Source organism: Callospermophilus lateralis, chromosome 11 (genome assembly GCF_048772815.1).
Source record: "Callospermophilus lateralis isolate mCalLat2 chromosome 11, mCalLat2.hap1, whole genome shotgun sequence".
Taxonomy (NCBI): domain Eukaryota; kingdom Metazoa; phylum Chordata; class Mammalia; order Rodentia; family Sciuridae; genus Callospermophilus; species Callospermophilus lateralis.
This window is the reverse complement of record NC_135315.1, coordinates 101,275,486-101,347,574: the sequence shown is the minus strand read 5'-3', so window position 1 is coordinate 101,347,574 and position 72,089 is coordinate 101,275,486. Positions and strand designations below refer to the sequence as shown.

The following is a 72,089-nucleotide window of genomic DNA, read 5'->3' as shown; positions in this document are numbered from 1 at the left end:
CTTCTGTAAGACTTAGTCTGTTCAGTCCTGCATGATTACCAATCTCCTTGTCATAAACTGTTTTATTACCCCCTTGAGGTATCTCAGCATTTCAGCCACTATTCAACTGGATATCTACCAGTTGACCTGTAAATTATTCCTTCCCCTGTCTAGCCCTTTGGCTCCTGAACTTGAGAAGACCTCTTTTACATCACCTTAGCATCAACCGTTTATTTGAACTGAGAATTATTATGTTCCCTATGAGAATAGAGTAAAAAGGTGCCAGGAATAGTGGCTTTCCTAGAGCTAGGATTCAGCAGAGACTAAAGGAATGAGGTTACCGGTCAGAGGCAGAAAATGGGGAAAGTTTAAAAGGCTGTAGCTAGACACAGAGTGAAGCATTAAATGGGTCAGTATGTGTCTAAAAATAATAGGGATTGGTGAGGAGCCATCCAGATGACAGTAAAATTAAGGGAAAGGATAAAGTGTTAGGCTGAACTCATGAAAGATTTCTGGGTAATTTTAAAAGCTGGCCTTTTATCTTCAAAAGAGGTTCATAGTCACATTTGCATTTTAGCTAGATGGCTCCAAATTCTGAAGATAGGATGAGTGTGGAGAGCATATGCATGAGCAGAAATGAATAAGAAGATGGCAGGAGTGCCAAATAGAAGAAAGCAGGCCAGAATGGAAAAAAATGTTCCATGAAAAATATAGCATATATCATTTCCTGGAACCAGTGTAGAATGAAGTTTCATTAAGTAATAAAGGACAAAGCTGGGTCTCTGGAATAAGAGCTCTGTACTGTTACACAAGGTTTCAAATGACATGTAGAATTAAAACACACCAACTGTTTAAGTTTTTTGGATTTACCATCTAATATTTGAATTTCTCATTTTTGTATGTTAAGGGACTCATTTTAGTGCTTGGGGGTCAGTTTCCTGAATCTTGGATTTACCCAACCTTCCAGTAAATAAGAGAAAAAGCTTTGTGGCAGAGCCACAGCTTAGCATGCCAAAGTATCTGTGTTCAGTCCCCATCATTGAGAAGTAAACTGAAAACAAAAGCAAACAAAAAAAAAAAAAAAAAAAGAAAGAAAGAAAGAAAGAAAAGCATGAAGAGGGGATATATAAACTAGTTTGTGTAAGTATTTTTGAATTCACAACTCTGGGTCAATAAAAATCATAAAAGAGTAATTTCCTAAAAATACTCTATTAGTGCTATATAAAACGAATAATATAAAGAATACACAATAATACTTTGTATGGTTTAATAAAAAGATAATCACAAATGATGAAGGACATAGAATCCCCAGCTGCATAAAGTACAACATGGGTTCAATGTAATTATTCAATAAAGTGGGTATTATATTAGAATTGAAATTAAATTTTAATTGGATCTTGTTTCACACACTATACTTAATCTCTGGGTTCCAGACACATATTTTTATGTTCATCTCCCAGATTTGGAAATTATTGGCAGCTATGCAATAAGTTTTTATAAAATTTTGGAGGAAAATAGAGCCTCATAATTCACCTAACAGGTATAAGAATTCCAGGAAATTTAATTTTAAAAATGTCTGAGATAAAGATTTTTTTAGAAATCATTTTCTTGTGACTTTAAAGATATAATTTTAAACTTGTATGCCAATATAGACACTGGAATGTGTATGTATGTATATGTATATGTGTGTGTATGTATGTGTGTGTGTGTGTGTGTGTGTGTGTGTATCTTTTTTTTTTTACCTGATTTGCATATCCTTTCTTCTGTTGTCCCCACTGTTATTCTTTTGACGAAAATACCTCCTGTCTAAGATAGGCTGTATGGGTTTGGGAAGTAGATATTCAAAACGTGTTGTACATTTTATACTATACACAGTTAATAATTCAAGATAAACATAGAAGTTTATAATTATCATCACAACAGGATGTGTGAAATTCTGAAATACTGAAAAGCAAAAGAGATACACAATCCACAAAACATGAATATGACAAAATCAACCACACCTTCCTGCTGAATTGACATGGAGTCAAGTTCCATGGGTTAGCTTTGATAAATAATATTTTATCATTTGGACTTCTGTATTTGCTGGTTTTTGTTGAGTACAGCAGCATGATTCAAATATACTGAAGAAAAACATCCAATATTAGTTTAATTAAGTATAGAGTTAAGTTTTCAAAAGTGAGATTACAGTTCCAATTACCAAAAATATAATAGGGAATGCACACATACCAAGTAAAGGTGTGGATTGATTAAGGGAATGGGGATATCTAATCAGAGGAGCAAAGGAGAAATTGGGGCATAAATATATAAAGTAAAGAAAATAATTTAACAGCAGGTGTGTTTAATGTAGCCTATCACAATCATTTCATTAACTTTATTACAGGTATGTACCCTATTCCTCCATTTGTCCTACAATATAGTAAGTCCAAAGTTGTGATAACCGTCAAGTGGAAAGTATAATTCATTTGCATTGAGGAAAGTTCTGAGAAATGATCAGCTTTGGTATACACTTATTAAAATAATCATTTTTCCATACCCATGGAGGACAGTGGTGTATCTTCTTTTAATATATTCTCTGGTCTGACCCACTCAAAGTTTCTTGATTCATTCATTTGAGAAGACATAGGAACTGTATCTAATAAATAATTTTAATAAGTATAAAATATTAATATATGGTAATCCAAAGGGGAAAAGTGAACTTAAATGCAAAAGAATTATCAGACATGAATAACCTTTTATATTTCAAATTCATTAGCATATATACAAAAATAACAGCTTTGGTATTCAACAAATTAACCTAAAGGGTCTGCTGTTTACAAAATGCGCCTTGTTTGATATAACTTCTTAGACTTTCAAAGATTTTCATAAAATATCTGTCATATCAGAATACTAGCTATTTAGAGAAAAGGACTTGGGAGAGTAATTGAGTGCATTCCTAGCTTGCCCAAAGCCATGGTTTCATTAAAGAAAAAAAAACTAATTATCTTTTAAAATGCCTCATGTTTCTTAAATGCTATGTTTCTGATATCAAATACTGATATCAATACTTCCCTATACTTAGTAGTTATGGAGCAAAGAAATTAAAGTGGCTGGTTGCCCCAATTCTAACAGTTTCCCCTGCTTAAAACCATCTCTGGACCAGTAATTCTCACTTTTGTTTGAAGGCAAATATAATAAAACCAGCTGAAATGCATTACCCCAGTCTCCTTATTATTACCTTCAAAATTACCTAGCTAATTTTATTCCCTCCTCACTACCCCCTCCCTTTAATTTTCAAAAGCTATCTCTAGATCTTTAGTCTTGATTCTTTGTTGTTGTTGTTGTTGTTTAGATTATTCCCACTACTTTTTCTTCCCAATGCAGTAACTGTATTTTAAAAATACAATTTCTAGGAGCTGGGTTTTGGCTCAGTCTTAGGGCGCTTGTCTAACACATGTGAAGAACTGGGTTTAATCCTCAGCACTATATAAAATAAATAATATAAAGGTATTGTGTCAATTTACAAGTTAAAAAATATTTAAAAAATACAATTTGGGGGCTTGGGTTATGGCTCAGCAGTAGAATGCTTGCCTTGCACGTTCAAGGCTCTGGGTTCGATCCTCAGCACCACATAAAAATAAATAAATAAATAAATAAATAAATAAAGTTATTGTGTACAACTACAAAAAATATTTTTTAAAAATACAATTTTTATATTTAATCCATTTGTTCTTCCCCTTTGCCAACAGACATAATCAAAAACAAAGCAAGTTGTATGCTCTAATTTAATATAGTTATGCCATGAACTAAGACACAATGGCTCTTAATTTAGATTTTCTAAAGGGCAATTCATTCAACTGCTCTTGCAACTCAGAATGTAGTCTGTGGATCAAGGAGCATTAGAAGCATCTTTGAATGTATTCAGGATGTAGAACCAAAGACCTGCTGAGTCAGAACATACATTTTGTACATGATGCCCAACATATGATTCAATAAAATTTGAGAGTTCTTATGCATGCTTAATCTTCTACCAATTCCTCTAACTTAACATGCCTATTTGATGTTTCTTTTTGCTTTGTTATTTTGTTTTTGGTACTGGGGATTGAACCCATGGGTGTCTAGCTACTGAGCAACATCCACATCCCTTTTTAAATTTTATTTAGAGAAAGGGTCTTGCTGAATATCTGAGGGCCTCATTCAGTTACTGAGCTGGCTTTAAAATAAAAATTATTTCTCAGTCTTCAGCCTCCAGAGCCACTGGGAATATAGGTATGCACCATGTGCCTGGCCATTTATTTCACCTATTTAAAATTCTCCCAATTTGTACTCTAATTTGTAGATGTATTAGAAGTCATAATCTTTCCGAGGAATGTTTTATCAGGCCATCATCAATGTGCATCTGCTTATTTTTTTCTTTTTTCTTTTGGTTGTTGTTGTCTATAGTCTTTTCTCATTCTTCATTTCCAAATTCTTCTCTCCCCTTTTCTTATGTCCCAACTTTCCTCTAATTTAAGTAGGTCTGGAAATGGACCTAATAACTCAGTTCCTCTAGGATCACTCCAACTTACCCTGTGGTTGCAACTTGATAAGATACACTATTTCAACTCCCATACTATTTATTATTTTCATTTCTTCCACTATTAAATCACACTAGTGCTCATGTTTTAAACATGCATTATATCCAATGATTTTATAACGAGTGGTTCTTACCTTCTGTATGTCCATTTATACCATCTTTTTCTCTTTGATGTGCATCACCAAATGAATGACCAACACTATTCTGAGGAAGAATCTGAGAGATAGTCGTCTGGTAAAATTATATCACTAATGAATTATATGAAGATTGCCTATTCAGTATTCTAAGGAGACACCAAATTTTCCAGATTTGAAATAAATTAGATTTAAAAACTAGAGAAGTACACGTTAAAAATTGAAATATTTTATATCACAGTGTTATATATACTCTGCAAATCAGCAAAATATTATATTCATTTGTCTACTAACTATAAAACCAGGATAGAAGGATCAGTGGCAGAGTGCTTGCCATGCATGTATGAGGAACTGGGTTCAAGTCTCAGTACTGCATATAAATGAATAAAACAAAGGTCCATTGACAGTTAAAAGAAGAGAGAGAGAGAGAGAGAGAGAGAGAGAGAGAGAGAGAGAGAGAGAAAGAGAGAGAGAGAGAGAAAACTACCAATAGTACACTAACTGATGTGCATATTTCTATCAGGAAGTAACTTCATTACACCGAACACTACTCATAAATTACAACTAAAAATAAGAGGACCTTTTACCATATATAACATATATACTATATAACATGTATAAAGTGTAAGTTGTTTACACACACATATATATGTATATACACATTTGCTACACATCATTAAACATTTAAAACATTCTAACTATAAGCTTTTCCTGTTGAGACTGAATTATGTCACATCAAGTAGAAAAGAAGCCTTGTTCCCACTGTTTTATTCAAGGAAGCAAGGGCTTACAGAAATCTAAATTTCTTTTGGTGAAACTTTTACTGATAGGAAAACTAGCTTAATAAAATGATAAACTGGTTTTAAAAAAAGTTTTCTTTCTTTTCAATACAGTTTCCACACAAGAAAAAATTACAAAATATTATACTATGGTAAAAAACATATATGTAGATGCGGACAATGGTTACTGACTGCACCCTGAATTTGGGTCAAATCAACAAGTGTATGTTTGGCAAACCTGAGTAAGGGCATGCAGTGGAGTGCAATTACAGAAAGCCAATGAACAGATTAGACCAAAAAATATGTTTTTTAGAGTAATAAAATAGTTAATAAAATAATTTAACTGCAGCAGTTTTCCGGGAAAAACTGGCTAGGTGGAAGCTCTTCTCTGGTAGGCTCACAACCTCTATAATCTTAAAAAAATTGTATTTTAACTTCCAGTAATGAGTTTCATCAAATTGGATTCTGCCTGAGATGTCAATGGAGGACAGGTGCACTTCAGATTCTTCTCAGCAGAATCAGAGTGCTTACAGAAGAAACTACTTTACTTGGGTTCCTTTTTCTAGACTTTCTTGATGATTGATCAGAAACCCTGGACTTTATGTTCTTATTTTTCCAGGACCCAACAAGGACATGAATTTTGCAGGTCAGGAGTCATCAACAACACAAGTCAGGCTCTATCAACAAAAGAAACTGAGACAGATCTGTAAGGAGCGCTGGAAAGCTGTAGTCATGGTTACATAGTCATCCAAGGGATAGAAACTGAGGTGAGTTTCAATTAAATGTAGGAACTATGTGAAAGAAAACAGTCAGAATTGGTTCTAGTAAAAAAGAAAAAAAAACTTGCTGCTACAATCTACAGAGAGGAGAGCTGATCTCCAGAGTCTGGCCATCTCACTGTGCTTAGAGGCATGTGAAGGAAAAACCCCCACTTCTTCAACTGAAGCAATTATAGTCATTTCCTTGGTGATTCACCAAGGGGGTACCCTCTTTAGAAAGGTCCCATTGCTGGAACTCTGTCTTTGAGATATCAGGGTCTCCTGTATGTTTTATCTCCAAGACACAGGGACTGCCTCTATTTACTGGAATTATGGATACCTACCCTTTTGGTCCAGATTAATAGAGATATGTTGAAAACTCTGATCAGCAGGAAGTATGGTGTGCTGGTTGGCTTCATTATAGAATGGAGGGCAGTGGGGACATCTCCCTTTCAAAACTGGTGTTTTGAGATTAGTAAAAGAAAACAAGATGAGTTGCATGTGATTTTGTGGGGCAGAACATTTTTGGAATGCTTTGAAAGGTCTTTTGAAAAGCTTGTTTCCTGCATCTCCCTCAACCAAGCACAGACCTGCATGTAGTCCATCTCTACCATGCTTAGAGGAAGTGAAACCAACCACACATACTTAGAAACAACTCTGGCATGAAAAGCCATATACATTCAGCCCTATGCATTTGTTCCATTAACGTGCTAAACAAATATGTATTGAGGACCTTATTTTCTACTAAGCACTCTGCTATTTGCTATGAGAAATTCAAAGTTAGTCAACTTCTAACTCCTATTTACCACAGGATCTGACACACAGTGACAGGTAAACGATTAGCCAAAATAGGGTTCCAGGCGGGATCTCAGCAGAAAAGGAAGATTCCACCAGCCAATACCTGGTTCCAAGCCCATCTTTCAAGCCTCTTCATCCACTTGAGTTCAACAAAAGCTTCCTAAATTTCCTCCAAACACACCTATATACCCATCTGTTTGGAATGATGTCCATTACTTCACTAATCCCCACAAATCTTTTATGGCTCAAGTCACACCTCTTTTGAAAGTTTCATTTTTCATACATTGTTCAAGAGTCTCTCCTTTCCATTGCAATCTGAGAACTAAAAGGTATCTAGAGCGAGGGAAAGACAACAAACTCAGGCCCATGAAGAGCTAGGTGCTACATATATGCTATTTTATAGTATTTAATAAGCCTGCAGAGTAGGTATCATGTAACCGATTCAAACCATCTCTGATTTTTTCTGTGTTATTGTTTTACTCCTTATCATACATCATATTTGAACTTTTGAATGTAGTATGTCTAACTTCTTTACCCATTAAACTGTTTATTTAGTAGCTTTATATTAAAAAAATTATAAGGCAAAAGAATGCTTTTTTGATTACCATGTCCTACAGATACTTTTTTAGCCAACCAATTTTCCGCTTTACACAAAACACAACTTTCTCTGTCTTTTCATCTATCCCTGTGCAGTGTATTACCATATTACCCATTTGAGGCAGCTACCAGATTCATCCTCTCCTTCCAATAACCAGATCAAAATTCACGCCATCAAGAGTCAGTCTTCCATCTAAATTATATCATTCCTTGTTTTATACTTTTTTGTACTGTTTTGCAGACTTAAACTTCTCTGTTTCTCAGTTTTGACTTGTATTTACTCATTCATTGTGCTTTGATAACTTATAAATCTCTTCTTGGTCCCTGGTTTTTTTTTTTGTCCTAGAAGAACATAATCCTTCATGGTGGAACCCAGGCTCTTGTTTCCTTTGCTTCTCCCAGAACACCAAGCAGAGGGCCCTCTGTACACAGTAGGTATTATACTCATGTACAATCAATGTGGAAAGAAACTAGACACTCCAGTTACACAGTGGGAAATCTTCCTATCTCATCTTAACAATTGTTAGCTTTATGATTTATTCTTAACAAAAGCATATGGTCTTCTTTCCAGGAACAATGAATATTCTTTTGCTACCTGACATAGTGGTCACTGGAATGAACACTAAATCAAGTATTATCCTAAGAACATCAATTTCAGAGAAAGCCCTAAAATAGATTGTTGTGGTAATTAACATATAGCCTAAATCATTAGACATAAACGCAGAATCCCTAGTTCTGTCAGCTCCTATCACTCTAATAAGACACTTTATTTCCCGAAGGATGTGGCATGTACTTGACGAGCTTTATCTCATCCATCACTAGTCCATTCTCCCCTTCACCTCTAATGGTATCTCTTTGATCAGGAGAGTCTAGAACTTCTCAAAAATCCAAACAATTTACAGTGAAAAATTCTTCTTTCAGAGAAATTACTGAATAACATTTAAGTCACAGGAATGATACATATCACCAACCTGCAGTTCATTCAAGTGTTTTAAAATGTGCCTACCAGATCTATACTAGAAGTTGTTCCCTTGACTTTCAAGGAACTACTAGGCAGGATAGATACTGCCTAGAAGAGGGCAGGTGGATACTTAAAAAATACTTATGACAATGTTTTAAGTTCTATAACTGACCATAAATAAAGTTCTAGAACCCTAAAAAGGAAAGAACTTCACTTTATCCTGAGATACCAGACAAGTGTCCCAAATGGACAATGGATTCAGGACTGAAAGTGATTCCAGGTTAGAAGTAAAGATAAAAGCAAACCTATGAACAAAGAGGAGCCTGGCAAAACATGTAGGAAGGGGTAGATATGCAGGCTCACTCTCTCTCATGCTGAAGATCTTGACCTCGCCCTAGAGGGCAGAGATACTTGATTAGAGATAAATTTTATTTCAGTGCAGAAGATATTCATGATTTTTCTAGGAATGCTGAATAGAAACAAGAATGGTCAGCAACACATAGAAAGGTCTGAGAAACGGAAATTACCAGATCAGGAAGGAAAACTTTCAGAACTGTGAGGCAGGGGAAAAATCAGGATCAACTGGTCAAATATATACAAAAGTCATTAGTTTGTTTTCTGAATAGTATGAGCTTCCAAAAAAATACAAATAATAAACAGAGAAGACAGAAAAATATAAACATTTTGCCTACTCAGTCTTCAAAATTTCTTTACTGCTATTCTTTAGAAAAGTTATCAGAAATTTCAGAGAGATTAGATCAAAAGAACAAGAAAAGCAAGTGCCTGTTTTTCCTCATGTTTCCCCCCAAACTTAAATTACCGTGAAGAAGAAAGGAAGGAAGAGGAGGAGGACAAGAAATAATTTTGTTGTTAAAAGAGAAGACCTTTTACTTGGGGGCTGTGATAAAAAAGATAATCTGAGTAGACCATAAATTAAAAGAACTTTTAGAAACTAGAAAGTCACTGGTACTAGATTGCTTAAAAATATATGTGAATAGAAGCCAGGACCTGTACATGTGAGAAATGATGGAAAGGACAGGTCCAGACAACGGGTATGAGAGGCAGGATGTGAGAGAGACCTGCAGGAGGAGAAGGTGGGCAGAGAGGTCAAGACAGAAAGACCCCAGCCCTCTCCTGTCCCCTTAAATTTCACTCTAAAAATCATAGGGTGCCTTATAGGAAGACAATTATATAAATGCAGAGGCCAAGGGAACCCAGAACATCCTAAAAAGATACTGCAAAAGGATCAAATAGGAGTTCCACGTGGCTAAAACAGAAGACAAAAGACAAAATGAAACATCAGCAAGCAGAGTGTAAAGTATTATTCACTATACACAGGATTTTACAGAGAAATCCCAACTGAGGTGCATAGATATAAGAAATAAGACAGAAACTGAAGCAAAAAAGAAAAACTATTTCAAATTTAAGAACCTCTAGACATAAACTGAGAAATCTAAAACCAAGTAAAGAGGATCTAAGTGCACATCTCTGGAATCACAAAAGAAAAACAAAACATTGGAAGAAAAAAATATATACAGGATAAAACAAAAGAAAAAAAATTTGCAATAAAAGACCAACTGAAAGGTCACACAGTTCCCTAGATAAACTGTCAAGAGTAGGACCTGTCCTATTAAAGTTACTACAACTCTTTGAATAGCAAGGCGAAAAATTCTAGTAACTTATAGGGTAGAACAGAAATCAGTCTCTTTTGCATTTGTCTAAAGCAACATTCAAAAACAGGATTCAGTGGACACCACTGCCTTCCAGTTATTCTTCTGGATGGAGGAATGTTTATGAAATTGTGGAAGAAGAAAAGAAGATGAGATTTTAAACCCAACCTAACTCACTAATTGTAAAGGAAACAGACAATGTTCCAAAATGTATGAACAATTAAAATCTTGTTCTCCTGGTGCCTTCTTGAGAAATTTACTAAAAGACAAACTACAGTCATCCAAGAGATAGCTGGAATAAATACTAGCAAAGAGTGGAAAGATTGGCATGAACACTGAAACTAATTATGGCACTAAATTCCAATCAAGTGTGTAATTATGTTGCTATTTGAAAATATAGGTAATTTAAGCCATAACAATATGGAAATGATAAAATTTACTAAAAAATAGGAAAGCTGAAGAAGTGAGAACATGGTCTGTAGTATATAGAGCATTAAGATGACTCCCTTAGTAACTAAGACCAAAGATATTTAAATCTGATAAATCACAAAAGAATTTTAAATTATTTGTCTTATAATGCTAAAGTCAGCTGGCAGAAAAGTATAAGTGAAGAGAAAAATATTAGTTGTATTATGGATCATCAGTGAGGAAAACTGCATGATCTTTAAAGCAACAAGGACCTTAAAGGTTTTTCTACAGTTACAACAATTACTACATTTAAAGTGGAAATATATAGACTATTCTAATAAAAAGAAAGCAAACACAGAACTAAGAAAGCAGAACACCTTATGAAATGTTGTTGAAAAAAAATCTATAAATTGGAGACCGTGATATAAAATAAAGTACTAACACCAAATTTATGTTGTTCAGACTGTTAGAATTAAACTCACCCACTGAAAGGAAACACACATTCAGTTGCATCACAGGCAGATTCCACTCCATTCTACAATCACCTGACTGTTGAAGCTTGAGAACAAAAGGATAGACAAAGAAAGACATGGGATAAAGAAGAGAAGAAGAAAGAAGGAAAAAAAGTAAAGAAAGAAAAGAGGAAGGAAGGAAATGAGGGAGGCTGGCAGATCCTACATCAGGCAATATTGAACTTTGGATAAAAAGAACCAAACAAGCAAAGAAAAAAACAACACAATGCTGAGTGTGATTCACTTATATTCATATCATATCAGATATTCATATCAAATAATGATATTAATATCTAGGTATTATATGGTAAATATTTGTAACACAAACTCTATAGCAGGTATAAAAAGTTTCAAATGGTAATACATTATTCATAGATTATTATTCAACCCTCTCAAAGCATGAATCACAAAGGGATTTTAAAAAGTAGATAAAAAATACTAAAAACATACATAGGTTGACATAATAAAATAGATTTAATTGATATATATTTAACTGTAAGGTCAAATCATAAAATAAACCTTCTCTTTAAGAAATCAACCTTAAAGAAGGGAAAAAATGTGGTCTCATTTGAAGTGAATGATAAAATCCCAGTAAATTCTAGGATGATAGGCTACTACAGTTTCTAAACACAATGCAATTAAAGAAAAGTTACTAAGAAAATCTGTAGTTAAGAAGCTCCTAGCATCTGAAAATGTTAAGACCCAAATAACTGTCAGGAAACCAGAAATTCTAAAATATCTATGCAATAATAAGTATAATGCATACACTATGTATCATATTTTATATGGCTAAAAATGTTCTAAGAATACAATTCACAACCTTAAATACATACCTATTAAACAACAAGGAAAATAAATCCATTAACATCCAAAATTAAGAGAATTTCACTAAATTAAACTTGAAGAAAACAAAAAATATTGATGTGGGTAGAAACAGAAATTAAGACTTAGGGGAAAAAAGCAAAATAATAAAACTAATAAGTAAGTCTCGTTTCTTTTTTGGGTAAAAGAATAAAACAGAAAAATACTGCATCAAATCTGAGGCCTAAAAAGGGAGAAAATGCCAATATGCAAAACAAGAAATAACCAGAGAAAAGAAGCTAAAAGAATCATAAGAAACTACTACCCCCAACTTTATGCAAATAAAACCTGATGAAATGGATATCTCTATGACAATATAATTTATACACATCCACTCCAGAAAGCAGAAAATTCAAAGACACCAATTACCATAGAATAAATACAGATAAAATCATCAAAGAGATACTTCCCCCAAAAGTGACACAGTCCAAACAGTTTAATTTACAAAGAAATTTCACATAGCCTTAAGAAATGGATAATTTCAATACCAAATTGTTTCAAAGCAAAGAAAATATCAAATTACCACCAAGAATGTTAGATTAGCAACGTCAATAAGAAAAACATTTCCTTACCAGATGTGCTTAGTATACAAAGAGAATGTAGTCATCCAACTAATTGCTTTAAGTGGGGGAGGGGAGGAACAGGAAAAAGAAAGAACTGCAGAATTAAACTGACCAAATCATGTCATGTACATATATGAATATACCTCAGTGAATTTCACCTTTATTAAGTTGAATATTTATAAAGTACCTATTTTTAAAAAATCAATAAATATTCCAATAGAGTAGAGGAGGAAGAACAGGGGGAGTAGGACTGAAAGAGAAGTACTAGGGCCTTGAAATGGAGCAAATAATACATACATGTATATAGTATGTCAAAATGAACCCCAATACCATGTATAACTACAATGCACTAATACAACCATTTTTTAAAAATAAAAAAGTACAAATGTCCATCAATTACAAAAAGTATTAATAATATTTAATCATTAGGGAAATGCAAATCAAAACTACATTGAATTTCCATTTCACCCCAGTCAGAATGCCAATCATCAAGAAAACAAATAATTACTGCTGGAGAGGATGCAGGGTAAAAGGAACTCTTACACACTTCTGCTGGGAATATATATTAGTACAGTCCCTTTGGAAATGAGTACAGAGGTTCCTCAAAAAACTAAAAATTAAACTACTATATGATCCTGCTAAATCTCTTGTCAGTATTTTAGTGGCAAGAATTAAAGTTAGCATACTATAAAGATACTAGCATATTCATGTACAACATGGCACAATTCACAACATCCAAGTTATGTAATCATCCTAGTTGTCACAGATGAATAAAGAAAATGTACTATATTTGCACAAGGAGCAATATTCAGTCATGAATATAAGCAAAATTATGTAATTTGCAGGAAAATGGATGGAACTATAAATAAGCCAGACTCAGAAAGACAAGTATCCTGTTTATATGTGAAAGCTGTGGGGATTCTGGGAAGGACAGAATGAATGTAGAAGTGAGATCATTAGGGAAGAGGAAGAGGACCAGGGTAGGGAAAGGAAAGAGTGGTAATGGGGAGTGAAACTGATCAAATTATGATGTATTCAAGTATAATATACCAGAGTGAAATATACTGTTGTGTACAATCAATATGCACCAAAAAAAGCAATCAGCAATTAGTATATTAAGATCCAAGGGCTGTGGTTGTGGCTCAGTGGTGGAGCACTCACCTAGTATGTGTGAGAAACTGGGTTTGATCCTCAGCATTATGCAGATAAATAAATAAATGAATGGAAGGAAGGTATTGTGTTAATCTATATCTTAAAAATGTTCTTTTTTTAAATGTTGCATTTCTTTGTTTTATTTGAAACAGTGCATATTTTTAGCATTTTATGGTAAGATTTTACACTTGTCATTTACACAAATTACAAGATTCTGCTTCAAGTCTTTAAAAAATTCTAAAATTTCAGCCCATGTGCAGCACAATAATATGCAAAACTACTTTATATTATACACACTTTTTATCAAAGGAGATACAAAATTCTGGCTTGTAGTTTTAGACAAATACAAGAAGCTTCAAACTAGACACAAAGGGTTAACATTAATTTTCAAATATAAGTCTGCACTTTTGTGTTGTATTTCTCTGAGATGTGAATACCAAATTCCTAAGAGATTTTACATTTTCCTTTTCAAAGGAAAACTGACAAATTCCCTTAAAGTCCCTAGCTTTTTAACTCTCCTTTCCCTTAGTGCCAGACACTTGTATCATTTAACAAAACCCTGGTGGCCCATTGACATACCTATAGTTAATTGTTCTCTTGTAGAAGCCTAAAGAGGCATAAATAGACACAAATGGCTGGGCTACATTTTGTGTAATATGACACTTAGGAACCTTCTTTCTCTTTAACTGCATTTGACTAATTGCACTGCTTTCAGTTTACTAGATTACCATCAATGTACTTCCTATTGGTGACAAATTGGAGCTCTTTCCTAGGGATTCAACCCAGAAGTGCTTAACCACTTAGCCACATCTCCCAGCCCTTTTTCATTTCGAGATAGGGTCTTTTTGAATTGCTGAAGCTGGCTTTGAACATGTAATCCTCAGGCCTCACTCTCCCCAGTTGCTGAGATTAGGTATGAGCTACCACCTCTGCCAAACTGGAGCTCCTAAGAATCAAGGTGTCAGGGCTGGGGATGTAGTTCAGTGTTAGAACACTTGCCTAGAATGTGTGAGTCTCTTGATTGGATCTTCAGCACCTCAAAACAAAACCAAAAAGAATTAAGTTGTCTGATACTAAGAGAACTTCAAACACACCCCCTGATTGCTTGAGGGACTTTACTGATACTTATGCATAGATATTCTTTTTCAACATGTTGGAGGCAATATTTTATACTTTCTAAAGGGTTATGAAGAGACAAAAGGAAGAAAGAATAGGACTTTTCTGCACTTTTAGGAGACTTTGATGCACTTTGTATCATTGGAATCCATTGTTCCCTAACCATCTTCTAATACCTAAATGTGTGTATGTTGATGCATACTGAAAAGAACTATCCATCTTTCACTCAGTGATAGCCAACTCTTGATTATCTATGAGAACATTTGTGACATTTACTACCAGCAGATTTCATTCTTAATATATTCTTTTGACAATATTATTGTTTTACATTTTATGTAGACTATAGTTTAAGACCAGATATAATGCAAATGTTGCTTATTTCTGCCAGCCCACACTAGGTATGTGTAAGGAAAAAGCACATTTTTCTAGGGCTTTGGGGATGAGTCTAAGTGTACAGAGGGGGCAGAATATAAATACGAGCATAGAAAGGACAAATTTCAAAGTCCTCCTAAATTAGTGTGCCTTCATTATTTTATTTGTAAGTTTATGATTACCACAAACTAAGCCCAGTCACTATTTTATAGATAATGGAGAGTTGACTCTAATCACGTTCTTGGTTTAGGACTTTAGCCCTTTTGCGTAAAAAATTCACAATAAAGCATAATATAAAAAGATTAAAAAAGACTGCCATATGACATCTAGAAGCATTTATTTTATGCAAAAAACTTAAATATGATTATGTGTACACAAAAAGTGCACACATTCCCTATGCTGAACAATGCCAAGAAACATAATATATTGATGCAACATTTATCCCTAAAATAAAGATAAAAACTGAGCCCAGAACAGCAGATAAAAACACTTATTTCCCAATAGCACAATGCTGAAAACTGATAGTAATCCTAACACCTCCAATTTTCCTTACAAAGCTGCCAAAGTCCAACTATTTTAAAAAATTGACTTTTTTTTACATTAATAATAAAAATCTGGTGACAAACATTATAAAACCAAATGCTGGATAGTCTTTACTCCTTTAAAATTCCAAATATTCCAACATAATCATAGGAGTAAAGACCATTTTAAAGTGATATGCTTTATGAAACAAACAATATGTACATTTGTTGCAAATTATATTAAACTAAAATGATGGGGAAATCAAAATATGAAGTTTACTACTTGCAAATCAATAATTATTTTAATTATTTTCTCACTCTGATAAAAATCAGAAAGCAACATTTATAAAATTGCCACCACATCACTTTTCATAGCAAGGAACTAAAATCTGTACATCTCATTTTTGCAGAAAAGTAGACAGGCAGAAAGAATTATACATAAAAGTTTCCAAAAGGAAAAACAAAAAAAAAATATTTGATCTCTTTTCTTCTTAAAAAAAAATTCAGTAGACTTCTGTTTCTTTCTTGTGTAACATGGGGATTCATGGCTCTAGAATGGGTGAATTTTCAGTGTCAGTGTAAGGACATCTTGTTACTTTCTTTAAAATAAAAACTGCAGCATGGAAATTAATGGTGTATTATGTGTTTAAACTCCAGATATGCAGGAACTGGAACCAAATGTTAAGCAATTTGCTTAATTATTGACTTTTCACAGGAAAAGTCTGGGGGGAGGGAGAATAGAGTTGCTTTTAGCCTCTCTCTAGTTTCTTGTGTACATTTCCATCATAGGACTGTGGTCATGTGAAAAGGAAGTCAGAGTTTCTTTCGGTTTTCAAGGCAGAAAGTGTGTGTTCTGAAGTGAACTTCGTTTTCTGTGCAGGGACAGTCTGAATCCAAGTTTTTGCAGAAGCTGGAGCCTGCTTCTGTTTGGCCTACATTTTTTCCCTTACGAAAGAGTCTTCTTTTTACCTTTGTAAATCAATCTGTCTCTCTGCTGGTCCTGCCTTTTTGGCTACATCTTGCAGTTTGGGTGCTTTGGCATTACCTGCTTCCAGACCCCCAGGGCTTTCTTGACTTACTGCAGCTCTCTTCCTCCCCTTACTATTGGGTTTATTTATATCATCATTTTTGGTTGCGTTGCCCTGAGATTCGGACTTAGGTCGATGTCCTCTCCTGGGTTTGGAAGGGGCAGGTGGCCCTGAGTCATCTACTTTCTCATCTGCTTTTTGTTGGATATTCTCTGCACCAGCTGCTGTTACTGTTCTTTTCTTTCCTCGGTCACTGCTGATATTGCCCTGGGTAGCCTGATCAGAATTTATTTCCTTATTCTTTACTGGGTCAATATTTTTTACAGGTGTAACAGAAATAATTCTAACTGGGTTCTCCTCATTTTCACTAATTCCAGTTTCTGTAGCCTCTGAACTCTGTTCCCTTGATTGATTTCCGGTTGAGGGATTCAGCTCTGAATTTACATTAATATTGCTTCCGGTCTCAGTGCCAGTGGTTCTAACACAGGGTTTCCTTCCTGTTGCTGATAAAGGTTTGTTTACTGCACCTAGTACTCCAGTGGCCTTTGGCTTTCCTGTTAATAGAAGTACTCTTGTCTCTTCTGAAATATAACTCTTGTCATTACAGAAGTCCTTTTCAGGTTGTGTAAAAAATTTCATTGGAAGGACTGGGTCCTTTGGTGAATCTGCATTGCACAAAGCACTTTTACTATTTATAACACACAGAGCCACATCACATACTGTATAAAGTTTTTCATTTGACTTGGTTTCATCTGGAGACTGGGCATCTCTGGTTAGCTTGATGTTCTCTGCCATCTTCTTCATAAAGGCATGGCTATTATTTTCATTCTTTGTCATTAAAACTTCAAGCATGAACCACAGGCACTCTTTGATATCATGAAGCTGAACAACATCTTGTGATCTTGTAAAATCTGGATCATGGGCTAGCAGGTGAATCATGTATGGAACTACATATTCAGGCAACCGTGATAATAATTTCTCAGTAGCCATAGGATTCTGTTTAATGTATTCTCTGCGTATACTGATGTTTTTTAGTAAACACTGTCGTGCATGTGCTCTTCTCTTCTTCACAGGATCTTTGGCACACAAGGCAAAGATCGCCATGTACTCCAATGGGAGCAGTAACTTTACAAGTGCCTTATGCAGCTTCTGAGAAAATATCTGCCTTACTTGGTAACACTCATCATTAATAACTAGTGAACAGAGTTGAAATTGTTCTGGAGTAATAATTTCATGGTAACAAGGTTCCTGAGCAAGCTTCATTATGGCACTACCAGCAGCTAATCGCAAGCGAGACATATCACATTTACTGATCCTCTTTTGCTCTGTCAGGTCACCCTTACTAACCAACATTGCCGATAATAACCGAAGAGTTGAATTGGCAGATTTAGATTGGTTGTTTTTCATACCCAACAGCCACCTTACCAGAAGTTTAATTGCCTGTACCTTTGCTAGTACTTCAGGGGACACCTCTTCATCTGGAGACCACAATTTTCCATTCTTCTCACCTGTTGACCTGTCATTCATTAGTAGATCTTTCACAATAAAATTCGCTACTACAGATTTCATTGGGGAAGCAAACTGATCTGGTGCTAACATAGAAATGTGGCCCAGTGAAACTAATGGAGTTATAAGTTGTTCTGGTACATCAGCATTCAGACTTCTACTGAGTGGCTCAAAAATCTGTGCAAGCTGGACTTCTTTATTTGTGAAAATGGCATTTATACAGTGCACAGCCTGTTTTTCTTGGTGTGGAGTACCCCTCTTTGCTTTTTGATGTAAAATGGGAATTAAGGTCGATCATATCTGGGGAAGGTCTGTTTCTATTTTGTGGCCTGTGTTTCTAAAAATTCGTATTGCAGCTTCTGCTACCTTATCATCCTCCATTCTTAGGCACTGTAACAAGGACTCATATGTCTCTGCAGAGTGGAACGAGGTAGGATGTGTGAAAGACAGAACCTTAAGAAGTTCAAGTCCTGAACGAATAGCTGTATCTGGACTTACACCCTCCTCTTCATCATTGGCTGTTCCCTCTATTGATTTATTCATCAATTTTACCAGTGCACTTATGGCTTCTGAATCAATGTGCACAGGTGCAATTCTTTCCAAAAGAAATTTGACCATCTCTAGAAAAAGATTTGTTGGCTGCTTAGGATTTGCAAGTTTCCGAGCTATTTCTCTCACACAAACGTCTGCTTGTTTGCATGAACAGGTTGGGCTGATTAATAACTCCAATTGAGACCGTAGTTTCTCATCATCACCAAGAACCTGGTTAAATTTCTTCACAAAATCTTGTGCTTTCCCAGGATCAGGCAAATTCTTTGCTATGGTCATCAGTTTTCCAAACATGGCAGAACAGTTAGCCTCTGATGTAGGCTGCTTGTGCAAATCCAATAGTTCGCGTACATGACTCCGAAGCATGTTCTGACATTTCCACATCTCATTGAGAGCTTTTACAGCATTTGGATCCAAACTAGCATATAAATAATATAAGCATTTCATTCTCTCTTCTGTTTCCAGATTGTGGGGCACAAGATACTGAGCAAAAATTTTCTCTACCAATAGTTTGTCATCAATGCTGTTCTGATAATAAATATGTAAAAGTTTGTCCTTTATCCAGCTGACTTTCTCTGCCGCTTCCTTTCCTGCTTCACCATGAAGACAGTATTTCTTATAAAGCTGAGCCAGACCCATCATAGCTTCTTTTCTTACTCGCCACCGTTTATCCAGCGTTCTTTCCCTTACAAATCCAAGCAGCTGATCATTTACTAAGGCAAGGTCTCTTTTGGCTGCTGTTATTATAGTAACAATGACATCATGATGAATAGCTTCTTCTGGATCATGTGATCTAACCTTCAAATATTCTGTGAGATCTTTTGCTAAATCTGGGTGATTCATTAAATAATGACTGGCAAATTTCACACTTTCTAATCTCACAGGAACATGAATGTCATTAAATCGTCCAAGAAAACATTGCCAAAGAGGTCGATTCTGTGTGGCCAAATCAGAATCTTTAGATCCAAATAATTTAGCTAGAAGTCAAACAACAGCTAATCGTTCTTCTCCATCATTGCTCTTCAATTTGAATTCAAGCTGCGGCATGACAGATAATAATAAATGAGGATCTATAGCAAAAAGTTCCTGAATCAGATCAAATACATGTTCTGACAAATCACTTACTGAGGATCTTCCCAGCACCAGGACTTGATTGAAAAAATTGGCAATGCATGCCTCAATAGTCTGGACTGTCCTTTTCAATAGGACTTTTGCAAGGTTGAAGGACTGTTTGTTTAAATTCTTATGTGCAGGTATGGGGTTAATAAGAATGGAGTCCAATAATTCTTGAGTAACTCCATCACCTTCCATGATGATAGAACTCATCAAGTCTAGCATATGCATTTGTACCTTTTTATTGTGGCTATTGTTTAACACAGAAAAGAGAGTCCTAAAAAGCTGGATAAAAATTTCATTGCAATCTTCCAATTCAAAGCAGATGTTATATGATTTAACCCAAGCTAAATTCTCCAATAAATAAAAGTATCTATTAAACTTCGGACACTTTGTATCCTCCAAACCTTTTAATTGTCTGGTAATAAACAAAAATATGTCCTTAAGTTTATCCTGGGAAGTATATGGAGCTTCTGGGGCATAGATTCGAAATATGTCTGCCAAACAACATGCTACAAGGAGACGCACATCTTTATTAGGGTTCCTGAGGAAGAATTCAGATGCAAGATGCAAGGCTAGTGGGAGATACTGCTGTTTTTCATCTTCTGAGTCCTGATCCATATCCATAAAGGTCTTGACTACCATCATCTATACATTTTCTTGGTGAAGTACATCCTTCAATATTTTACCTGTTTTCGAAGAATTTTGAGACTTTTTGGGTTACTTTTGTTTTTGTTTTGAAACAATGGAAATTTATTCCCTCACAGTTTTCAAGGCAAGAAATTGAATTTAAAAGGCCTTTGAGGGCTGGGGATGTGGCTCAAGTGGTAGTGCGCTCGCCTGGCATGTATGCAACACGGGTTCCATCCTCAGCACCACATACAAACGAAGATGTTGTGTCCGCTGAAAACTTCAATCGTTTGATCATCTCGTCGGTGGTGATCTTGTCGGTGATTTCCTTTACTCCCGGAGGGTAAGCGATCTTCCCGTCCGCACTCAGGACACCACACAGGGTAGTGGCAGGCTTGGGCTGCGCCGTGAAGTCCATCCTGGGGGACAACTTTTCTTTCACCGTCCTCTACCGGCCTCTCCTACTCATGCGGGCGGAAGGTGCATCAAGCGACCGGGCCTCTGTCAGGTGGTTGCGCCACCGCCCCTTGTCGGGCTGCACACAAAGCGGCTCCACGGGTCCCGCCGCCGCCGCCGCCGCCGCCGCCGCCGCCGCCGCCGCCGCCAGCCCCGGAGCGGCGCTGGGGCTGGTGGTGCCTAAGAGGAGCAGCCGCCGCGGGGGGAGACACAGGGGCGAGTATGCGCTGGGCGGGGAGACAGTGCCGCTCTCCGTCTGGCCGAGGAAGAGCAGCCTCGGAGAAGGCTCCTCCGGGAGCGTGTGCGCGTGTGTCCGCCCCGGACCCGCGCGGCCCGCCCGCCCGCACCTAGTGCCGACCCGGACCTGGACACCCCTAGACGCGGCGCGCGCCCGGCCGTCCGAGCCCCCGGGAGCCAGCGCCTAAAAAAATTCTTTAAAAAATCCAACTTTAGAAACTGAAGAGTGTGACCCAGAAAGGCTTGCTTTTGCATATGCCTTTTCTGTGTTTAATGAAAATGTACCCATTTAAGTAATCATGAAATGAATACACACTCTTCTGTTTCACCTCACATCCTCTCCAAATAAATTCTTGTTGATTGAAAGAAAATAGAAAAGCTTGTCTTTCAAACCAACATGGATGAACATGCAGGAGTTTACGTTAAGTGCTCTAAGGCAGACACAATGAATCATTGACTGCTACATCTTACATGAAGAATCTGAAGAAGGTGAACTTTGAGATGAACAGAGTAAAATGATGGTTACTAGGGCTGTGCTGGTTGGGGTGCAGATGTAATGTTGCTCCAAAACAAACAAAAAAAGTGTAATTTCATAGGTATAAGAAGGTCAGAGTTCTACTCACAACATGGTGAGAGTAATTAGTATATTGTATTCTTGACAAATGCTAATAGAATGGATTTAAAGTGTTCTAACATATTCTAAATACAAAATGATAGTTACATGAAAGAATACATGTGACAATTAGCTATATTTGGTCATTACATCTTGTATATATACTTTAAAACATCATCCTACACATGGTAAATACAACTTAATTTGTCAGTAAAATCAATCAATAAAATATTTTTAAATTTTTAAAAATAAAATAAAGTTTCTGACAGACTTGGGTATGTGGTGGTTGTAAAGGGAAGTGTGTGTGTGTGTGTGTGTGTGTGTGTATACAAAGCTCAACAATTGGTACTGAAAATTAATGGAAAAAGAATAAAGGATTCCAAAAAGTCTTACTGTAGCCATTTAAGTAAGCTAAAGCTTCAGGCTTTTCACCTATCACTATACACTAAAAATAGCCTCCAATATTTGAAAATTATAATAAAATTTCTAAAAATTAACTAACTTATAAACATGTAAGAAGATATAATTCTGGATTCTTTGATAATTTTGTAGTGGAAAAATTGTTAAACACTTTACCTAAGATCAAAAACTTAACTTATAAATATTTAAATGTATACAGCATTGAAAATCCAAACATAAAATTCAAATGCAAAGCAGATTTAGAAAAGAAAGAACTAATAGTCAGAAAATCCAAGCATTCTTAAAAATGTGCAGAAAATAATTAACCCAAAAGGAAAATGAATGGATAATAAACGAATCTCTCTCTCTCTCTCTCGCTCACTCACACACACACACACACACACACACACACACACACAATATACCACTGAACACATCTTTCCTAGTTGGGACAAAAGCTTAATGATGATAATGTTAAATGTTGGTCCAAGTGCCAAGTGACAGTGGTATTCTTCAAAACTGATAAAAAAGATATAACAGACATTATGGAAGGAAATTTAGCAGCAACTATGTGTATCTTGAGAAGCCCTGCCCTTTCATATTATCACTCCTTTTCTGATTTTTTTCTCGACCTATTAATGATCATATTTAGAAAGGTATCTGGAATAAATAATGTTTACCATATCATTGCTTACAAGAGAAAAAATTAACAACAATTAATATATTGGGCACATTAATTAATGGGCTAATGGGCACATGTCAATAAAATGTAGAGCATTCCAACTATGAGATATTAGGTGACAATTGAAAGAACTAAGGATAAACTAACAGAAAAGAGTGTCAAATGTATTATTACATAAAAAAATTTTTTGAATACTTCTTAAGTATTACAACATTTGTGTAAAATCAAACAAAACACTGTATGTTTTTACATATACACAAAAGTGTAGATAAGCCCATAGAAAAAGAGCTAGTAGAATCCATACCAAAGTTTTAACAATCTTGATCCCTAGGGGGAAAAATGAGATTGAGAAAAGATATGATTATGATGTGGCTAATTTCAATGTATCTATTTTCATTTTTATGTCATTTATTATTCATGTTAAACTAAACTTTAAAAAGTCTTAAGATCACTCAAGTTAAATGGTGAATACTTAAAAAAAAGCAGAGTTCCATGATCTCAGACTGCTAAATGATCCACAGTGACCTCTTAGGAATTCTCACTGTATTTTTGCTCCTGAACAATTACCTATGGTATTGGTATTTAATGTTCTATAGTACCCATTTTTTAAAAAAAAAATATATTTTCTATGTAGGAAAGCAGTACTTATGTAATCAACAAACATGAGAATTGTTTATAAGGTCCTCTCATGTAACTGTGTACCTAGTTACTTTCTAAACTGTGTACTTTGTAAACTCTGTCAAATGGTCATTTGACATGCCTTGAAAACTTCCAGTAACAGAAAGGTTAAGTATGGCCTTGTGTTGAATATCTCTGTACCCTGTAACCACTGGATTCTTGTCCCATGGCAGCTCTTCCATTGGCTAGATGAAGGTGTGCTCTTTCTCCTGTGAATCCCCTAGCTGTGCTTAATTCTTCAAGAAACTGAAGCAAACTCTATTTTATAAAGAGGAAATAAGAAAAACATTTTGTTTGCACTACCAGACATACTACCATCACATTTTGTGTGTCTTTCACCTTCCTTCTTATCAGTTAAATTAGAAAGATTTCCCTTCTTCCCTCTAGGTCTAGTAGGATTTGGATAGGTAGTGATTCTGAGTGAGGTCAATTTATTTTCAAATTATTTCCAAAGAAAAAACAAGTTTAATGGTATAAGAAATTTCATTAAAATGCACAATATTTTCAGTCACAAGCAGCATTACAGTTGATTGTCTTTTTTTTTTAATATAAATGCTTGACAGGAAAAGGACGGAAAGCTGAGCCAATATTTCCCCAAACTCTGGCAGTAATCCTATATCACTAGCAAGCCCTCATAGCTATTCATAAAAATCAGTACTTAAAATCTGCTGAGAGGAGGTTTTATGGGTTCCTATCACACACAAAATAAAAACTATGTGACACGATGTTGTAACAAACATGTCACAATAAATACTTACAAAAGCATCATATTGTACATCTTCAGTGTATACAATTTTGTTAATTATACCCCATCAATGCTGAAAACAACAAATATCAGGAAATGACCATATAGATAATAAAAAAACTTTAAGGTCAAGGGTCAACAAAGTAAATTTGATTATCAGTCAGCTCCATTAAAAAAAACAAATTCTAAATTTTCACAAAACATTTCAATGCAGCAATGGCTTCATTCATTCAACCACATTCACTGAGCACAGCTTACACAAGAGGTACTACTGGGTCTCGGAGATCACAGAGGAGTGTGACACCAGTCCTGCCTAATGTCACTTAAATGGGTTAGGTTAGTTGCTATAAGAAATGCACAAATAATGTGCTTTGGAACATAAAGAGAAGTAGAATATGGAGTGACAGAGATTGGCAAAGGCTTTGTAAAAGAAGAGGCCATGGATATGGGCCTTAGAAAAATGTTGGGCCTTCTAATATGTAAGAGAAGATCAATCATAATTTTAAAAGAATTTTAGAAGAATTAGAAGAATTTTACAGTTAGAAATGGGAGGTGGGGAAAATTCCAGTCTAAAGCAACAGTGTAAGATAGATCTGAAAAACAGAATAATATATTTGGATTAGATTGAAGGAGTATGTAGAGAAGGGGATACAAAGTAGGAAAGTTTAATTGGAGCTAATCTTTTGAACAACTTGACAAGTAAGCTGAGAAATCTGATATTAACTTTCTAACCAATGGAGAGCCACTTAAGATTTTTAAAAGCAGTGTGACCTGACCAGACGGTTTTTCTGGAAAAATTAATGTGGAAGCCATTCATCAGATGAAGCCACATAGAAATCTTATAGATGCCACTGTTTTCTTTGATATACTCTACCTTAAAGCAAACCTAAGAGTCACCCTTTTGTGTAATATTCTACTTCCATTTCCATGTATACTTTGTTTGACCCATTTCTAGATGCTGACCTCTGTATTTGACATTTAACACTCAGGCTACAATATCCAAAGAAGTTTTCAAAAATGAGCCAGTGCTACCTTGGGGAATACCAGAGTCATGTTCAATAACCTTCATGCGAAAAACAGCCTAGTCATCACTTTAAGAGCCAGAAGTTTATATTTAGATTCAAATGCTTTGATCAGAATGATAAGCTTACAGAAGCAAGACTTCTGAAGGAGAGAAAATAATTACCATATTGGCTACTGGCTCCCCTGGGGTTATAATTTCCATTTTATAATAATGCAATTGATGATCAAAGATGATAGAGGTTAACTTGCTTAAAACCACAAGGCTGACATAATGCTTGGCAAAATTTGAACCCAGAAGGGGAAAACAGAAGAGAGAAAATAATGAAACATATAATGTACCCTTAGCTGAATAAAAAATAATGTAGGTTTGAGATTAAATGAGCCTACCAAGTACAAAGCAGGAATAGTTTTTATAAGACAATTTTTAACATATTGTAATAAACTACCATAATACCAACAAGAGAAAAACTGCAGATCCTCGAAAGAGAATATTAAAAACTAATAAACAAAACAAACAAGAATCAGATTATAAACTTTTAACCTGCAAAACTGGACACTGGATGACAATAAATTTATATCTTTAAAGTTCTGTGAGTAAAATTATTTTGAGCCTAGAATTCTATATCAAGCCAAATAATTAAACAAAAGTGAAAGGCGAGTGACATTCTTTTGGAAAAAAAAAAAAGACCCAATCACTAATGAACACCCTACTTCAGACTCTGTGCCAGGCACTAACTATCTTGGGTAGATTACTCTGTCCAAGATAGTTTCTCTGCATAAGAGAGGTATCCTTGAGCTAACATACATTTTTTTTAAATCCCTTGATTGGAAAATTGCATTCCCCAAACATGTTTAACTGCAGTGTCTCTTTAATATATATATATATATATATATATATATATATATATATATATATATATATATATATATTGACATAATGCTATATTGCTTATATCTGTCAAATCTCATAACGCAGACTAACAACATTATTGCCAATAAAGGAAAAGAGGGAAGGAGGAGGGGTTCAGTTAATCAATTAGTTTAAATCCAATAAGAAGTTCAAGACAAAGTCTTTACTCATTTTTATTTTCCCCAGAGTCTATTAACCTTACCAATTAGAAACTGACATTTAAGATGACCTTCCTAAGCAATGTTCATCTAGATATAGGGACAAATGGGAAAGAAAAATTGCCTAGGCATACAACTTTTCTTACAGAAATAAAAATATTACATGGGAGATAGGAGCAGCCTCTGCAGTCCACATACTAGTAGAGCACAGAAGGACCTTTCCAAAGGTGGTGTTCGTAATGTCAATTTCTGAAGTAAAACTCCAATTCAGAAGAGAATCCCTGCACTCCTTTAGGCCTTCCAACCCACTCATTCCTGCCCTTCCACACCAGAACCATGATGATCATCAAAATACTTAAGCCAAATGGAAAAATCAACCTCTGATCTATTGTTAACAGGTAAATCTGTGTTCACACTTTTGTTAAACTCTTTATAGGTAACAGGATTTAAACCTGTAGCCACCTCTTTAAAACATTATGACACATGGAAAAATATTTGATTACTTCAGTGGTTCATTTAACGGTTTCATAAAGAAAAGAAAACTAACAGCAATGCCCAGCCAAGGGTGGACAAAAAATGCATAAATGTTGCCAATGTACCTCATCTTAACAGCAGCATCTTTACGTTCTCTCATTAGACTCTCCTGAGCAGATTGACTAGAACTACTGAATTAAACAAGGGCCAAAGAATTTCTATACTCAAATCAACAGACCATCTTGTCTGCTATGCTGTTTCTGCCAGTGGTCACAGCAGAAACTTTGAAAACACAAATGTGGACATCATTATAGAGTTGTATGTAGGTGGAGAGAAAACGTATTCTTAACTGTAGTTGTGGGAGATTATGTACTTTTTGACCTCAAGTTCAACTATTGATGAGGTGTGACTATGTGATAACGATAGTGATTTAAGAAATACACTAGAACATATGAGTGCAGCAGATGCGTGAAATCCTTCAGAAGTGACTGTCACAGAAGTTATTTGGGTAGATTTTATCATGTGCTGCTTCATTCCAAGTTGTTTAAAATAAACCTGTATTTTTTTTTTTCAAATTTCAGGCATTTTTATCCATTTGGTAGTTTATTAACAAAGGGAAGACCATTACCTTCTGTCATAAGTGGGGATAAACTGCAAGCTATTTTTAGTTAAATGGTTCCAAAAATCAATGCAATAAATTTTGAATGCTCAGCTGGCTGCATGGAAGGTTTATTTTAAGAAAAGATGGCTCCTGTTTAAACTTCCAGGAAAACTTTATTAGAATTTCTAATTCAGAAAAACCATTCTAGAAATTACTTTTGGATAACATTCATTTACAGTAGTAGTTGTTACTATAAATCTGGCATATTAGTTGCAAGTCAAAATTGATGAGGTAGAATTATAGTTTTTGTATGTTGACTGTACACACCACAGTACATGGAGGCCTCCTGTGGTCAATGTGTACATATACCGACATTTTATAAGTGTTAAAAATATAAGATCAGTGATCAACTGATATTTATAGAAGTTTTTAGTTATTATATTTTTGCTTATAGGAAACCATTTTACTAGGATGTATTTAGTTAAAATCACAACTATTATACGTTATGTTTTGGAAAAATACTATCCATGTGGTTCTACAGAAAAAGTTTTAGACGTCTTAAATCATTATTCTAAAAATGTTCCTGTCCTAATCAGTTTGGACTGCTATTACCTACAGGCTGGGTAGTTTAGAAACAATGAAAAGTCATTTCTTACCGTTCTGTAGACTGACAGACCAAACTCAGGAGGACAGCATTGTCAGGTTCTGACAAGGGCCTAATATGGGTTCCACACAGCTAATCATTGGGTCCTCAGGAGGCAGAAAGCTTGCTAACTAGCTCTCTGAGTACCTTTTATGAGGGCACAAATTAGTCATAAGGGTTCCTTGCTTATAACCTAATTACTTCCCAAAGGCTTTATCTCCTGATACCACCACATTGGGACTTAGAATTTCAACATGAATTTAGGAGGCACCAAACATTAAGCCCATAATATTCCCCCCACACAAGAAATTTTTATACTCTTACTTGAGAAAACCAAGGTATACAGGTCATTCAAGAAACTCAGGTCTCATTATCTTTGTCACATATCCCCCAGTTGAATGCTCATTCTATAGAATTGGCTTTACACCGTTTTTTTACTTTTTATCAAAAGCAGAAAATTTCAAGGAATTAAGATCAGTCACCAGTGGGAATGCTTAAAGTATTATTATTAATCTATAAAAACAAAAATAGTTATTCTAAAACTCTGAGCAGTAATATAATCATTAGAATCATTTCCCGGTGACTACCTTGAATGAGACCATGTTAATTTGGATGTATCAATTCTGATATGAAACAAGTAAATTAATAAGATGACCTTAAGCCTCACTCAGATGAAGAAAACCCAACAGTTTGGAGATAAAAATCATTATTTAGATTTTAAACTAGCACAAACTGACATTCAATTATGCTCTATATATAGCACATAGCAAGTGTCCCGACATCAAATGAATCCTATAACACAAAACCTGTGTCCTCTACATAATTATTTCCACTAACCTATGGCTGAAACTAATTCAATGTGCTTTGTAAAAGTGATTTCACATTTTTTAAAGTTTCACAAACAAGACTTAATCATGTTCTTCACTGAATAAGCAGAAAATATTAACTCCATTATTTTGATTCAAAGTGCTCTGAACATACAACTGCACTGGTCCCAATATTCTAACTCATATTTGCAAAGAAGAACTTGCTTTATTTTGAAAACAGTTAAATCACATGTGTATATAATATGCCAATATTTGGCTATAATCCATTATCAATTGTGTTGTTTGTAATACAGTAAAATTATTTAATCTGATAAATTTCTATCAGCCTCAAGAAACTGCTTTCAGTTCTAATATAAAGCTTGTTGGAGTTAATAATGCACAGAACTTTTTGTCTGTGTATTTGCCCACACAAACTTCTATGTAGAATGTAAAGTCTTTGTAAGAGTAGGGATGGAGAAAAGAGCACATGGGAAGATGACATAGCATTTATTTCCATTGTCATCTTCTCATCAAGATACCTTCCATCCCAGCCTGTTAAGTAAAGGTTTTGACTGAAACATTGCATTGAAATACTCACTCAGTGACAAAAGACATTAAAAGCTTCAAAACCAAAAAGAAAAATCACCATTTCCCTCACATTCCCTTATCTAATCACACCTCATTCTGAGGCTCAGTCTTAAGGTTCTTTAGTGTTCCTTAAAATCTTGAATAAAAGTGATCAGCCAGGAGTGTTGACATGTGCCCAGCTATTTGAGACACTGAGTCTTAAGGACTACAGGTGCAAGTCTCGTCTGGGCAATATGATGAGACCTCCCATATCCAAAAATAAATAAAATAATTAATGAATAAAAAGAGGTCAAGGAAAAAGGCTGTTCTACTCAGGTCCAACAGCAACTAACATCATTGTCCTGTTATTTTGCAATTCTCAGACAACAGTAAGAAAGGAGAGAGAGAGAGAGAGAGAGAGAGAGAGAGAGAGAGAGAGAGAGAATGCACACCCACTTATTATAGTGTCACTGAGTCATGGTCCAATTCCTCTTTTAGTTTTTCATATTGTAAGCAGGATGCCATGCACGTGAATGACAACCACGTGGACAGAGGCTATGTGAACAAAATATGAGTACTGGCTGATATCAGTTATGACTGGCATCTCAGTCTGTGATGCCCAGGAGATAGGGCCTCCAGCTCAGAGGCAGCTTATTCAGGGTTGGGACCCAAAGGTCTCACTGAGATCAATAGACTATAGGCAGTCTCTGGGCCATTCGAGAAGTGTCTGCTGAGGATCCCAGAATAACAGAGAACAAAGACGGGCTTGCTTCTCTTTGTTCACTTTGTATATGCTTTGAATATAGAAGAACATGGTGCTATATAGACAATTTTTACACATATGGAAATAGTATTTATGAACACTAGTGTAAGTATCTACCTCAGTGTTTCTTTCTTTTCAGGGTTGCTATGCTTCCCTCTCTGCATCTCTACTATGTCTCCATATCCTTACCTCTTTGAACTTTTATTCCTCAATATTTTTAATTCCCCCATGATAAGCCTTGTGTTTAAAAATATGTGATTGCAAGTGCAAAAAAAATCGTAAATTATAATTAATGCAAATAATTTTAACTTATACAGTAGTCCCCATTTATCAAACTCCCTATGTATGCCTGTAATTGAGCGTGGTACTGAACTCTATATATCCTGTTTCTTCTACACATATAAACATATGATAAAGTTTAATTTATAAATGGGATGAGTAAGAAATTAATAATAACTAATAATAAAACAGAACAATAATAACACACTATAATAAAAGCTATGTAAATATAGTATCTCAAGCAAATGTTTTATTGTGCTGTGGTTTCCTTTTTCTTGCAGTGATAAGAGATGACATAACCTGTGTGATGAGATAAAGTGCATGACATAGGAACTGCTAGGTAGAATTAGGCTACTGCATAAAGTTTACTTGAATTGTTACCTAGACAGTCAACATGATAATTGAAAGGTTTTTAAGTGGCTAATGAGTCAGGGAATATATTCAGTGTGGATACACTGTTCAAAGGGATGATTCGCATCCCAAGCTAGAGAGTGAGATTTTCATCATGCCACTTAGCACAGCATGCACTCTAAAACTAATGAACTGTCTATTTCTGGAATTTTTATTTAATATTTTTAGGTCAAAACTGACTCAAGTAACTGAAACTATAGAAAGCAAAACCTCAAGTCATGGAGGATTACTGTAAATGGTCTGTATTTTTTTAAAGTGCTGTTGTATAAGGATATTGATAAATTGTAAAGAGACAAAGAGATGTATGCTTATAGCTATTAATATTTATATAATACATGAGGATGAATAAAAGGTCATTAGTGAGTCCCTACATAGACTGAGGGAGTTATCATGGGAAGATGCATAAGAATGGGAGTGAAGACTTTCAAAGAGTAATTTTTATGTTGTTAATTCTATAAACTTTATTTTTTACCTATTAAAAAAGTAAATTTAAAAACTAAAGAAAGTGTTAACAGACACTGCTTATAGTTACTCTACAATGCCAGCACTGCCACTAGCCTCTGTGTAGGAGGAGACTGGGGTAATTAAGGAGGTCTTCCTACTGTGGCTCCTAAAAAGCAGAATGCTGGCAAATCCAATGGAGCAAAGCATCTAGGAAACAACTGGCTACAAAAGCTTCTTTCAAGGTGCGCCCTCTACAGGAGGGGTAAAGAAAGCTCATTATTACAGGCCTGGTATTGTAGCATTTGATGAAATCAGATGTTATCAGGAGTCCACTGAATTTGTGATTCATAAACCCCCCTTCCAACGTTTGATGCAAAACTGCTCAAGAATTCAGAACAGATCTATGCTTCCAGAGCTCAGCTGTTGGTGCTTTGCAGGCAGCAACTGAGACTTTTCTGGTTGTCCTTTATTTATTTTTGGTGAGGGGAAATGCAACTTTATTTTTTATTTGTTCTTTTTAGTTATATATAACAGTAAAGTCTATTTTGACATATTTATACAAACATAGAGTATATCTTATTCTGAGTAGGATCCCAGTCTTGTGGCTGTACATGATGTGGACATTCACTGTGGTGCATTCATACACATAAATAGGATAGTTATGTCAGGTTCATTCCACTGTCTTGTCTTTTCTATCGACCCTCCCTTCCTTTAATTTCTCTTTGTTTAATCTAATGAACGTCTATTCTTGCACTCCTACCCCTGATGTGTGTTAGCATCCACATATCAGAATAAACTTTAGATCTCTAGATTTTTGGGATTAGCTTATTTTACTCAGCCTGAGAGTCTCCCTCCAGTTGCATCCATTTACCAGAAAATGTTATAAAGTCACTCTTTTTAACAGCTGAGTGAAATTTCACTGTGTATATATACCTCATTTTCCTTATCCATTTATCTGTTGAAGAGCACCTACATTAGTTCCATAGTTTAGCTATTCTGAGTTGAGCTGCTATAAACATTGATGTGGCTGTGTCACTGTAGTATGCTGATTTTTAAGACTGAGTTGGGTCAAATGGTGGTTCCATTTCGAGTATTCTGAGGAATCTTCATACTGCTTTCCACAGTGGTTGCACCAATTTGCAGTGCTTCCAGCAGTGTATGAGTGTACCTTTTTCTCAACATCCTCAGCAACATTTACGGTTGCTTGTATTCTTGATAATTGCCATTCTGACTGGAGTGAGATGAAATCTCAGTGTAATTTTAATTTACATTTCTCTAATTGTTAGAGATATTGAACATTTTTTCATATATTTGTTGACCATTCATATTTATTCTTCTGTGAAGTGTCTGTTCACTTCGTTTGCCCATTTACTGACTAAGTTATTTGGGATTTTGTTTAAGTTTTTTGAGATTGTTATATATTTAGGAGATTAATGTTCTATCTGAGGTGCAGATTCCAAAGATTTTCTCCCATTCTGTAGGCTTTCTCTTCTGGCTGTTGATTGTTTCCTTTGCTTTTTAGTTTGATAGCATCCCATTTATTGATTCTTGATTTTACTTCTTGCCCTTTGTTGAGGAAGTCAGTTTCTAAACTGACATGTTGGAGAGTTGGGCCTTGGTTTGTTTTTTTTTTGTTTTGTTTTGTTTTGTTTTTTTGGTTTTTTTTAGTAGGCACAGAGTCTCTGGTCTAATGCCTAAGTCCTTAATCCACTTTGAGTTGAGTTTTGTGCAGGTGAGAGAAAGGAGTTAACTTTCATTCTGCTACATATGGATTTCCAATTTTCCCAGCACCATTTGTTAAATAGGCTATCTTTTCTCCTATGTATATTTATGGTGCCTTTGCCTCTTATGAGGTAACTATATTTATGTGGATTTCCTCTGTGTATTCTTGTCTGTTCCATTGGGCTTCATGTCTGGTTTTGTGCCAATATCATGCCATTTTTGTTACTATAGCTCTGTAGTATAATTTAAGATTTGGTATTGTGATGCTTCCTGCTTCACTTTTCTCACTAAGGATTGCTTTGTCTATTCTGGGCCTCTTATTTTTCCAGATGAATTTCATGTCTGCCTTTTCCATTTCTATGAAGAATGTCATTGGAATTTTAACAAGAATTGCATTAAATCTGTACAGTGCTTTAGGTAGTATGGCCATTTTGACAATATTAATTCTGCTTTTCCACAGACATGGTGCATCTTTCTATCTTCTAAGGTTTGTTTTAATTTCTTTCTTTAGTATTTTGTAGTTTTCTTATAAAGGTCTTTCACCTCTTAGATTGATTCCCAGGTTTCCTTCTTTCTTTATTGTTTTTTGTTTTTGTTTTCTCTTTTTAGGCTGTTGTGAATGAATGGGATTGTTTTACTAATTTCTCTTTCAGCTGATTCATCATTGGTGAATAGAAATGCAATTGATTTATGGGTGTTAATTTTATATTCTCTTATTTTACTGAGTACATTTGTGAGTTCTAGCAGTTTTCTGGTAGAGATTTTGCAGAAAAATCATTTGATAAAATACAGCATCCATACTCATTCATAACACTAGAAAAACTATGGATAGTAGAAACATACCTCAAAAATTTAAAAGCTATATATGTTAAACCCAAGACCAATATCATTCTGAATAGAGAAAACCTTAAAGCATTCCCTCTAAAAACTGGAAGCAGACAGGGATGCCTTCTTTCACCACTTCTATTTAACACTGTCTTTGAAACTCTAGTCAGAGCAATTAGACAAAAGAAAGAAATTTAAGGGATACAAATAGGAAAAGTAGAGCACAAACTATTCCTATTTGCCAATGAGATGTTTGACCTTTTGGAGACACTAAAGTGTGTGCTATTCATACCAAATGTGTGACAATTATGCCAAAAGACATCCAACTAGCACACTGTATATGTGGATAACTTGCTTAAGAATTCACTATGATGGTAAACATTTCATTCTCAAAAATTTTTTTTCTCTTCTTTTTGTTACTCATAGTTTTGAATGTTAAGATACTCCCCACCCCCCAATTGGGTCAAAAGGTACTTAGGTATATGACTGTGTGTGCGTAAATAGTGAAAAGAAACCAAGTATTAGCTATTTTTTCCATTTTGATTTGTGTATGAATTTTTAATATAAATGTGGAATATAAAGAAGTAATGCAAGTCAAAATGTTTCAGCAAACAAGTTTTGCCAGTTCAACTTCATAATAATTATAAATAAAACTGTTAAATTTTTCTGGACAATGCCAGCATTTGGATATTTTTAAACAAGGAAATTTCTTATTGATGGCAAAATAAGCAAATACATGTGTTTCCACTGGACTTAAATTTTTAAAATAGCAGAACTATGCCATTTCTCCTCCTCTTTTCAAAGTCATCTAAAACAATAACAAAAACAAGACACTAATTCCATCTACAAAGAGACCAGTGATAATCTTGATCTTTAATATGTGAAAATATACTGGGAACAATGGTAAATTCTTAGGGAAATGGAGGAGGTCAGGACTCAGAAAAAAAGCAAAGAGTAGCAATTCACCATGTGCCTGAAACTTTCAAGAAGTTAAATTATAAGGTAGGCAAGGTTTGAGCTGAGAATCTGTCTAAATGGGTCTTAATATTCCCAAGTTCCTGTCACATCTTGCAGAGTTTGGCCACCATCTCTACCACCACCCATGGGAGAGAGAGAGAGAATTGTAAGAAAAGTATAGCTGAAGAGGGTTCAGAGTCAGAAAAGGCTGGGGGTGAAATCTGTATTCCAAATTACAAGACATCACCCTCCATGCACTCTGTCTTCAACTAGCTCCCACACTGCAGTTCCTAGGAGTACACTCACAAACAAAGGATCAGTGGATCTATGTGTGGAAGAACTAAACAACTCAGAGAAAAACATTAGGGATATAGTCCTGTGTGATGTTTGTTTTATACTGCTCTACCATGAAAGTTACTAACCAACAAACAGAGCTTTCAGTCACTGTTTTATGAACTCATTTTGAAATATGAATCTGTGGCCAAAAGTCAACATATCTGATGAGAGTCTCTATCAGAGAAGTATGGGAGCACAGCAAATCAAAAGAAAAAAAAGACACAATGAATGGGAAAAAAGATAACTTCAAAAAACCATAAATAATCTCCTGAAAGAGTTGGCAGGGACAACATCAAAATATTATAGAAATAAAATGTAACATTTAGAAATAAGAAAGTATGAAAAAAGTATTTTCCTTAACTTTTAAAGATATAATTACTGAAACAAAAATTTTCTTCAAAATGCAAACAATAAATTAAGTATATTATCCAGAAAGTAGAAGAAAAAGACAAAAAATTTGAAAGAGAATAAATGATAAAATATAGATCAATTCAAGAAGCTCAACATCTGATTCATATGATTTCAAATTAGAGAAGAAAAAAATTGAAAGTAGGAACATACCACAGAAATAATATAAGAAAAAGAAAAATCAGTATTAGCCTCCAGATTAAAAGGTTTACACAGTGCCCTGCAAAATGAATTTTTTCAAGTTCCACCCAAGACAAATGAAACTTCAGAACATCGGTGATAAAGAGATGACCCTAGAAACTTTCAGAGAGAAAACAAACAAAAATAGATCTCAAAAGGGAATTCTTTAAAAACAACAGTATGTAAATAAATAACAATAAAGAAATCCCTTCAAAAGAGTGAAAATGACTAAAACTATACTCAACAAGACTACTACTGAACTGTTAGCTTTATATCAAGGCATTTTCAGGCTGGTAAAGACCCAAAAATATTACTCATGATTCCCTAGCAAAATACACCATCAAGAGAGAAAGAAATCATAACACCTGGGAAGCAGGGTATTCAATACATGTGAGAGGCAAAAGGAATTCCCAGAAAAAAAGCAAACAATTTCAAGGTGAGAACAGCATGGTGGTAGTCCTGAATAGAAACCCCTCCAGACAATTTCAAGAGCAATGCCAGGAGAGGGGAGGCACCCCCAGACTTCCAGCACAGCTGCCACCTGGAAAGCTATATTAAGAATGTTTAGCCAGTTTCTTGGGAGGGTTGTAAAGATTTGATCAAAGGATTGAAAAAAATGCAGCAAATAAAACAGGGCAATTATTAACCTCAGGAAAAACAGGTTTGAGAATAAAGGAAATATAATCATAATATTTATGTAGCGGTGAATGATATTTGCATAGTCATATTAATGGAATTAAAAAATATTGTCATGTGACTTGCTGTCAGTAGGGGAAGTAGGGAAGATAGGCTGTCAAAAGAACTTTTCAGTTACAGTAATAGGAAGTCATTAGATAATACCTAAAATATCTTGTGTTTACAGTCTAATAAAAAAGTTTCTAACTTATGCTGACACACAACACAGCAAATGTATATTGATCAAAGCACTCTTAAAAGGAAAAAAAGGGTAAATCATCTGGACTATCTGACCTGATAGAATTATTTTCTGTCAAAAGGAAGACAAAATATTTAATTTTTATAAGACTTAAGACTGGACTTTGTAATCACAGATTGTTTTGATACAAAGTAATTTCATGCATCCACGTGTCCACTGTAACATTTCATCTTCAGGGTACCACATGAGGGAAGTGGGTATCATGTGTATTTTGCTGATGAAGAAATATATTAAGTGTCTGCTGACTTTCTTGAAAACTAACCAGCAAATGAGTGTCAAAGTCATATGGACAGCTAACTTTCTAAGGCTCCTCCAGGATGTGTGCTTTCCTCTGTATTCTTTCATGTTAAGTATAGGACTTGTAATTATTTACTCAAGGACTTTTAAATAATGATTATTAGGTAATAATAATAAATCTCTGGACTTATCCATAATTTGACAATCTCCAAGATGTTTCTTGAAGTAGCCATAATGAAGATTAGGAAGAAGCAATCAATTTCTTTATAAATTTCTTTATAAGCAACCATAAGGCTATATGCTTTAGCATAAATGTTTTCTACACATTTTAACTTACCCACAGGATGTTCTCCTTTAAACTTTTGAAAAAAAAGCCAATTTATAAAGGAAAAACAGAATTTAGAGAAGAAACAAGAGCAGAGTTCTACTGTGCTTCGAGGTCAGACTTTACATTAAATATTAAAATTAGTTTCTGCCAGCCCTCACTTAACAGATCTTCATAAAAATAAATTTACTCCTCAAATGTCAGATAATAATATCAGACCCATAAGTCAGTTCTTGTCTGTTTCATTCACCAGAGCTCAGATCAGTATTTGTACATGGAAGGAACAAAGCATGTGTTAGATAAATCAAAGAAACAATAGAACAAGCCCAGATGACCAAATAACTTGAGAGTATGCAAAGGATTTTGTAATAAATCAATGTTTTTGTAGCCAAAGGGACATTAATAATATTTAGTTTGGAAAACCTACTCATTCTTTCATTCAATAAACATATTAAAATCCTAGCATATCTCGGGCTCTGTGCCAAAGATGAGTGAGATGTAACCCTCATTCTCAGCGGTAGGGTCCTTGACCTTCAACCATGCCACATATATACCAAGGAGTTACAGTCCATAACACTGGCCTACAACCTCACCTTTCATGATATGCACATGCTCCTATCCAACACCCTCCTCCCAGAGGAGCAAAGACGAGTCTGGAAACAAGCCCACAACTATGCTGATGAAGTCCACCAAACTAAACCTGCCCATGAGCACTGAGTAGGTCCCTAACCAAAATCCCAATTGGGATTATAATTCTCCAGAGGGTCAGACAAGAAGGGACCAATTCATCACCTGCCTACTGACAGGGCAGCTCATAAAGCCATCAGTTATGATCATCTCTAAGAGGTCATTCAGGATAAAAACCTGACTGAAGCCCTACTCCAATTTACCAACTTAGATCCCAAGTCACCTGATGGTCAGAACTTACTCATGACGTACTTCTCCTATAGCTTCCCTGACATCAAAGCCAAACTTAAAAGCTGGAGCAAGGTCCCCTCACCCCACAGGCTCAAGTACTTGAGGAAGCCTTCAATGGCAGAGATGGAAAGTTCCGCAAGGTTGAATATCAAATGCTAACCAAAGGATTTCTGCAATCTCACGCTGCTAACACTGCCCCTACAACCCACAGAAAACATTCCAGAACATGCTATAGGTATGGTCAGCTGGGCAACTGGGCAAAATTTTGCTCTAATCCTCGCTAACCTCCCACTCCCTGTTCTAAATATCCCAGGCAGGCCATTGTTGATTGCCCTCTTGCCCAGAGAGACAGGAGGTCACACAGCCCCACCTCACCACAGACAGACCTTCTGGGACTGGCTACAGACAACTAACAGGGTCCAGAATCCCAGCACCCAAAGACCACCATCACAAGGACCCAGGGTAACCATTGTGGTAGCAGGTAGGCTCATCTCTTTCCTCTTGGATACCTGGGCTATATTCTCAGTACTTGTCCAATTTGGGGGACCCACATCTACCTCCACAACCTTCACTGTTGGGGTAGAAGGCAAACCATATCAACCATTATGAACCCCACCTCTCACATGCTCCATTCATGAGATCCCTTTCTCCCACTCTTTCCTCATTATTCCCCAAGCCCCATTCTCTTTCTACGCTGACATCTCCTAAGTAAACTCGGCTCTTCCATTTTATCCCAGGAGGGGCTATCTCCCAGACTCTTTCCCCATTCCCACTCCTTCTCCTTGTAGCACTTACCACCACTCCCTCATCAATGTCCTGGCCCCCATGCTTGGTCAATCCCAGATTTGGGACATACACAACCCCTCTGTAGCCACACACCAAGATCCCATCCTCATCACACCCCAAAACCCTTCTCTCTTCTCATCCCAATCCCAATACCCCCTACCTCTAAAGAGACTCAGGATACTCAGACCCATCATTTATGACCTCCTAACCAAAGGCCTATTGCTTTCACTTTGTACAGATGCCCCTTATAACACACCCATTCTCCATGTCAAGAAACCCTCAGGCACCTTCTGTCTGGTCCAAGACCTCTGCCTCACCAACTGAGCAGTGGTCCTGTACACCCCATTGCTCCAAGTCCATGTACTCTCTTGTCCTCCATTGCCACCTGCACAGCACACTATTTAATTCTAGACCTTAAGGATGCCTCCTTCTCCATTCCCTTGCACAAAGATTCTCAAGACCCCTTTGCTCTTACCTGGCCTGACCCAGACATCCAGGTGTCCACTAAACTTGCATGGACAGTCCTTCCTCAGGGCTTTAGAGATAATCCTACCTGCCTATACTTGTCACCATCATTCCTCCTTCAATATGTGGATGACCTTCTTCTCTGCAGTCCCTTCCTATATCAAAGTAAAACCCACACATCCAAATTACTGAACTTCTTGGCCTTGCAAGGATATTGTGTCTCCCTCTCTAAGATTCTCTAAGACTCCTTGGCCTTGCAAGGATATTGTGTCTCCCTCTGTTACTGCAGTCATTTATTTGGGCTTCCAACTAACCCTGTCCCACAAGGCCATTATGATGGATTGAAAAAAACTCATTTCTCACCTTCCTGTTTCCACTACCAAGGCTGAAGATCTCTCATTCCTGGATTTAACAGGATACTTTTGGGCATGGATACCCAATCACTCTTTGATGGCTCAACCCCTTTATGTCAGCACAAAGGGCCCCCTCGTGGAGGCCCTCATCACACCCATCAACACTCCCCTTGGCCTCCAACAAGCCTTCCTGCAGGCCTCAGGCCTTCACTTGCCTGATCCGTCTCACCCCTTTTTTCTGTATGTAACATAAAACCAAGGATTCTTCCGGGAGCTCAAGGCCACCAGGTGGGACCATCCTGTGCAGCAGTGGCATTTCTCTCAGAGCGTCTTGACCCAGCAATATGGGGATGGACACCTTACTTCTGGGTACTGGCCTCCTCAGGCATCCTGATCCAGGAGTCAAAGAAACTAACATTTGGGTCACCTCTAACTGTCCTCTCCCCCACCCCTTAACTGGATTACTCTCCTGTAAGGGTCTTGAGACCCTGCCCCCTTCCCGCATTCTTTCCCTTCAGATCTCAATGATTGAAGACCCCACTCCAACCTTCAAAACTTGCCCATCCCTCAACTCTGCTTCCTCCTCCTAGTGACTCCAATCCATATCAACCTCTCCATTCCTGTACAGAGACCTTAGAACAATTGCTCCCCATCCCTCCCATATTCAGGAAGGACCCTTGCCAACTCCCTCAAATACCTGGTTCATGGATGGGAGTCCCTTTTTACATGAAGGCCTTAGAATAGCAGGCCTTCATGTAAAAAAGTGATAGAGACTAACCCCCTACTCCCTAACACCACCAATCACCAAGCAGAACTAATAGCTGTAACCCAAGCCTTTATCCTAGCAAAGAGTATGTCTCTAACATTTATACAGATTCTAAATATGCCTTTCATATATTATTAGCTCACACAGCAATATGGAAAAAATGGGGACCCATGACTACCAAAGGCTCCTCCATTTCCAATGCTTCATACATCAGTGTAGTCCTAAAGGCTCCCTCTTTCCTCTTCTATTGGCAGAGTACACTGCAAAGCCCATCAGAGAGATAATTCTATTATGACAGCAGGCAACAGCCTTACAGACCAAATGGTCCAGCAGGCAACTCTATTCTATCTCCCCAACAAAGAATCCAACACCATTCTTCTTTTTACACCCCCAGACATTGTCCAAATTACATCTACACCCCCGACACTACCCAAGGTATCCATTACATCCTTACTATCTACACCACTTACTTCCCCCTAACCTGTCTTCTCTAAGGGACTTTACCATACAATCTCTAATCCTCACCTGCTGACCATACCAAATTCCTCCAGGACCTCTCCCCTTCTCATTGCTATCAATTTGTTTTCATTCTATGGACAGAGCTGGCCTCTGACCCAGGACTTCAAGTCTTCTCACTTCCAGCTCCTTCAGTACTTACATTTTCAGGGATCCTACATTGACCTCACCCCAACTGAAACTAACCTCTTTCCTCTCTCTCTCCTCTATGCCCTTTCCTTCTTCCATAAGCCATGATCATCCTATTACCCCTCCTTCTCTTCTTCCCTCCCATGGCTCCCAGAATCCTCCTGGCACTTATTATGCTTGGCAGTTTAAGATATATGTAATGGGCAGAAAACCTCCACTTTCAATCATCTCCACCTTCTGTCCCATTAAGGGCTGTCAAAAGGCCCTCTCCCTCACATTCAACTTTGCACAGATCTGCATCACCAACTGTTTTACTGGGCCAAATACACCCAAACAAGCTTTTCCTATCAAAATTTTTATCTCTGGTTAACTTCTGATAACTCCAATACATGCAACGGCATGGATTGGAAGGGATGTTCCAAATGGTCCTGCAATGACCATTATGTGGATAAAAGATTTGGCTCTTTCCAATAGACTGTTGCTTTCCAACAGACAAACCCCCTCCTTCTCCAAACCCCTATGATAGGGTCCTGCCTTTACTTACTTTCAGGATTGATGATCCTTGGGACACAAAATGAGAAAAAGGAGTAACTGGCTCCATAGACCTTTATGTAGGAAACTCAGACCCTCATGGATCCATCCAGATAATCTGAACCTATGACCAAATTCCACACACACCATTAGATATAGGTCATTGATATCGTAAAGGACAGCTCCTGTGAAATCTCCCAAAACTTACAAAAGAGACACCCTCAGACTTCCTAGCTCTAAATCATATATTATTCTCTCTCCAGATTACACCATATAGTAAATCAATCCCTTTATAAACAAGACTGCTTCATATGTGGCCCAATGGATGATTAACCTATATCAGCCATTCTCCTATCCAATATGGCCCTACCCATCAACTCTTGTATCCCCATTTTACAAAAATTCACTGACAGCTGCCCTTTCATACAGCAGGGCTAAACAGGTATTGCTGGAACACCCCAATTAACACCCACACCAGCCCCTTGCTCTCTACACCATATCATCATGGGGTCAGACTCTTCCATGAGCCCCCCAGGAACTCACTTCTTATGCCAAAATAGTTCCCTCACAATGTGCATCAATACTTCCACCCCAGGCCTTTGTGTCTTGATTGTCCTTTCTCCCAGCTCACTCTATACTTCAGCAGAGATGGCTGTATTCATTTTCCCTCCATCGTGACAACACAATCTAAGTGGGCAGTCGTCCTTCCAGTCCTCCTAGTCATTGGTCTAACATCCTCACTGGTAACCCTGGGGACAGAAGTGGGAACTCTTGGACATAGCCTTTACTTGACCTCCCAACTTGACCAACTTGGCGAGAAAGTAGTCATATCCACGGACACTTCAATTGAGGCTATCTGCCTCCTACAGTCTCAGCTCCTGTCCCTGGCAGAAGTCACCCTACAAAACAGGAGGGAAATAGACCTAATAATATCTGAAAAGGGAGGCACTGGCCTTTTCCTTGGAGAACAATGTTATTACTATGTCAACCAATCAGGAAAAGTGGAACAAAACATAGAAACCTTACAGAATCTAACAGCTATGCTCAAACTCGAGTTCTCTGGCCGCTCCCTGCTTCCTCTCTCACCAGCCTAGGGAACCCATCCTTACTTGGGGCTTACCCCTTCTGGGATCTCTCTCTGCCATTTCTCTGTCTGACTTTTTTGTTATCATGTGTTTTTAAGTGTTTACAGTAAGCCATCATGAAAAGAACTAAGACCTTGACCAACCAAGTGGTCAATGAGACACTTCTGAGGGAATATACTCTCCTGACAGAAGAAACCCCTCTATAGGACCTGCCTCTGCCCCTGTTGCTCACCCCCATGCCAGCAGGGAGAAGCCAAAGAAGAAGAAACCTCCATACATAAGCCACCCTAATCCCCAATATTAAAACCAAAAGGAAGCTGTTGGCATGACTACAGCCATCCTCCTTTCCCCACCCCCACTTTATGAATACTGTTATTATACTCAGGAAATAGAAACTTGCCAGTCTTTGGTCTTGTTCTCTCCTTGAGAGATGAAGACTTGCCCATCTCTGTTCCCAAGAAACAGAAACTTGCCTTCAGCAAAATCAGGTGAAGCTTCTTATGCCAAACACAAGGACTACACCTGCCCCTAATGGGCAGCCATGATTCTGGCCTGTAAAAAGTAACACTCTTGGGAGTTTCTGTTTCTCTCCCTCACTGTTTGCTAGTGTAGCCTTATTAGGTGCCTAACAATAAATCTGTTTTCTGCCTCTGTCCTTGGTGTGTGTGTGTGTGAGCAGTCCTGAGCCAGTTTTTTTCCAGAAGCAATGATGTTATTATTTGTGAATGACTTTATTGAAAATCCAAAAGTGTCCAATAAATATATTCCATATTTATTTATGAACTTTCTTTTTGAAAAGCTTTGTAGTTTGTGTTTTAGGACAAATGGAACTTTTTTATCAATTCTCTCAAATTATTGGCATCAAGTTAGTCATGATAGTCCCTTATTATACTTTCAATTATATCTGTGGTCATATTCCTCTTTTTTTTAGAGCAAAAACTATTTAATTTCAATCTGCACATTTACAACAATATATAGAATAATAAGGTAAGACTTTGGAGAAAACAGAGCATCTCTGTGAGTGTAATATCCAAGTTTTGATTTTTTTTTTTAGAACAGAGATGCCTTTTTAAGATGCCACTGTCTAGAGTGTGCTATTCTGTCCTGTGTCCAGAGCTTGTCTGTGGCACAATGAAAATACCCTGTGTGACAAACCTGGATTTAAGACCTAAATATTAATTCCAATATTCTCAACTAACATGTTTATCACATGAAATAAAACTTTTTTCTTTACACAGTTTAATTCAACAATTTTACATAAGAAAAGGAATACCTACTTATTATTATTTTATAGTCTCAAAAAGTAAATTTGGGAAAATTAAAAATGATTTACAAAAGGCACTGAGGTTGGCAAGAGCAGCAGCAGTTTTTGTTTTGGATCAAACACTGGACATGTCCACAGAATGCTGTGTGGGAGCCACTGTCCTGACACCTGGAAGAGACTGGCCTGCTGCAAGGCCACCCTACCTCAGGCACCCTGGCAGCTGGCAGTGTTTCCTGCTCCCCACATGCTCTAGGGACAGACCTTCCCCAGGCTGGTGCCAAGGGAAAAGGTTAACGTCAACACCACAAGTAACTGGAACGGACTTAAATTTTGGTTTCTGTACTGCAGCAAAACGCTCTTTTCAAGGAAATCCTATTGAAATGAATTCTAAACGTGGGATCCACTTGTATAATCTGCAATAGAAAAATTTATGCTTAACTAATTTTCAGGACAAATTTCAAAGCTAGGGAACAGGTTACAGATTAATAGTCACTACGAAGCTGGTGACTAATGGAAGCAGAGGGTCAGCTCATGTGCTGGTGAGTTTTCTGACCATCTGCATGGATCCCAATAGCTAGACATTTTTTTCCAAGAGAAAAGCTACTTTCACCTATTACTCTGATCAGCAGTGTTTTGAACACCACTGAGTATCTGACACAGGCAAGCTCACTGGCTCCCTGCTGCCCATCCAGGAAGACTTGCAGACCATTCATGTTGGCCATTATCCTGCACCAGAATGCGGCTGCCCCAGAAAAGGCGAGATAACATGCAGCTCGCCCTTGTCTGGGTGAGCACTGATTTCCCTAGCACATAACAGCAGACACAAGTGGCAGCCAGTCCAGCCTTCTAGTAGAGGCAAGCACAAGAGCTACAGGGTGATGCTGACCTCAGGGCCAGTCACCTCTTGTCCATGGCGCCTGCTCAGTATTGGGAAGTGATGGCCACCTGCTGTTTAAGGGCCTTTGCACCTTTGCCCAACAACAAACCCGGGATCATTACTTGAAACATGTATCTGAGTGTACTTTTGATAACTTCTTCCATTTATCAGAAATGTAAATTTTATTTAGAACATTTGCATTTCTAAAATTATACCCTCAAAGTGAGGATTAATAAATTATTCAGAATATACTCCTTTATGAAATTTGACCAATAAGCCTAGGAACCCCAAGCCTCTGCAGCAAGTGCCAACCCTACAGGGCTGTGAGCTGGGCCATGTGTGCCACCCTGCGGAGATGGCTCCCATGTGCAGGGCTATAGCGCCTGGGGCTTCCCAGGCCAGGTGAACAGGAAGCATGGCTGAGTTTTCCAGGGCTGCTGCCGGCTGCACCACTTCGCACTGGATTATAGCTGTGAGGGCATCCAAGATCTGGCAGCTGAGACTTGAACTTTCCTTTCAGTGCAGGGCTTGGCCAACTCTGCCTGTCTGAGGGGGAATAGCACAGGACAGTGCTCTTCCATCTATGCACAGCTGGGAACCGATAAGGGTCGACATCTGCACGTTCAAGAGCTGCCAAGACATTCCGATCGAGTTTTGATGGCTCCTCTCCAAAGAGGAATAGTCTCCTGGTGCTGTCCCTTGTGGAGGGGGAGGATGCAGACAGGGGTGTGGGCTGGGACTGAGGTTCGCACATCTGCTGGTTCCCCCACTCAGGACTGTTGGGGTCCAGGGACATCTTTGCCAGACCAGCTGACATCTCACCATCTGTCCTCATCTGGTCATTTCCCAGTCCGACTGCAGCAGCAGGCGGTATGTCCTTTGTTGAAGTCAGGATCTGATCTTTAGTTTTCATATTTTTATTTGCTGTCTTGGAAAGGCTATCTTTTAGATTTCGCAAATCCATTTTATCAAACTCAAGAGTCAAACTGGAGACAGGTAACAAAAGGGCCTCCTCTCCACTGAGGGCCTCTGGTTTCTCCACGCCTAGCATCCTGCTATGGGTCAAGGGAATGCAGAACTTGTTTCTGCTGGTGTGGGGATGGTGCTGGTCTGAGGCTCCCACTGGGTCTGCCTGCTGCCCCTGGGAAAGGCCACTGTGCTCCAAGTTTCCAAAAGCACTGACTGTGGGCTGGCTCTGATGGGGAGCTGCATTCTGCCCATTTGTAATTTCTTCCAAGCTCACGTCATTGTCCTCATCTAGAAATGCCCCCACAGAAATGGAATTGCTGCACTTCTTCCTGCTACCAGAAGTCGGGGCTTGGTCTTGGGGGCAGGCCTTCTTTCTGCCCATTTCCTGCTGAGCAAGATACTCTTCCAGTCTCTGCAGGCCCTCCTGGGAAGACAGGTCAACAAAACAGCCCAGAAATTCCCAGTATTCAACCCAGGGATATCCCAGCTCATGAGCTAGCTCCCTTCCCACTCTCTCAATGCCTCTTTCTGGGTCAGATTTCCTGACGCTGTGGAAGAAGCTTGCTTTCTCTCGAGGTGGAGTTTTCCAGAGTCTCTGAAAGTATTCTGCCTTGGCTGGACTCAGGGGCCCTGCGAAGGCTCTCAGGGTCAGCACAGGTTCTCTGGGGTCACTTCCACAGTGGCTGGTGTTTGAGGCCTCGGCCGTCTGGTCTGAGGACCATAGCTCCCCTATGACTGGAGAGGAAGTATCTTCTGCTCTCAGAAGTGGCACCTAGTAGTGACCCTTTAGGTACTCTCTGATCCGCTCTTTCAGTTCCACAGGCTTATTTTTGCTTCGTTCACAAATCACATCTTCGGGTGTTTTTCCGTATTTATTCCTTGGGTTTTTCACAATCAAAGGGTGTGAAGAAAGTACACTGACCACATCCACATTCCCAAACTTGCAAGCAAAGTGCAAAGATGTGTCATAGCCCACTTTGTCCGGGGTATTCAGATACAAGTCCACGATGTAGCGGATGCGCTTCTGCAGCATGCTCTGGTCATCGTCCGGGTACATAAGCCGCATGAACTCGGGGTTTTCCAGTGTTTCCAACGTCAGCTGGCAGACAGAAGCCTGATTCTCTTTGGCAGCAACATGCATGACATTGTACCTACACCCTTTCTGCACAATGGTTGGATTGTCCCCTGAGCCAATCAGATATCGGGGGTTGCTCCAGATAAGATCAGAAAAGGTGTCCTCCTCCCCGTTCTCCACAGCTTTCCGCAGCTTGGCAGTGAGGTCCTGAGTGCGGGGGTTTTTGTAGCTGTTTGCTCGCTCCTTGTTTACTGTTTCTGGTTCAGATAAGCACAGACCATCTTTCAACCCACCACTGCTGAGGAGTGGCGCTGCCCGCACAGGGGACAGCGGTGACGAAGCTCTGCTTGGAGAAGGGAAATAGTCACAAATTCCTCTAGCAAATTTCTCAGCATCTTCTCTAGTTGGAAAAGCTTTAAATCGGGACCCTTTGATCATTTTGACAGCTTGCAATGCCTCCTTTTTATCTTCATAAACATGGATCTTTTCATTTCTCACTGGGCCGTCCTCATACACTGGGCACACTCCGTAGTACAGGGATGGCTCCTTAGAGGGCGTTGCTCCAGTCTGGTGGGTGTCACTCCTGAGGGAGGCACCTAGGGGCTCTGGGCGTGCATTGGATGCCACAGCTTCCTCCTCTGGCGGATTCAAGCCCGCACTGTAATTAAAATCTCTGTCTTCAGAAAAACTGGCCTGCACAGTCAGGTTTCCTTCAGCAGATGGCAGAGTCCTCTGTGTGTCCTGGCTGAGTGCTACAGCTGTCTCCCTGAGGTTGGGAAGAGAGGCAGGCAGCACTCCACCTTGCTCTAGTAAAGCCTGAGCCAATTTCTTTTCAAAAATGAACCTTGTGGTTGATGTAATGGGGCCACATTTCAATCCAGCTCTGAAGACTTCTTCTCTGAGGTCATCTGGACTCAGGAGTTTTAACTGAGTCAAAACAGCATCCATTGTCACGTCACCCGCGCACGAGCCCCGCGCCGCTGCGACTCGCCAGCTTTGCTCCTCGATGTCTCCGGATGCCCTCATCTCGGGCACTTCCAGGCGCCGCGCGGAGCTCCACTCCCCTAGCCCGCCCGGAGCCCCAGGCCATGTGGCGCCGGCCTCCCGCAGCGCAGCCCCGCCCCGCTCCCGCAACTTCCTCCAGCTCCAGCCCGCAACTCTTGGGGGCCAGCGGCCCCGGCGGCCGCCCCGCCCGCCTCGCGACGGCCGCGGTCGTCATATTCCTTTTTTCACTTCTGATATTGGTAATTTGTGTCTCCTGCTTTACATGTTCAACCTTCAAAATTCTCTCAATTTTCTTTATTTTCTCAATCGAGTAGGTTTTTTGTTTGTTTTCAAAGATGTCTTTCTGTTTTAAATTTCATTGATTTCTGCTCTTTATAATTTTCTTTCTTCTACTTTGATATTAATTTGCTTTTCATTTTCTAAACTTTTAAGGAGAAAACTTTGGGTTTTAAGATCTTTGGGATTTAAGATCTTTCTATTATAAGAAGGCATTTAAAGATATACGTTCCTCTCTAAGCATTTTTGGCTACATCCCATAAATTTAGATACACTGCATTTTTATTCCAATTCATTTCAAAACATTTCTAACCATTCATGTGATCTATGCTTCATCTATGTATTATTTAGAGTGTATTATATAATTCTCAAATATTTGGGATTTTCCAGCTACCTTTCTGCTACTAATTTCTTGCTTAATTCCATCATGATCAAAGAACTTAATTTATATAATTTTCATCCTCTTAAACTTTTGACAGTGGATTTATGATCTACATTATGGTCTTTTCTAATGACTATTCTATATTAATTTGAAAAAATATACATAACATTCTACTTTGTTAACTACTTCTCCTTTCAGTTCTATCAAGTTTTGCCTCATGTATTTTAAATCTCTATTATTAGTTGTTCATATATTAGAATTATGTTGTCTTGATGAATTCATCTTCATGATTAGATATAATCCTTCATTATCCTTGATAATAATTCTTGCTCTGAAATATTTTGTCTAATATGAACATGGACACTCAGCTTTCTTTTCATTAGTGGTTACATGATACATCTTTGTTCATCCTGTTACTTTAAACAATCATCCTATTTATATATAAAGTGTGTAACTTGAAATCTAGCAAATAGCTCAGTCTTGCTTCCTGACCCAGTGAGATGGTTTATGTCTTTTAACTGGAGTATTTAGACTACTTAAATTTAATGAAATCATCATTAAATGTCAGCTTGCTACCTGTTTCCTGCTTTTTACACTTGTTCTTTATTCCTTTTCTCTTCTTCACTTGCCTTGTTTGGGGTTGGGCATATTTTTAGTATTCCATTTTATCTCAAATTAAAATGGCTTGTTATCTGTACCTCTTTGTTTCTGTTGCCATCCTTCTCATTGTTGTTTTAGCTGTTGCCCTAAGTTTTGCAACATACATACTCAATTTATTTCAGTCTACCTTCAAAAAATAAAATGCCACTTCCCCTATAGTGTGCAACTTTACAACAGTATATCTAAGGAAGTTATATGCATGCGTGTACAGTAGATGGAAGTTCTATGTCTCAGGTTGCCCATCCCATCCTTTGTGCCTTACTGTAGTTCATTTTAGTTTTACATTGTAAATTCCACAGTGAACTTTCATTAATGTTGCTTTTAACACTTAAAAATGAAAAAAAATAATTTTTATGTATTTGTATATTTATGATTTATGATTCTCTTTAGCTTTTTGTGCAAATCTAATAGCATTTTTCCTTCGGCTTAAAGAACTTTTGTCATTGTTTATTTTAGTTCAGGTCTCCTGGAAGTAAATTCTCTTAGATATTGATGCCTAAAAAATAATTTTTAGAGTACTGTGGATTGAATTCTGGCTGCTCTGCAACTGAGCTCCTTCCCCACTCCACTTTTTTTTTGAGAAAGAGTCAAACTAAGTTGCCCACGTTGGCCTTGAACTTAGTACCACAACTCCAGCCTTGAAATGTCTTCACCTGCATTCTTGAAAGATATTTTTGTTGGAGATGGAGTTCAATATTGTCAGGATTTTTTTTCAGCCCTTTAAAGATTTTGCTCTATTATTACACAGAATTTTTCAGGTTGCCATGTAAAGCTCCACAGAAATTTATCTTCTCACAGTTTTTGAGACAACAAGTTCCAGATCAAGGTGTTACTAGAGTGAGTTTCTTCTGAGATCTCTCCTTGGCTTGTGAAAGGCCATCGTCTTTCTGTCTCCACGTGGTCTTCCCTCTGTGTTGCTGGGTTCTATTCTCTTCCTATGAGGAGACCAGTCATATGGAGTAGGACCCAACTTATTGGCTTCATTTTAACTAAATTACCTCTAAGGTCTCTATGCTTTCCAAATTACTTGTGTTTAGAACTTTAACACACGAATTTGGGAGGTATATATTCAGACATGAGAATCGTTTTGCAACAAGAAATGTACTATGCTTAGCTTTGAGCCTATGTATGTAATGTTTTGTTTGTTTGTTTATTTTGTTTTGTTTTCCTGTACTGGGAATTGAACCCAGGGCTTTGTGCATGCTGGGCAGGTACTCTACCACCAAGCTACACCACCATACTTTCTTTGAATATTTTGTTTGCCACTGTTTTTCAAGAATTTGCCCAAGATGTTTCTTCCAGAATTATTTTTCTATTTTTTCTTCTTAGAGCTTGTTGAAATTTTAAATATGATACTTTTGTACTCTAGGAAATTATAAAAATAAAAGCCCTTACTTCTTCAAATATTTTTCTGTCTCCTTCCATTTTCCTTTCCTCTACTTTCTTCAACACAGGATGCAGTTTCTGGTGACTAGTTTAATGTGTGTCTGCCAATTCCATTGGTTATTTCTATGTTTGCTTCCATGGATATTATATCCTAATAAGTACATGCAATTCTATCCTGTCTCTTTGTAAATTTGATAGATTTTTATTGGATGTCAGATATGTTGAATTTCACATTGGGGCCTGGGTTTTGTTATTTTGTTTTGACTTGTTTTGTTTTGTGCTGGTGAGGAGCAGGTTGTGCCCCACCCTGAGTGATTCCATAATACATAAAACAGTAGTTTTCAGCCTGTGTCTAACCCTGAGTTACTCCATGTTAGAAGCACTTTGCTATAAGTTACTCTATTTTGAGTACAGGTGCCAAGATAGAAGGAATCCACATCTTGTTTATATAAGTAAACCACTGTTGTGGAGTAGGTCACTCAGAAAACACCAAGTCCCCGTTTTGTCCAAATTGAAGAGTCTTTATCCTGACCAGTTGGGACTGCTCCCCACAGGACCAAGTTGTCTTTGTGGGAAACAACCTGGAGCCTCACTGTTTTAGGTCATTCAAAGGCAAAATCTGCAAAAACCATATCCAGGTTGAGGAAGCTGCAAGTACAGAACCTGAATTGAGACATTAGCAAAACAATGAAATGTCCTGAATAATATTTTTATTCACATTCAGTTTTCTCATGGGATTTTCCATGAACATCATCAAAAGAGAAATGGATCAAAGTGCCCCTAGCCAAATACAAGTTAAAAAATGGATACTAACATTTAATCAATTATTCCCCAAAAAAAGGTATATTGCCAAAGAAAAATGGAGACTAAAGAGAACAGGTGAGATAAAGAGATAAGACCAGGCACTCACATCACACGAATTATATATATATATATATATATATATATATATATATATCTCATGTATATGACATATATATGAAGTGTTCAAGATATTAAAAATTAAGATTGGGGTAATCCAAGATGGCAGGCCAGAGGGAGGCAGCATTCTGTGTTACTCTGTGACCTGGGACTCAAGTAGTGAGAATACTGCTTTCTGCAAGCTATATTCCTATTTCCTGTGCAGGAATCATGGCCACCCTGCTCATGCAGTGCTCTAGGCCTCAGCGTCTGAGTAGGTCTCCCAACTACTTGCTCATGCAGGACTAATGGGTGCTTGAGTGGGACCATTGGCATCAGCACCTGCCAGAACTTTTGGCCACACACCCAAGCACAAATCCGAGATTCAGCTCCCATGCAGGACACCTGGCTGCTACCCATATGAAGGAACTCTGGCCTCCACTTCCATGTGGACCCCCATCTACCAACATGGAGCCCCCCTGTCTCCTCCATCTTGGGCCTCTGTAGCAGCGAAGATAGTCCCCTATGTGCAGTAGCCTGCCTGTATCTGGGAACTTCACCCAGGCTCTGAAGACAGCTGACAGCCACACGCTGGTATCTCTGCCCTCAGGATGGTGGAGCTAGTCTTTGAACTCATTGTCCAATGCCATTTCCTGGCTCTCCCCACCCAACTGACACCCCATCACTGAAAGCAATTGCCTCCATCTTGGGTCACCTTCATCACCACCTTTAGTGGGGGCAACTCCCACATTGGAACTCAGGCTGGTCAGGTACCAGTTACTAACTCCCCCCTCTCCCCAGCAGTCTCTAACATGGCACAGTGACTGCCCAACACAAAACAGCTCTTAGCATGGCAGGCACACAGCACACAAGAGCCCCAGAAACAAAGGACTCCTATTAGAAAGCAGTAAGGGAGATGACGAGTATGATACAGTTTACAGGCTAACACAGAGACCAGGAACTAGAAGGTCTTCAGGTGAGATAAAGAGGTAAGACCGGGCATTCACAGCACAAGAGCAGGCCCAAAATGAGATCCTTGAGGTACAATCTCCCTTTGGGGACTGAGAGGTCCCATACCCTACTTCCAGGTACCCTCTACCCAGGACCAATCCTTCCTCCCTGGTTACCTTTGCCATCCTGAGGGCAGAGATACCAGCTAACAACAAGTGACCCCACCCATTGGATGAGAAGGGAAACAGGAAAGAAACTGATCTCCAACAAAAACAATCCTTGTTTCTTCCTTTAAGATTTTTTTTAAAATCAAGAATCAATAAGTGGGATTGATTCAAACTAAAGAGCTTCTTTTCAGCAAATGAAACAATCTGTGAGGTGAATAGAGAGTCTACAGAATGGGAGAAAATTTTTACCACTTGCACATCAAATGGAGCACTAGTCTCTAGGGTGTATAAAGAACTCAAAAAGCTAAATTCCCCCCCCCCCAAAAAAAGCCCCATCAATAAATGGGCCAAGGAATTGAACAGACATCTCTCAGAAGGAGATATACAATCAATAAATAAATATATGAAAAAATGCTCATCATCTCTAGCAATCAGAGAAATGTAAATCAAAACTACTCAAGATTTCATCTCACTCCTGTCAGAATGGCAGTTATTATGAAGACAAACATCAGTAAGTGTTGGTGAGGATGTGGAAAAAAAGGCACACTCATACATTGCTAGTGGGATTGCAAATTGGTGCAGCGAATATGGAAGCAGTATGGAGATACCTTGGAAAACTGGTAATGGAACTCATTTGACCCAACTATCCCACTCCTTGGTTTATACCCAGAGGACTTAAAAACAGCATACTACAGGGACACAGCCACATTAATCATAATTAATGATTATAGCAGCACAATTCACAATAGCTAAACTTTGGAACCAACCTAGATGCCTATCAGTAGATAAATGGATAAAGAAAATGTGGATATATACACAATGGAATATTACTCAGCATTAAAAGAGAATAACATAATGACATTTGCAGGTAAATGGATGGAGTTGGACAATGTAATGCTGAGCGAAGTTAGCTAATCCCCCCCATAAAATAAAAAAAATGCTGAATGTTTTCTCTGATATAATGGGGCTGATTCATGGTGGGTTTGGGAGGGGAGCATGTGAGGATTAGAGGAAATCTAGATAGGCAAAGATGTCGTAGGGAAAGATAGGGGGCATGGGGTAAAAAAGATGGTGGAATGTTATTGTCATCATTACCCTAAATACATGTATGAAAACATGAACGGTGTGAATATACTTTGTATACAACAAAAGATATGAAACATTGTGTTATATATGTATAATGTAAGTTGTAATGCATTCTGCTGTGATATTGCAGCACAACTTTTCATTTCTCTGGTTATACAAGATGTAGCATTGCACTATATGTGCACTCATACATGTATCTAGGGTAATGATGTCCATCTCATGTCACCATCTTTCCTTCCCTTTCTTCACTTTCCTACCCTTTGCCCAATCAAAGCTCCTCCATTTTCCCAAGCCCCCCTCCATTATGGACCAGCACCCACTTATCAGAGAACATTCAGGTTTTCGGGGATTGGCTTACTTCACTTAGCATGATATTCTCTAAATCCATTCATTTCATCTCAGTCAGAATGGCAGTTATCAAGAATACAAACAACATAGCTAATCCCAAAGAAACAAATGCTGAATGTTTTCTCTGATATAAGGTGACTGACTCATAGTGGAATAGGGAGGGAGAGCATGGGAGGAATAGACAAACTCTAGATAGGGGAAAGGGGTGGGAGAGGAAGGGAGAGGGCAGAGGGTTAGCAATTATGGTGGAATATGATGGACATCATTATCCAAAGTACATGTATGAAGACACAAATTGGTGTGAATACACTTCATATACAACCAGAGATATAAAAAATCATGCTCTATATGTGTAATATGAATTGTAATGCATTCTGCTGTCATTTATTTTTTTAAAAATCAATAAAATAAAAAAATATTTTAAAGCAAAATTTTCATGTTCAGAAAATTTTCAAAAAAGGATATAAAATTGGTTAGTTTGAGATGTTAGTGTTTCTTCAACTGCCTAGTTTAAAATTCCTTCTCCTTTATGAAGCAACAGCTGGGAGCAGTTGAAAAAAATACAAACAAAATCAGTGTTGGTGAGGAAGTAGGGAAAAGGCACACTCATACATTGCTGGTGGGACTGCAGATTGGAGCAACCAATTTGGAAAGCCATATGGAGATTCCTTGGAAAAATTGGAATGGAACCACAATTTAACCCAGCTAACCCACTTCTCAGTCTACACTCAAGGTCATTACCCCATCAGGGGAAAAACCCAGGATTAGCAGAGCTAGAAAGGCCAGGGTTGGGCACTGTTCTTATGCAGAACTAAGCTAGGTCCTGTAAGTACTGGGCTTGGATCATCCTGAACAGGTCTCTCATTTACATTTGGAGGTCAAGGGAGACTTGAGACACTGTCTGGTGCTCACATGGAATCCCAGGCCTCCACCTGCACCTTCTTCTGTCCTAACCAAAATTGCTGCCACATTTCCAACCTTCCCCTGTCAGGAGTGCTATAGCTCCACCAAAGGTCATTGATTTAGGGCACCAGGATTTAAAACACACCTCTGCTTCAGTCCTCCCTTCCTCAGCCCCAGTTCCTCCTTCTGCTGCATCATAATGGGGACCCCAGGTGCCCTTCCTGCACACACTCTTCCTGACTGGAGATGGGTTCCCTTCTAGGAGGTCAGCTCCTGCCCCAGCGCTCAGCACAGCACCCACTGCGCCCCAGCCCGCCTCTTCTGCTCTGCCTTTTGGAAGTGTCCTTGTGCTCCCAGGCTCCCTATTCTCCAGGAAGGCTTCTCCCACTCCAGTTGACAGAGACCTGTCATCCTCTTGCCCTTGGATGCATTGCCTATGGCTTAGTTTTCTGTTGTTCAGAATGGTTCAAACTGTGACCATCACATTGTTCACGATGAATCATATAATTTTATCTGTTAATTAAAAATAAATAAATACTGTACTTAACAACCAATAAGAATGGATGGCAGCTGTCAGGCTTAAGTGACAGTCTTCAGAGGCCCCCTGCGGTGCCAAAACTTTCAGCTCCTGGACTGTGGGGAGGCCCAGAGAATCCCAGGGAAGGGGTTGTGCAGCTGGAAGGGCCCTGTATGCAGCCAAACAGAGGGACACTGGGAGATCAAGACAGGTAATAGCTGTCAACAACAAGTTTGCCCATCTTGGTGAATACCAACTTAGTATAAATCCTGCCAATTACCAGAAATAATTTAAAATAAGATTTAATCTTAGTAAACCATTTTTTAAAAGGAAAAAACCGGAAAATGATTGCTAAATTGTAGGTCCCAGAGCAGATGGTGTCCTCAAAAGACAATAAGCTTAGTCAATTATTTTTATTTACAAACTCCCAGGGCAAAGAAATTCGCACTTTATCAAGCTCTCAGAGATTTTGATGTAAATTGGAAATTTAAAAACCATAGCCTTGCCACTTAGCTTCCTGCCCCATTTGTAAACACTTTAAAGGCAGGATTTGTTTCCTAATGCTTTGAAGGTGCCCCATGCAGAGCACATAATTTGAAATTTCAGCGTCGGGTGCTGGGGCTTAGTGGACATCCTGTCTCCATGCTCATTCTAAAGGGTCTGATTGCCAGCCTTAATTTAAAAATACATATTTATATATGCATATATATACGTATTTGTATTTATATGTATATGTTTTATGCAGCATGCTAGAAATACATACACAAAATCTAAAATTGAGATACAATTTCTGTGGAAAAAAGTACTTATTACCTGGAATGCATTTTAATGTTTAGTTTTCTGTTCTATTCTGAAGGAAGGAAGATTGGGTAGGGCCAATAAAGTTGAGCTCACAATCCAATGAGTCATACCTCACAGCTTCAGAAACACTGATCTAGAACTCACAGCCTAGTTTGGAAATGTCAAGAAGCAGTACAGAAAATAGAAGGAGACCAGTAGAGTAGAGAAAGGGGGAGGAGATAGAAAGGGAAAGGGTAAGGATGTTGGCCAAATTATAGTGTTATATTGTGTGCATGCATGAATATGACAATGAATTCCAACATTCTGTATTTTTATAATGAACAAATAAAAAGTTTTTTTTTTTTTTTTTTTTTTTTTAAAGAAGCAGCACAGTGAAGTGGCTAAAAATATAGACCCTGGGAGAAAGCTGCCAAATTCAAGTCCCTGTTCTTCCACTTAACTATCTTTGTGAATTTGGGCAAGAGTTATGCTTTCTATACCTCAATTTCTTTTCCTACACAATAGGATAATAAAAATAAGTTTCTCCTCCAGCTGGTGTGAAAATTAGGTGAGGTAATATATAAGTTCAGAAAATTTCCAGGCATCTAGTAAGAGCGTTCAAAGCATTAGCTGCCGCCTCCTCCTTCCTCATCACCACCATCAATGTTGATCTTCCAGTTATCCTTTACTAAAACAAGGCTAAATTGTAATACCACTGGTGGAAAAAACAAAAGGCAATATAAAAGAGTTTATTTACAAAGCTGTACAAAACTCCACAGTGTGCAGGGCAGGGTGTAGCGATGCCCTGGGCCCCAGTAAGGCAGACTGCCCTCCTGCTCCTGTTTGCAGGGGAGGAGTGGGAGGGGCTTCTGTTTCCAGCCATGGTGCTGGTCCTGGAGAATATGACTTCTGGTACTGAATGGCTCTTTCTGCCTTCCACTAGCAAACATTTTATTTTCTTGCTCACATTTTGTGATTAACTGAGAATCCCAAAGTTCCCAGGGTGAGAAGGGCTTCTGCCAGGGTCTGACTGTTGAGGTTTCCCCCAAATTCCTATGTTGAAACCTACCCCCCATGCAATAGTATTAAGAGGTAGGACCTTCAGTAGGTGGTGAGCTCATGAGGGCTTCACCCTCATTTTACCCTTTTGCCATATGAGGACTGAGTGGAGAACATCTTTGACCAGATGATCTTGGACCTCCCAGATTCCAGAAGTGTGAGAAATAAATCTCTTTCCTTTATAAATGACCCACACTAAGGCATTTTGTTATAGCAGCCTAACAGATTAAGGAAACTTCTTACAATGAATCCTGGGGACCATATTAGAATGTTAGTCCATAGAAAGGAAGATTGGGTTTCTTTTCTTATCAATTCATTACACTCAATCCAGTAAGGAACAACCCACAGGGAGGGTTTAAAAGAAGGGAAAAGAAAACCTTTCTATTATGCCAAAGGCCAGCATAATTTAACCAACCTCTCCCAGCAGCACCTCAGATACATGGATGGCAAAATTAAGAGAGACCTGCTATCAGATGGGAGGTGGATAAATTTCTAGAACTTTCTACCAGTCACCCCCCAAAAAATTCAGGAAATAAAGAACTGGAGACTTGTGGTAAATGTTTCATTGGTCATGATGATCAAAAGATGATGGTTAAAACACACAAACACACACACACACACCTCCTTCCTCCTGCTGCTAGGCAGAGTGACATGTCTGCCTTGCACTGTTCTGGCTGGGCTTCTTATCCTGTGGGCCCTGCAGCCACGGCCCCTCAGGACTCTGCCTATCATTCACCCTGAACTTCCACTGCCCCGGGTCATCTTCCCTCAACATGGTGCCTGGAGGCTGCTCTTCCAGGCAGAACTGTGAAAATCGGAGGCCTTGGTCGGCTGAGTCTGCAGTGGGTAGTGTCGCAATGTCCATGACTTCTCCTTTCCAAACTCTCCTTCTTTTCCCTCTCCCACCCCATCATTGTTCCCCAGAAACAAATAGGATGGCTTCACTGGTCAATTCTTTACATGTACAAATACCAAAAGCAGAGGAAACGCCCCTGGGCCACCCTACTCTCCCCAAACCCCAGCGCTGGGAGAGCAGCCGGCGGGTGAGGCTGCTGGAATCGCGAGCTACAGGACTGTCCAGCTGTCCTGGAAACTTCTTTGGCCTCTGGGCTTTACCTGGAGGCGTTTTCCTTCAGCTCCTTGTTTTTCCGCACCTCTTCCGCGTGCTTGTCCTGGGAAGAAAGGGAGGGACAGGGCAGGTCACACAGGCTGCCCGGGCCTAAAAGAAGGCAGAGGGGTGAGAGAAGAGCAGCACAGGATGGCCATCAGGAACAGCGGAGCAGTGTCGGCCAAGGTGTCCTGGGAGGAGCAGAAGGCAGCAGGTGAGTGAGCCCAGGGACAGGTGGGTCCCAGCCTCCCCCAGAGCCCCCAGCCTCTTTCCCCCTCCTCTGGCTACTGTGACAGCTGGACTGGCGGCTTGGCTTGACTTACTATAGGGAGCTGCTGAGGTAGCTTGTGCGGGAGGAGCCACTAGGAGAGCAGGCCCACTGAAAGCCCCGACTACAAGTCATCAGCCTGCGCCATCTGCCAGAATTCTTGGTCCACCCCGCTTATTGTTTATTGCCCACCCCCTCCGCCTCCTTCACCCGCTTTCTTACAGTAAGAGAGCCTTCATTTGTAATCCAGCCCAAAGGCAGGCCCCGCCCTCTGCAGCCAGCCAGCTGCATGGCCTCAGGTGACTCCTCCAGGTGGGTCAGGATCTCCGATCAGGGCGGGGCCTGGAGGGCGGCTCTGGCACCTCCTGAGGTCTGTGAAGGCAGCGTCCACCTTCAGCGCTGTGTCCTGCCTGCCTCATGCTACTGCTCACTGTGCAAACTTCCAGATCCTTGTGTCTTCTAGTGTGTATTTCTCTGTTCCCACAATGGCACCCTGTATTTGGCAGGTGCTGAGTAAATGACCCCCCTTCCAGTCCCTGGTATAATCACGTTCAAATGGAAGAATTGACCTGAAGTAGACCCATTGAGGCAACCCAGGCTCCCAAGCTAGACCTTAATCTAGAGCTCTGTCCCTAGAGACGACCTGGAACTTCCCATGGGTTGGAGGCAAAGAGCAGTGTAGATCAAGCAGTGGTTCTCCAACTCTACCATGTGTCAGCATCACCTGGGAATCTCTATGGTCCCCAGAGACCAACCCTAGAAAGCCATGGTAGTAGGTCTGTGGCTGGGTCCAAGTATGTGTAATTTTAAACTTTGCACCAAATAATTCTGGTGTATACCATTGGTGACCCAAAGACTGACCCAGAAGGTTTTCCCACCCCACCTGCTGTCTCCTCCAGTGAATAAAGGTGAGTAGGATCAAGGTCCCAGAGAAAGATGCCCTCTTAAATGTCTATGCTGGCACCTTGGTACCTGGAGTTTACCTTACCTCCACAGCTCATGTTCCCCAGTGTGAACCTTTTCAATTGCTTCTCAGGTGAGCTCCCAGGCCCTGGGTTTCCAGCCTCCCTTTCCTTGTCTCTAAAACCCTCTCAGTTATGAAAGCCTAGTGACACAATGGTGGGCTGTTCTCCCTAACACAGGCAAGCAAAGAGCCACCTGGACCCAGAGCCAAAGCACTGGTTTCTGGTCCTAACTCTACCCATGTTAGCTGTGTTACCCAGCACAAGTAATCTGACTCTCTGACTGGTTTGCTCATCTACATCAAGGATAATGCCTGTTCTGCTTACCACCATGGACTTGTGAGGCAGTAGTATAATGAGACAGCAGTGTTTGCAAATAGTCTTTCAAACTCTCTATCACTGGACCAGCCTCAATTATTTGTTTTGGACTTGGCCTCTGAGCCCATGCCCCCTCCTATTGTGACTGTAGAATTATTTTTTCTTCTAGAGTTTGTCTCGAGTCATCCCTTATTAATTGGGGAAGCCTGAAATCAGACCCAGATTATTTCCCGCCCACAAGGTACTTGGTAGAGGCCTTGGTGCCCCTCATAGGATAGCATCAGAGTGAGGGGCTGGCATGTACTGACCAGAGCCAGAACCTGCACAACATACAGATCCCTGGAGAAGAAACCAGATCTTTCTAGTACAGTTTCTAGGTGGATGGGAGGGAAGGAGTGGTGACCATGCTGCTCACCATGGGACAAGGCCACTGATCAGATCCTGGGAGTCACCACGCAGCAGGAGGCTCCTGGAAATAAAACAGAGCTGGAGCTTCCCAGGAGCTTTAGGAGAAACTGGGGCGGCCTTGAGACTCAGGAAATGAGGCCATCATGTTCTCCAGTGCAGCACGGGCTGTTATTCTGCTGACATTGAGGACCAACCCCAGTCTCTCACATTTCTCATATTCAGGTGACACCATTTGGTTTATTGACAAATAGCATCCTAGTGGAAAGAACCTGATACTCACTTGGTTCATATCAAAATGTCTGGAGAAAACTGTTTCCTGCTCAATGGGTGACTCAGCTTGTCCCACCTTGGACTTCAGAGTCAGCAACTTTCATTAAATCAGTTCATTCAAGGACGAAGCCAGGAATGTGCAGCCATGTGTCTATCTCTACTCCTTTTCCTTAAACAAGCTTTCTCCATTTAATGAAGGATACAAGGGCCCTAAGACAATGAGAATTGTTAGTTGTGTTACTGCAGAAAATTCCCTAAGGAAACCCAGAGCTTGGTTTGTGTTTCTTGCCTGTAAATTTCCAAAGCATCCCATTGGAGCTCTCTAAGGATCCTGCCTAACAGAACTATTTCCATTCCTGATGAGGCTGCTTCCTCCTGAAACATATGTAGGTCCAAATACACTTGCCATGGAAGGAAGACGGAGCACCCCAGGAGTGTCCTTTGGAATCCAGGACCATTTACCTTCTCTTGCAGCCATTCCAACATGGGGGCAAGGTGGGCCTCCAGGTTCTCCTTATTGGATTCCGTCTTCTGGGCCAGTTTTTCCTTAGCCATCTTGATGAAGTTGTTGTTTTCCTCAATGGATTTTTGGATCACCTCTTGTTCATGCTATCATTTCTCTGCTAGGTACTTCAGGAGCTCAGCCTCCTGGTACTGAGGAAGCACAAAGGTAGAGAAAGGACCTTCAGGGTAAGCCTCACTGGGACATTTTTACCACCTTGGATTAAGAGTTCAGCACTCAGGACACATGCCTGCCTCACTGAGCTTGCTTTCCCACCTGTGAGCAGGAAGCAGGGACCTTCCCGCACCCTCCCACCACCTGCGGAGCTCCCACAGCCCTTGATGTTTCTCAGCTTTGTTCTAAATATCCTCAGGACCATCACCACCATCATATTAATTAATTAATTCACAAACACTAGATGATCTCATACTAAGTTCCAGGTATTATTCTAACAAACTAGGAAAGAAAGAAAAGGTTAGTAGAAATAAGAAATACCACCTAGGTGCCCTTCAACAAGTAATGGATAAAAAAATGTGGTGTATGTATAAAATGGAATATTACTCAGCCTTAAAGAAAAATGAAATTATGGCATTTGCAGGTAAATGGGTGGAGTTGGAGAATATCATGCTAAGTGAAATAAGCCAATCCCCAAAAAACAAAGCCGAATGTTTTCTCTGATATGCAGATGCTAATTCACAATGAGGGCGTTAAAAAAGAATGTATACAGGAATGAAGGGAGAGGAGGGAGTATGGGGGTAAGAAAGAAAGTAGAACGAATCAGACATTATCACCCTACGTACATATATAACTATATGACCAGTGTGAGTCTACATAATGTACATGAGAAATTATACTCCATTATATATGATGTATCAAAGTACATACTACTGTCATGTACAACTAATAGGAACAAATTTAAAATTTAAAAAATACATAAATAAAACCCAGACTAACATGTGAGAAGAGTTCTTAAGAGTGGAGAGGAAGTGCCACAAGAGTTCCAAAGAGGAAAAGATTATTTTCTGCTGAAGGATGAAGAAGAGTTTATACCAAAATGGCGTCAGAGTTGAGCCATGAGCCTCAATAGGAAACCCAGAAGACCTACTGAGGAAAGGTACCATGGCCTTGTCCCCTCCCTCCCAGTGAAAAAATTCTTACCTTAAATTCCTAACATTTTTTACTGTGTTACTCTTGTCACTCATATAAGGCCACCTCTGGGAGACAAGTGGCACAGTGCGTTGTCCTCCTAACCAAGCTGTGAGCTCCTGCAGGATGGGAGTCCTCACTTCTTTCTTTACCTTATTGGAGCCTCTTCCTCTGCCTTGTCCCTGGGAGGGCCTGTCTAGATATGACCTTACCCCAGCTCATGGCCACCACCCGTCTTCTCCAGCTCCCTCCTGCCCACGCTAAGATGAAGAGAAGAAAGAAAGGGGAGCACTTACCTTCCTTCGTTCCTTGACTGCTTCTAGTTTCTTCTGGATCTCTTCCAGTGATGGGTCTCGCTGCCAGGGAAAGGAGGCATTGAATTCGGGCATCCCATCAAAGGAAGGTGGCTTCAGGATGACTTTGAAGGATTAGCCTGAGGTGCATTTGTTTAGTTCAATGACTTCCATGTCTGAGATGACACACCAGTTAAGGTCCACTGTGTCTGCTGCAGGATGAGAGCCAGGGCTGCATACCTGCTGAAGAATAGCTGGGCCCCGCTAAAGCATGCACACAGACCAGGAGAGCTGGGACCCCGTGGCAAACCAGTGGCCAGGGGCCTGGTTCTGTCCTGAGCACTGCTACCTAAGGTTGGAGGGCTGATTGGGCCTAAGGTCCATAGCCACATTAAGGCCCCAGGCTCTTCAATTAGGGCCCTGGGGACATGTAATATCTGACACCAGCCACAGCAATAGCAGCTGCCTTGGCTTCTGCCTCTACCATGAGCCTCCTCTGAGGATTAGCTCTTGCAGCCATTGTCCTTGCTGGTGACAGACAGTGGTGCATTTTACCCACTGCCCACCCAGGCTCCTCCTCGTCCTGGTACCCACTGACCACACGGCCTGTGGACCCTGACTGTTCCTACCCTGTTCTCTTCTTTCTGTCCAGTCAGCACTGTCTTTCCACTGGCTTTGACCTTTCCTCCTACACTGTCTCCCACTCCAGCCTAAACAGGAAAGACAATCCCAGGTCATCCAAACCCACCATCTCCTACTGCCAGGCCAACCCCACCCCTTCCTCTCAACAGGAAATAGGAGGTGACCTGTCCACCACACCCAGCAGGAGAACCTGGACCTCCAGTGTCTGAGAACCATCTCTGACACTGGCCCCGAGCAGTACAGCCACCACAGTCCAGGCAGGAAGCCCTCTTCCCACCTCCAGACTCTCAGAGCATCTCCTCCTTCCCTAGGAGACCCCTCAACCACCCCGTGTCCCCTCTTCCCTTCTGGTTTGTTCCCGATGGTGGACTCTCTGCCTGGTTCCCCTTGGTGTTGTTTGTTCAAGAAATGAACAAAGGTGAAACTAAGAGGGAATGCTCTAGAAAGGGCCTGATTCAGAGCCCAGCTGCCATCTAGTGCCCCAGGCTGGACCCCTGCAGCTTGGACCCTGGCACTCTGGGTAGGAGCATGTGCACAGGAAGGAGAGTTTCATGAAATGGGGACTGGGGACTGCACCCCCATGCACAGGAGGGAGCCTCTACTCCTTTCTTCCCCAACTGAGTCCTCACTGACCTTCATATTTGTAAGATGACTTATTCAGAAGGTCAGCCAGGAAGCAGGAGAAGAACATGGACACCAGTGGGAGCTCCTTCATCTTCTCCTTGTAGGCTGCGTAAACATCAGGCAGGTGAAGTTGGGGACCCTGCCTGGCCTCAGAGACCCACGTCCACATGAGTTGGCCTGGAGTTTTCAGCTCCAGAAATGTACCCAAGCCACCTGCAACCACGCCTCCCACGTCTGGAGCCACCTCCTTAGAATTCTGGTGAGTGATTCAGCCCCTCATCTGTCCCCTTCCAGAGCACCCAGTGGCCCCATCTTTCCTCCAGTATTTCTCCCCTCCTAGCACCAAATTCCAGGCACCCTCAGGTATAGACTCCAAGCACCACCACCAGCCCCCAGCTTGACTCCGGGACCCAGCTTTTTGTCTCCTCATGCCCACCCTGGATGGGGCACTTCTTTGGCATTGGGAGGTAGGAAATCCATGCTCCATTCTACCAGAAGCCCTGGGTAGTGCCACACAAAGGGTGGAGAAGAAGACAGGACAGGGAGTCTTCACTGTCCCTCTGCTCCACACCTTTGCTGGGTGGTAAGTGGGGCTGCTCTTCCTGACCTTCCCAGCACAGTGGCCAAAGCCAACATGACTGGTGTCCATGACGCAGGAGTGTATCTCCACCACCACCAACTTCCTCTGTGTTTGGAGGTCACAGTTCAGAGCCACCCAGGCCACAGTGGTGACCCCTGTCCATCCCTCCCCACTTCCCTGAAGCTAGTGGACATGCTCTTGTGTCCGGCATTCTCAGGCCTTCTCAGCAGCAATCTGCCCAGCACAGAGCCAAGTGCTCTTCCCTCATTTTCTTTCACAGTTGAAAACATAAGTGACTGCAGAAATACCACATGGGCATTTAAAAAACTTTAAAAGAAAAAATACACCAATGAGCAGAAGGAAGAAAGACTTCAGTTATAATCCCATCCACCACCTGGGGACTGAGATGGTCAGGAGCCACCATGGTGGGACAAATCATTACTTTAAGGCCAGGTGTACTGGGGCATGTTCGGTAATCCCAGCAACTTCAGAGGCTAAGGCCAGAAAATCACAAGTTCAAGGTCACCCTTGGCAAATTTGTGAGACCTTGCCTCAAAATAGAATATTGAAAAGGGGCTGGATATGTAGCAGTGACACAGCACCCTGGGATCAATCTTCAATACTACACACACAAAAAAAATTAAAAATCACTAATTTGGGAGATTTCACAGCTGGGCAATACATTATTAGTATCCCACTAGTGTGGTTGTGGGTTATCTGACAGCCGAGTTTAGATGATGATGTTGGCCTGCATTACTTTTCAGAAACGTGAAGCCCTGTTTTCATATTATGTGTGTCTCCTTTTCTGCTTAACTTTGGGGTCAGGTTCTACTTGGCCTTGCAAGTAGACATGTCTCTGTGCATCCATAAATCATTATGTGCAGAGAAATAGCTCATGCTTCCAAGCCATGTGGGGACCTACCTGCGAGGGTCATGTTTGCTGGGATCTGATGGCTGATCTGACTGAAAGTCACAGAAGGCATCTTTCACCAGCTCAGGACGTGGTCAAACTCTGAAACAAAAAAGAAATAGTTTATCACTGATAGATTATCAGCCTAAGGAGGGTCTCTATACAACTGCAGAGGAACCTTGGGGTACTGCACTTGCTCTCACCCCTAGGCCCTCTTTCCACCAGCTCTCACTACCCCAAATACCCACCCCCTTCCACTTAACTGGGTCAAGTTCAGGCATTAATGCCAATGTTGCTGTTGGCTTCCTTGTCTCAAGGCCTGAGTGCGAACTTGAGTTTCCCAAACCCTATGAACAAGGGGTGTACCTCTGTCTCTCTGGGCAGCTCAGTGGCCTTCCCAAGGCAAGGATGCTTGTGAGAGGCCAGTCTCCAGTAGGAATTGCCTAGAGGTATTTTTAAAAATAACCACCCCTCTGAACTTCTGTCTCCACACCCCACCTGTCTCCAGCCAGCTCTGACCCGGGGTGAGAGAGAGTTGGACAGAGATGTTAAAACCTTTTCAAGATGGCCTCTCTCTTGCCCGCCCTCCAAGAACCACTGGCCCAGGCCCTCCCTGACCCCACTAAAAACAACCCTGGACCACGAAAAAAGAAGGATCGAGGCCCAATGTCATCACACTTGGTTGATTCAGAGACACCATTAGACACGTCAGGGCTTTGTGGGAGCCAGAGATGGGCTCCCTACTCAGCATGAAGCCAGGGGAGCCAGGGAGGGACCCCAGTCAGAGCATAAAGGACAGGTCAGAATCTGGTGAAGAGGTCATTCTGCCAGGGAACTGCTCAGGTCAGGGTCAGGGTGAAAAAGCTCAGTGTCCTTCAGGGCTCCCTTGAGCTGGTTGGTGCTGGAGTAGAGGTGAGAAGGAGGCAGGACAGGAAAGGAGGTAGGAGGAGCAGCGAAGGCACTGCCTGGAGCTCACTGAAGACAGGAACAGCTGGCTCTGGAGAGTGCTTGTCACCCAGGCCACTCCATCTTTGACCACTGGTCACTCTGCCAGTGGAAGGTGGCACGAGCCAGCAGGCTGCCTGCTCACATCCTCACGTGGCTAAGTGACACTGAAGCCAAACTGGAGCTCCTTTTCTCGAAGAGGCAAGGTGCCTTCCCACTTGGAGCCAGGGTCTGAGCCCATGTCAGTAGTGGGGCCAGCTCTGGGGTAAGAGCTTGACCAGTGCAGAGTGATTGCAGATGTCAACCCTTGGCTAGTCATGTCACATGTCCGAACCTTGCTTTTCTGACCTTAATTCTGCACAGAGATGTACCAATTAGATGAGAAAAGCCTCCGCCCTGCACCAGCACAAAGAATGTGTCATGAGTCAGGGTCCTACTCTCTGTGTCAGGGTGGTCTGCCCCTCAGCGCTGCAAAGACTGCTGTCTCCATTCGCAGGTGAGGAGAATGAAGCTTAGAGGGTCTGTGTGACTAGAGAGTGCACAGACTTGACCTATATCTAGCTGCCCACGCAGTCTCAATCTCCTTTCTCCTCATTGTGCTAGGTCCAAAGGCCCCTGCCAGGCCCCTCCTGAGATACACAATGGACCTTCTTTCTCTGGTATCAGGCTAATCCTGATGGTGCCAGGGGGACCCGAGCGGGGAGGCAGGCCTAGTGCCTGGATGTGAAGTCCCCGGTCATGAGTCTGCAGCCTGCACAATCTGCTCAGGACCGGGCTATCTGAAGGCGACAGGCTGAGTGAGGAAGCTCTTGCCAGGAGAGGCAGCAGCCTCGGACCTTAACCTGGGTGATGGATCAGAAATGGAAGAGGAGGCAGAGAAGCCCACCTGAAAAAAGAAGGGGATCTGAGCAGGGGCAAGCACTTGGAGTCAAAGGAGGTAGCCTTTGGTCTGAGTCAGAATGAGGATGAGGCTGTGCTCAGGGAGCACTTCACTCCCACAGCATCCCAGCTGAGCTTTTCTGAGCCAGAGCTAGGCCGACAAGAGAGACATCATCAGCTTCACTTTCAGATAAGGGACCTGGGGCTCAAAGAAGTTAAGATGCTAGACTAAGGTCACACAGCTCTGAGGTGGCAGAGCCAAGTCGAGCATCCCCATCTTGTGAATTTTAAGTTCCTCCCTAGTGGCCAAGGGAGGAACTAGATTCTCACTACTGCTTCCTCCATGGTCCTGAGAACTCAAGCCAGTCTGGCCTAGGGCTATGGATTAATTTTAAAAGGTGCTATGTATTTAAGCACATTCTACATGGAAGCTACTGTGCTAGGAGTTTGGGGAACACAGAGAATGTCAGGAGCCAGAGGAGGAAGATCAAGGAGGGAATAGGAGATGTCACAGAGGTGAGCAGCAGTGGGCATGGTCAAGGAATTGGTGATGACCATGGGATTAGAATCTGCATGATAAAAATGGTACTCATAGAATATTTGCTACGTACACACTCTTTTACTTTAGTTTTCATAACTGTGTGAAGTAGCAATACTGTCTGCATTTTATGAATGAAGAAACTGAGGGTCACAGAGGCCAAGTGACATTTCCATTCAGTAGAGTCAGTTGAGAAAGATTCATCCACATCTTAATCCTAATGACTGTGAATGTGGTCTTATTAGGGAAAAAAAAAAAAGATTTCCTCGGATGTCATTAAAGATCCCAAAATGAGATCATCTCTGATTACCCAAGTGGGCCTTAAGTTCAATGGCAAGTCCCTATGAGAGACAGGCCTGGAGCTGGCAAGGGCTTCATGCAGGGGTCCCAGGAAAGCATGATATCCCCCTGGCGACCCTCAGGAGGTGTCAGCCACATCTGTGTTGTGGCATTTGCTCAGGACCAGTGAGTCCTCACGCACACATGACCAGCCTGGGTCTACCAGGGGGAGCCACAGGTAGGAACCCAGACTAATTTTTACCCTGGAGGTTCCTAAATGTGGTGGGATACTGGGGGGGAGGATTGGGTCATCTATAGTGCCTTCCATGCCCTTGGGGAACCCAGGGAGCCCCTGATGCAGGAGGCTAAGCTGCTCACTGTCAGACTGTGGACAGGAGAGGACAGGTGCAGCAAGAGGATTGAGGTGCCCTGCAGAGCAGGACTCCTCCTGGGGGCACCTCCATGTGACCATCCTTGCTTTCCACTACCCAACCTTCCTCACTCAGTTTTTTGGGGAAGGACTCACTTTTAATGGTGGCAAAACATTCAAAATGTAAGTTTTTCCCTTTTTCTAGTGTGGGGAATCAAACCCAGGGCCTTGCACATGCTAGGCGAGCCCTGTACCACTGAGCCACATCCCAGCCCACTGACATTGTTAAGTATCCCATTCAGTGGCACTCTATACAATCAATGTTGTGTGACTGTCACCAACCATCTCCTGAAGTTTTTCATCTCCCTAACATTCATCTGTAACCATTAAAACCATCCTTTTCTCCCTAACCTCTAATCTACTTTCCAACTCTATTAATTTGCCTGATTCTAAGTATATCATATAAGTGACATCATGTAGTGTTTGTCCTTTTGTTTTGGGATTCTTGCACATGACTTGATGACTTTGAGGATCATCCCTGTGCAGTGTGTTTCAGAATGACATCACCCCACCTCGGTATGACATCACCTCCCATCAATGTCATCATCCTCACCCTCGACCACCCACCTCTGGTCACTGAGACTGCACATAATGATTAAAGGTTACCTTGAACTCAGCCCATGCTTTGAAATCCTTTTTCTAACTACAACATCATCGTCAAGGATATGAAGGTGGCCTGCTGAATGTAGAGGATGTGTGGAATGTTTGCTCTGCAGAGATCCCAGCCTGCTTCCCACAGCTGGGGCCCAGGCCCTGCGGGCTTCTGCAGGGGGGCCCACATGGATATATGTCTCCCAAGATGACTCCTCATCAGGACTCAAGGATACTTGTCAGGAAACCTGGGGGTGTCAGAATGACCAATAGCCCTGCCTGACTTTGGGGTTTGCAGCTTATGCAGCTGTCCTCTCCTGAACTCCCCCCACAGGGCTGCAGGGACAGCAGGAGAGACATCATTCTGCTCCACATTCAGTGAGTGCCTTTGAACAACACACTCTCCATGAGTGTCACAGGCCACCACCCAGGAGCCTCAGGCCAAGCGGGCCCATGTGAGAGGGAACTGAAGCGCCTGAGGATAGCAGAAGCATTTCATTCAGTGTGTGGAGGCAATAGAGGCCGCACTGCATTCCAAGTCAGGATCTGGAATCCAAGCAAACCTCAAATGTATGGCTGCCCTGGCTGTCAGGAGCCCTCCCTCCTTCCTCACCTGCCTTCCCTTCCAGCCCTGAGAAGCTGAACTCCACAGATCTGCGGGCTCTGAAAAGTGAGGGAGGGGAGCGGAGACAGGGGTTTGCCATGGTGATGGCAGCCAATAAGAGATCCTTTGCTGCCAGGGGAGGAAAAGCCAGGTGGAGCACCCCTATGTTGACTGGGAAGGAGGGTGGGGTGGGGACAGTGGGGGTGAGGGGGAACAGGACATCACTACCTGAGAGCAGAGACCAAGGGGGGAAGAGGAGAAGTGGGGAGGGCTGCTCCATTTCTATCTAGCTGCTGTTTGAGTGCTAGATTTTGGTGGGCAACACACACACACACACACACACACACACACACAATCTGTACAGGGAGCATCTACCCCATTTATAACAAATAGACACTCTGCAAACAACCTCACCTGTTCAGTGGTGAGGCCTCAGTTTGAATGTTGGGGCAGAGAAGGGAAAATAATATTGGAAAGAGAGGGAGTGAGTGGTAGGCCGAGCTACTGCCTGGACATCTTCCCAGTTGGAGAGTCCTGGGGCTTCCTGGGCTGAGGCAAAGCCACCTGCAGCAGTGATGAATAGAAAAGTGCACAGTTAGTAGGAAAGGGGACAGGCATCGAGTCCAAAGGAGAAAGGGTGAGGAGAGATCAAAGGAATCAGCGAGGTCAAAGCTAGGAAGCTTGGAAGGGTGGCACTGAGACCAGGGAGAAGACAGAGGAGAGGCTGGGCAGGGGCTGAGCTCGTCACACCTTGGTGCTCAAAGTTCCCAGGAGCCTTGCTGAAGAAGACGAGACCAGAGACTGTCTCTGCACCTGTCGAGTCAGTGTTGGGGTAGGTGTTTAATGGTCAGTGTTGGGTGGGGTGGGAGGGTGGTGTTTGGTTCCCTAGGTACCGCCTCTGGACCTCAGTCAAGGTGCATAGCCCCCCACGACATGCATCCACACCCCTGCCTCTGCGCAAACTCTCACAGCTCCTCACACCTCAGGCTGCGGTGTGACAACAACATTCAGACTCTGACTCTCCACATACTGCCAGGCTGCACCGTGGGGACACAATTCATTTATCTCTAGCCAAGAATCCAAGGGCATCCGCTGCCCAATGACCTGATCACCCTGTAATCACACACTTGCAGCCACTGGGGCACAAGGAGCACCTCCGTCCCCAAAGGGACCCCTGCCTTTGACCCAGGTAGTTCTACTGAAGACCAATTGGATAGTCTCCCTGGGAAAGTTCATTGAGCCTCTGACCTCTTTCTAAACCTCATAAAATGGGGTGTTTGCCTCACTTCAGAAGACCTGATCAACACATGTGTGTCCATATTTACTTGCACCAATGCGATTTGTAAAAACATATAACATAAATGGGTGTTTATTTTCTGCCTTTACTTTAGAAGGAGACAAAGGTTTGGGAGATTTATGTAGAATTAGTTGAACTGACAATTGTCAGGAATTTACTTAACACTAATGAAAAACATGTATGCATGGTATCACTTTTTTAAATGTGAATGCTTACTTCACTGACTCAGAAGTCCCTGTGACGAGAAGTGGCTTGCGTTTCTCTCAGTAAATTGAGACACAAATAAATGCAGTCAATTAGAATTTAAGCAACGTGTATTGTCCATGCTGTTTGTTTATGCCAATGATTAGATTTGTAAACTAAATTGTATTGGCAGTTAATGTTTATAACAAAATATACTCTGTTTAGAAAAACAAAACATTTATCAAGTAAGCTAAGACCTGGATGTCACTAGAGAACAGTGCCTGGCACAACTACAGGCTTAATAAATGTCAGCCATTACTGTGATTGTCATTAAGTACAACACAGACAACCCATAAGTCTCAGTTGTGTAAGTAGCAGAAGCCCATTTCAAACTTGTTTTTTTAAGAAAAGTTTATATTAAAATTTAACAGTAAAACATTTAAAAATATACAATCCTATTAGAAAATGGACAGTGGATATGAAGAGATGTTTTATCAATGAGAATATATAGATAGCATATACACACATGAGAAGTTATTCAACAATACTAGCCATAAGGGAAATACAAGTGTAAGTCTCTGTGAGCAGTCACGACACACTTATTAAAAGAGTAAAATAAAAGTAGTTGCAACACCAAATGCTAGTGAGTGTGCAGAGAAACTAGATCAGTGAGACGTTGCTGGAAGGAATGGAAAATGGTACTCCAGAAAACAGTTTGGCAGTTTCTTAAAAGATTTAACACAGACTTACCAGATGTGTTTGTCAGCTTTTCATTGCAGTGAC

General features: G+C 40.2%; 1 protein-coding gene and 2 pseudogenes across 1 annotated transcript; all 3 read right to left on the bottom strand.

Moving 5' to 3' along the window:
• Positions 1-17,947: 17,947 nt before the first annotated feature.
• Positions 17,948-20,980, bottom strand: LOC143409584 (sister chromatid cohesion protein PDS5 homolog A-like). Its single transcript, XM_077110509.1, is given in 2 exon segments — positions 17,948-20,580; positions 20,837-20,980. Coding segments are annotated over 2 exon segments (2,160 nt in total). The 3' UTR covers positions 17,948-18,564.
• A 25,183-nt stretch (positions 20,981-46,163) lies between these two features.
• On the bottom strand, positions 46,164-48,328 carry LOC143409758 (ankyrin repeat and LEM domain-containing protein 2 pseudogene; annotated as a pseudogene).
• Positions 48,329-58,641: 10,313 nt separating this feature from the next.
• LOC143410035 (stathmin-4-like) lies at positions 58,642-65,585 on the bottom strand (annotated as a pseudogene).
• Positions 65,586-72,089: the final 6,504 nt, after the last annotated feature.